At 39.3% G+C, this 72,089-nt stretch overlaps 3 protein-coding genes across 4 annotated transcripts; 1 reads left to right on the top strand and 2 right to left on the bottom strand.

Annotated features, from left to right (window-relative positions):
* Positions 1-4,908: 4,908 nt before the first annotated feature.
* On the top strand, positions 4,909-14,292 carry LOC131251690 (thermospermine synthase ACAULIS5). Its single transcript, XM_058252577.1, has 10 exons — positions 4,909-5,142; positions 7,130-7,196; positions 7,592-7,686; positions 8,724-8,826; positions 9,534-9,622; positions 11,604-11,760; positions 12,239-12,314; positions 13,479-13,537; positions 13,644-13,780; positions 13,960-14,292. Exons 1-10 carry the CDS (start codon positions 5,012-5,014, stop codon positions 14,036-14,038), a joined length of 993 nt encoding a protein of 330 aa, XP_058108560.1. The 5' UTR covers positions 4,909-5,011; the 3' UTR covers positions 14,039-14,292.
* Positions 14,293-17,858: 3,566 nt separating this feature from the next.
* LOC131251693 (uncharacterized) lies at positions 17,859-30,437 on the bottom strand. The gene is made up of 2 exons (XM_058252579.1): positions 30,303-30,437; positions 17,859-18,609 (listed from the first exon to the last, which is right to left on the bottom strand). Exon 2 carries the CDS (start codon positions 18,337-18,339, stop codon positions 17,968-17,970), a length of 372 nt encoding a protein of 123 aa, XP_058108562.1. The 5' UTR covers positions 18,340-18,609; positions 30,303-30,437; the 3' UTR covers positions 17,859-17,967.
* LOC131251692 (uncharacterized) lies at positions 30,053-56,847 on the bottom strand. Of its 2 annotated transcripts, XR_009174016.1 has the most exons (16): positions 56,581-56,847; positions 56,393-56,480; positions 55,684-55,762; positions 48,215-48,351; positions 41,613-41,683; positions 41,424-41,520; positions 41,195-41,325; positions 40,736-40,906; positions 40,325-40,642; positions 39,469-39,513; positions 39,297-39,337; positions 38,557-38,647; positions 38,253-38,451; positions 37,608-37,739; positions 30,749-31,541; positions 30,053-30,518 (listed from the first exon to the last, which is right to left on the bottom strand). XR_009174016.1 is itself a non-coding variant. In XM_058252578.1 (15 exons), exons 1-15 carry the CDS (start codon positions 56,747-56,749, stop codon positions 30,800-30,802), a joined length of 2,511 nt encoding a protein of 836 aa, XP_058108561.1. In that variant the 5' UTR covers positions 56,750-56,847; the 3' UTR covers positions 30,053-30,799. The 2 variants fall into 2 exon arrangements, 1 of the variants encoding a protein (XP_058108561.1); XM_058252578.1 differs by having other exon boundaries at positions 30,053-31,541.
* Between the last annotated feature and the right edge of the window lie 15,242 nt (positions 56,848-72,089).

The following is a 72,089-nucleotide window of genomic DNA, read 5'->3' on the forward strand; positions in this document are numbered from 1 at the left end:
ATGAAATATGGACGTACATCATTGCTTGTGGAAGATAGATCTAGTACCAGATGTTTAGGACCTTCCAAGTACTGTGATTTTCTCACATTTGCTGAAGTGGACTGGAATGGAGCTAATGGACGGTTCAGATAGGTAATTAGATGCTGACAAGTTTCAAATGCAACTATGTGCACAGGAAAGTTTCCATGCACTTAGTCTATTTAATCATTTCTCTTAACTAAAATGTCCATTCAAGGCACGCATGACCTGTTTTGATACGTTGAACTTGAAAAGAGAAAGAAAAAAAAAAAAAAAAGAATTTTCTTAGAAATAAGACTTTCTTAGACTCTGTTTGGTTGGAAAATTGATTTTTACTTTTCAATTTCAATGAATTCAAATGGGCCATGATCATTAATGTTTTAGAGTCTGACCTGATCAGATGATCCAACACCTTATTAGATTCATCAAAATAATGATAAAAATTATTATTTTTCTTAAGAATATGGGATTTTTACCACCTAAAATGGAATTTTAGGGTTTCATAAATGGATTTATATTACTATCATGTGGTATGTATTTAACATCCAATTTATTAATAGATGCAAATTAACATTATTATTAGATGAATCAAAATTAGATCCAACCAGAAAGTAGGCCAATCCAAAAAATAAAATAAAATACACCACTCAAAACATTCAAATTCAATTGCAGCCCATTTGATGATTTGATTGGCTTGATTATTTATTCGTGTGACCAACATGGTGAGATCGATAATTTGGATGGATTGGATGTTTCACACATACCATGTGGGCCCTACAAGTAGAGACTTTCACTACTTTAAAAATTAAATTAAATGATGACATTTTAGCAATTTCCTCTCCCTAAAAGTGTCTCCCTAAATTTCATCATTGTGGAGGCATTATTTAGTAACATGTTGATTACAAGCAAGTCAGACACTTGATTGGAATTATTAAAATTGAAAAGAGGAAAATTGATTTTTCTTAGAAGTAAAAATCTTGTTTGGTTGAAAAATTAATTTTCATTTTTCAATTTCTACGAATCTAAGTAACTCGTGACCATTAATGGGCCCAATTGGATTACATGGACAGATACTTAATAAGATTTATTGAAATTGAAAAAAATAAATAAATCATTTTAATGGTTGACAAATTAATTTCTGTTTTTCAATTTCCTTGAATCCAAACAAGGGATGACCATTAATGTTTTGGATCCCAACTCGAATACATGGTCACACACCCAATAGAAATCATTGAAATTGAAAAGAGAAAATTTGATTTTTCGTAGAAGTAAAAACCTTATTTAGTTGAAAAATTAATTTCCAATTTCCAATTTTTATGAATCCAAACATGCTGCGACCATTAATATTTTACAGCCCAACTGGATTACATGGTCGGATGCCCAATAAAAATCATTCAAATTGAAAAGAAGAAAATTGATTTTTCTTACAAGTAAAAACCTTGTTTGACTGACCCGGCAGCTTATAACCCTTCTTATATATATATATATGGAAAATGTGTCTATGCAGCCGACCTCATGGGAACTTCCCTTGAGGTTGAGCTGTGTGGTTCAACCATGATGCATGTCGAACGTCTACCTCATTAGTCAGATGCACCATTCCATGGCGGGCATTCGGCTTAAAAATCAATTCAATCCATGACTTTCGTGGGAAACACCACATACAACAGTTGAGAGGGGTTATCCTCCCATTAAAACATTTATAATCATTTGTTGGGTCCATCGAGATGTGGTTCACAAATCCAGCTCATCCATTATGTGTCCCACTTGGATGAAGGGTCAAAGTAAGTTTCAGATGCATCCAAATTTCAGGTAAGCCCCACTAAGTGCTTTTATATGTTTTAGCATGTCTTCACATGATTTTAGATGGTATGACCCACTTGAGATGCAAATTTCAGGTGGGCCCCACTAAGTGCTTGTATATATTTTAGCATGTCTTCACATGATTTTAGATGGTATGACTCACTTGAGTTCTGTATACGATTAAATTTTGAGGTATTCTATAATTTAAAGGGGACTCATCAAACGCACGATGTTGATGTTCGACACGCACACATGCAAACGTGGAGATCAACAATGAGAGCCGTGGATAAAGTGGCATCTTGGATTACGAATCAAGACCATCCACTCATCAAGTGGATCGAAATAGGGAATGGGTTTAAATAAAATTATTAGAGTCCACGTTCAATTTACATGTGTTACCAGCAAGACGAGTGGAAGAGCCTTAAATTCCTTTTATCTAGCCTTAGTTGCCACGCCTGACAAACCTTATAAAGCCAAGTGGAAGAATGTTAATTATATGAGATTAAAAGCCATCATTTTTTAAGATATTGGTAGTGGAATTTTAATAATATTTAAAATGTGGCGGTATCCATCATTGGTGAGGAGATCTACTCTGCAACTACACCTAGATGAGAATTTTGTGCAACTAGCTAAGTGTGGGGTCCACCATGGTGTGTTTATAGCATCCAATCCATCCAAAAGTGTTATCTTAGGTGAAAATGGTTAGTATAAAAATCAGGCTGATCAAATCATTAGGTGGGCCACACTATAGAAAATTAATAGGCAACAACCCAAAAAGATTCAAATTCATGTAGTGGCCCACCTGATGATTTGATCAGATACAATGTCAGGGTAGTGTGATCCTATTGAATGAGTGGGATGTGATGCAGCATATACACATCATGGTGAGGCCCACATGCAGCTAATTGCACGAAATTATACATTCCAACAATTGCAGACAACCAGATTCAATGGCCAGATGGCCGCTAGAGAATGGATTGAACCAAGTTGAAAATGGGTCGGGCGGCTGGCATTGCAGGGCCATGGATCCGGCCAGGCTGGCAAAGGTCAATGATGATTGGCCTGGTCAGGTCCTATACCATGGTTCAATCATCAAATGGCTCACCATCGTATGGTAAGAATGGACGGTTTAAAGATATTATTATTAGATGAGCTGGTAAGTGTATGGTAAGAATGGACGTTTTAAAGATATTATTTTTAGATGAGCTGGTAAGTGATCTAGTAATCGATGATCCAAACCGTGTATATGGTGGGACTTCTCTCGTATGATAGACCCAAAAAAAAGAAAATTTTAATTGGACTATTTCAAACCGTTGATCATTTAAATCTTTTCCCTTCCAGCTGGGCCCTTAATTTGGGGCAGCATGCTTATGATCCATTGGCCAGCCGACAATCTAGACCATTAAAAACAGATTTTATTTTGAATATATATATATATATATATATATATATATATATATATATATCCAAAAAAATAAAGAAAAATGAAAAGAAATAGGTGAGGAAGAGTGTGCGCACGGAGACTCACTGCGCACAGTGCGCACATATCTCCCACTACCGTACATTTATAGTGTGAAGTGTGGATTCGTTACGGCTGTCTTCCAACTGCTCAAGAGAATGTGCGCACCAACTCCTGGTACGCCCTGGGCGTATTGTAGCTTTTTAGTACTAATGTCCTGTAATTTCTGTCTTAGAGGGGGATACAAAGGTCATTGATGTTGAAGATGAGGGAGATTTTGGTAATTTGATTCGTAAATGAAGACCTCAGCACGCAAAGCATTGCCGCATGATGATGAGAGGCCAGTAGGTGGACTCTCCACAAATTTCGTTAGTGGAATCCCCACGCTCGACAGGTTCGGGTCACGTGCGGGCCCCACACTCCCCCCACACGTGCGGACCCCTCTGGCGCCCACACGTGCCAGGCGGCGTGGGCTTCGGCATCATGACCGAGGTGGGCCCCACAACTCGCCACCTCAAATCTCCCATTCGAGCCGATGTGCCAGGTGGGCCTAACGCACTGGTACACGTGGCCATTCGTAAGGAGTGGCAGCGGTGGGACCCACCAAAGATCACGCCTCCCACTTACGTTACTATATTTCGCCACTTCATGCAGAAGCCCACTCCCTACCTACGCGTGCTTCTCCGCGTGTACGTTTTCTCCTTCGTCCTTTTCGTACAAGTCTATTATGTTAGTTTACCACCGTTTTCGCAAAATGGTGCTGTCTGCCCACGGCCCACCGTACACGTTTGCATACGCTTAGCCCAATCTGTACCATCCAAGCATTAGGGTCCACCGTTGATGAACCATGTCATGAAAATCACAAGATGGAACAATCCCAACCGCCTGCTTTGTGGCTGAAAAATGGCAGATAGAAATAAAATGATCAACGATCTGAATTCAACGGGTAAGATTGGAAGGTTAAGATGGTCCCGTTGAGCCCTGCATTTAGTACAACAACTCAATGGAGCCCACCCATTCGCGTGGTCCTCGCTACCTTACATGCAAGCCACATGAATCTCCTGCAACAGTTGCAACAAAAAGCTCATCTATGATGTATATGCATAACATCCACTCCGTCCATCATTTGTGCAACTCATTTTAGAAAATCAGGCCAATCAAAAACTCAAGTGGGCCACACCATAGGAAACACATGTCATTCATGCCTTCTTGGGCCCACTGCGATGTTTATACACCATCCAACCCATTCATAAGGTGAGCCCCACCAAGATAAAGGGGAAAACCAAATCTCAGCATGAAGCTTTGACAGAGTAAGTTTCAATGTAGGTATTCTTATCCTTATATTAAATTGTATTGTGGCTCACTTGAGTTATAAATTTGCATTTTTTCTGATCTCAGCTATTAATATTAGCTGGCGCAAAAGATGGACGGAGTGGATGTCATACACACATCTCAATAACCCTACAGAGCTTTTTGTTGCAATGGCTTTTCTTGTAGTTCATTAGTCACCATCATTTTAGAATATAGTGGTCGACTACCACCTTAGTGGAACCAGTCTCCTCGTGCTTTCCTCGCATGCTCTCTCTTCTCTCTCTCGGTTTTTGTTTTTTTTCCCTGCTATAAAATCACCCTCCTAACAAGCTTCATTCACATCTCTTTCATCTGCTTCTATCTTTTATTTGTCTTCATCAAACTTCTTCTTTTGCTCCATTGTGGTGTCTCACACTTAAAAGTATGGGTGAAGCTGTAGAAATCTTCTCAACTAATGGAGTTTTAGGCCGCGGCAGCCAACCTGATTTCAACAAGTGTTATTGGTATGAAGAAGAGATCGATAATGATCTCAAGTGGTCATTCGCTTTGAATAGGTACTGTCCATGATGTGTGCCACCTGATTTACTGGAAGTTGCATTTTTTTATTGTTGCTTAAGATTGCATTTTTATTTAATATGATTCCATAACACGTTTGATATGATAACATTTTCAAATAATTCTTCTTATACCTTACTTTAATTAGTTTTTTTTACCGAATTAATTATCATAAGTAATCATACCCGTTGTGTCTTGGGCAACCCATGCCATAATAGCCCGAGAATGGTGAGCTAACTCTAAAAACCTAACTTCAATTCGGATTGAAGGCTGCAACTCATCTGCATGAAGTTAGAATTGCATGAAAAGAAGAATGGCCATGATTGAAAGGGTCCACTTAATATTTATTTCTCACATGGGTTACTATATATATGACATCTCATTTCATTGTTTAGAAAATGTATTTTGTTGATATTATGTTTGTTATGGTAAAATTTTTGAATATTTGTGCTCTTCAAAGCCTGTTTTTAATTGGATTTTCTATAAATTTTGTGATAATATCAATAAATGTAGGATCACATAAAAAAGCCCACTATATGTGTGTGTGTGTGTGTGTGGGAAAAGGTACTAGGTGCTCCACCTCACGATTAGCACTCGTGAGGTCGAGTTGTGTGGGCTCCACCGTGATGCGTGTCAACCATCAACACCGTGCATTTGATGGGTACCCTCTAAATTATGGGATATCCCAAAAATCAGCTGTATACGGAACTCAGGTGGGTCATACCATCTAAAATCATATGAAACACCGTTAAAACATATAAAATCACTTGGTGGGGCCCACCTGAGTTTTGAATGCTGTTGAAACTTGGTCTGAACCCTCATGCAAGTGTGACACACATAATGGATGGGCCGGATTTGCAAACCACATCTCAGTGGGCCCAAAAAATTGATTATGAATGTTTTAATGGTGCACGGCCCCTCCCCACTTCTGTATGTGATGTGGCCCACAAAAGTCACAGATTGACTTAATTTTTGAGACCTAGGCCCATGATGGAATGGTGCATCTAACTGATGGGTTAGATGTTCGAAACGCATCACGGTGGGGCCCACACACCTTGGCCTCATGGGACGGACTCGTGAGGTCAAGGGCATAGTACCTTCTCCCTGTGTGTGTGTGTGTGTGGGGGAAATGGTACTATGAGGTCAACGTCATGGGAACTTCCCATGAGGTCAAGCTATGTAGGCCCCAGCATGATGTGTGTTGAAAATCTACCCCATCAGTTAGATGCACCATTCCATGGTGGGCCATAGGCTTAAAAATCAAGTCAATCCATGACTTGGGTTGGCCACACCACATACAACAATTGAGAGGGGTTATCCTTCCATCAAAACATTCATAATCATTTGTTGGGTCCACTAAGATGTGGTTCACAAATCCTATATAGTGTTTTACTAGAAGTTACATTTATGTGGCTTATTAATGTATTTTTTTAGTTGTAACGTATTCGGCGTGGTAACATTTGGAATATTTATGCTCTTTAGGGCCTATTCTCAATTAGGTTTTCTATGGAATTAGTAATAATAGTGATAAGATGGACGGTCACCATGAAATGGTCCACAATGGTGTTTTATCATGTCAGTTGATTCTCAATTTTCTTTTGTGGTTTGGAAAAACATTTTTTTTCTCTAACCTAATAATTACATGTTTGGTATGATGAAAATTTCAAATATTCTAGCTCTTTAGAACCTGTTTTCAATTGGCTTTGCTATAAAACCAGTGATGATATTGATAAGATGCATGATCATGATCGAAATGTCCACTAAATGATTTTTTCATATGATTACATTTTTCACGCCCTAAAAACACAATTTTCTTTGATGGCATGTTTGGTATGGTAAAATTTTCAAATATTTGTGTTCTTTATAACATTATTTCAATTGGGTTTTCTAGAAAATTAGTGAATACAGTGAGAAGATCATGAGCGGTTGGGATCGATTAGGCCCACTTAACGAATTTTTCTATTTTCCTTTCCATTCTGTTGTTAGTGTTTTGTACAGGGGAACCAGTGAGTATCAAGACATAGCTCTTTTGGACACAAAGCATTTTGGGAAGGTTTGTAATCTTTCCTTTCTTTCTTATCTTCATAACATGCGTGTACATGATCTGTACCATTCACCCGGTGGGCCCTCACATGGATTTGTTGTACCAGAAACAATAAGGTTGGATAACCCTAGTCACTGATTACATTATTTTCAGTTTTTAAAAAATTGAAAAAAAAAAAAAAAAAAAAGAAGAAGAAGAAGAAAAATTCAATAGGCTGTCTCCGTTCAATGTGAAAACGTCCTCGAAGCTGGAGCTAGGAGGGTCAGATCAATGTGATTTTTGGGTAGTGGCCCATCCATGGTAGAGTTCATTAGATGAACGGCCTAGATCTAACATGCGTGCCCCATATATATAATATGTATCTTGGTCATTTTTACTAATTTATTCTACGGCGTGGATTGTAGGTGTTGGTAATTGATGGGAAGATGCAGAGTGCTGAAACGGATGAGTTTATTTATCATGAATGCTTGGTTCATCCGCCTCTTTTATGCCATCCCAAGCAAGTCCTTTGAATTTATTTAATTTCTTTTTCTTTTGGGAGAAATTGGACAGTTTAATCGACCAATGTGGACCGTTCATTAGTTAAGGAATATCTAACCATCCAAAGATTAGCTTATAAGATGTGGGTTAACATCATTTGTATACAGATCCAACCACCTACTTGAGCCATGTATTTGTTGGGCCCCACATGGCTAGTCATTGTTCTAAAGAATCCTTCTCATTAGGCAATCCCAACCATCCAATCCATGGGTTGGATGTATTGGACCATCCTATTGTTGTCGTTTTTGCATGGTAGCCCATGAGATGTATGCTGGACCTAATGGAGGGTCTGGATTGATTGATCACATTTCCTGAGTAGCCCATACAAGTAGGAGGACGGTATGAGAGCTCTGTGCCATGTCTCTGTATTTTTAAAGAGAAATGCTTCATGCTGTCGGAGCACTATAACTTATAGTACTCCTACTTGCATTGGGACACCAAGACAGTCCAATACATTTGATCTAGACCGTTCATTAGGTCCAAATACACATTTTATGGCTATCTTGAAAATACCACACTAATATGAGAAACATTACCCATTTGATTAATGGGCTTAAATATGGACGGTCGAGATCATTCACAGAAAAATATACCTAAGTAACAATTCGATCCATCTATTGCTTAGGGGCCATTATAGATTGGTTATGATTCTAAATAATCACTATTTTCATTCAATCATAGCCATTCCATCCATGGCTTTGAAAAGGATGGCCACAGAAAATAAGGCCAAACCAAGAACGGATTAGATCATCCGATCGGTGTAATTTTGCAATGCAGCCCATGAAATATAACATAAACTTAATGAACAGTTCAGATTGATTGATTGGACGGTCCAGGTGAACCGCTGCAACTAGGAGCACTATAACTTATTGTGCTCCGAGAGCAATCGACCATTTCTCTTCGAATTTTATTTTATCATAATAAAATAATATCATTTTGTGTAATAAAATAATAAAAATAACACCATTTTGTTTTATTATTTTATTTTATTTTCAGTCCAAAAAGCGTATTTATAATGGGAGGTGGAGAAGGGTCGGCTGCAAGAGAAATACTCAGACATAAAAGCATAGAGAAAGTGGTCATGTGTGATATCGATCAGGTACTTTTTTATTTTTATTTTGTCTTTAAATGCACAAAGACACATTCCTGCATAAGATCCGGACCGATCATTTGGTGGGTCAGATCGTGATCCATCGTCTGACCCATAAATCATGCAAATCCGCTCATTGTGTGGGCCACATTTTTATGCGAAAAATGGACGGTTAGGAAAATACCACCCATGGCCGATCTTCAATCGTACATCTATGGACCAATTGATGAGTGGACCGGCGCGGTTTTTGAGGTGGGGCATGCTGGCGTAGTGCCCCACCGGGTACATTGAACCGTCCATCTTCCTGGGACTTCCAAAATGGGGTATGATCCAACGATCATGATGAATGGTTATGATTATAGGCATCTATTAGTCGAGTTGAAAGTGACCATTGATACTTCTCTTTTTTGACGGTCCACATTCTGTTAGTGACTAATGGATGTGATCTTCCGATTGTTGATGGATGGTCCAGATCATCCAATCATTTTCCCATGTCTGTGACCATCTTTTCACGGCTCGGATATCATAGAAACATCCCACGTTGGAGGAAAAGAGGGATCACTCATCAAATAAAGAAAGCTCATCTGTTCTTCAAATTACTAAAATGCCCTTGTAAATGACAGTACGACCTAGCAAATGAGCAAGGGTACTTTTGCCAAGCCAAAGTTTTCTATCACAATACAAATAACGGACGGATCCTTGCCACGTGTCTGCAGGAGGTCGTAAATTTCTGCCGGAGGTATCTAACGGTCAATCGCGAGGCGTTCAGTAGCGAAAAGCTTCACCTCGTAATCAACGACGCTAAGTAAGTGGCCTGATATCTCGAGATTTTCATAACATCGTTGTTTTTTGCTACACACGCAGGCCACACATGCCAACCTGGCATATGAACTGTACATCCGAGCCGAGTATCATGTGGGACCCACCTTAGAGATGATCTTCCTTAAAAATATATCAGGTGGGTCACACCTGCAAGAGAATAACAGACGTTCCTTTTAAGCCGTCCATTTTGTTGTTGCATGTGTGGCCTGCTTACGAACAGCCTAAGTTCCTGATATCTGATCTACACCGTTAGGACCACATGAAACACGGTTTGGATGTTGTATACGTACATGGGTTGTGTTATATGAGTCGTGGTTGATATAAGCCGTGGTTGTCATGTTATATAAGTTGTAGTTATCATCTGCGTCATAGTTATCATGTTATATGAGTCGTGGTTGTCATGTTACGTGGGTCGTAAGGTTGTTATGTGCGACATGTGCAGTTCGTGGTTGTAACGTAATAAGGGTCGATGTTGTCATTTTATAAGGATCGCGGGTCTTGTCGTGATTTATGTGTCGAATTCAATCTGTCCATTGAATTTAGAATTTTATTTAACGTCATGGGCCAAAAAAATGAGTTACATCCAAAAAATTTATACCCCAAAAGGTTTTCAATGGTAGGTTTTCAATTTCATTGCTTTTTATGGTGTGGTCCACATGAGCCTTTGATATGCCTCATTTTTTGGCTCATTTCTTAAAATGATCTTTCAAAATGATTGGACAACATGAATAAAATATATATATCACAATGGGCCTAACAAGACCATTATATTGGGATGCATAAGTCGAGTAACGTGACTTACTAAAATAGTCTTCCCGAGGTCTCGGGAATCTGGACTTCTCGAATTTGACTATATCTAGACTCCTCCAACTAACTTCTAATTCGCATCAGAAGCGGAAGTGGATTGGCTGGTGTACAACGCACCAGCTATTGCTGAGACGCGGATTAGATACTGACAGGTTGAGTAGCGAGATTAGCTACTGATCTGATAGGTTGTATGTGGTCTATCCAAGCCGTCCATCCATTTTTTCATTTTATTTTAACAGTTGAGTCCAAATTTTAATTATACTTAAAGGGCAAGTGGTCCTTACCATTGGAACAGTTGGAATAATGATTTCCACAATTGAAACCTTTTTAGGGCCGACAGTGATGTTTATTTCCCATCAATCCTTTTAATATGATCACAAGGACATGAATGAAAGGAAAAAATCCATTTAGCATAAATATAAGCCATGTTTAATAAAAAATACTCCTAAAACCGTAAAACAAATATTAAGTTTTAACTTAAAACTTAAGGTATATATCCGTTGTGAACAATGTCATCTGATGCACCTATTTTGTATAACTAAGGCCCAGTTCTTAAGTGATATAGAATGTTGATAAGATGGTCCCCACCATCCAAAAAAATTCCTAGTTGGATGATTTTATCCATCCCATCTATGGCTGTCATCAACAAATTGCTGTGTTTCTATATTTTTAGGCCTATGAGCCAATATCTTGGATCTTCTAATCTGGGTGGTTGTCTTAAAATCATCCCTCCATCGTGTGGTCCATCATATTAACGGTGGTGATCCCCCAACTACATGTCCACATCCACGAATCAGCACATTTAGACACTATTCATATTCAGATGCATCAGGACCTTTTATTTCCTCTAAACGGGTAACCTGTCCCATGTGCTTGTTTAAAGTAGGACTGCTGGTTTTTTTTATTTATAAATATTTCTTAACCGTCCAATAAATGTCCACCATTCAGATGGCCAGATAATCAAGAAATAGTAATGTTTGGTTCATGATACATCTAAACTAGGATCGACAATGTGGACAGTTTAATTTGATTTACTTGCATGCTAGTTATGCAATTTTAAAGTGATTTTCAAGTGCATGTGTATCATCCACGCACTCTAACAGAGTATCAATGTTCTTCTTATTAATAATTCATATTATAATGGAATGTGGATGAAGGGCTGAGCTTGAAGGAAGGGATGAGAAGTTCGATGTGATCGTAGGAGATCTAGCGGACCCAGTGGAAGGTGGGCCATGCTATCAACTCTACACCAAATCCTTCTATGAACAGGTGCTCAAGCCCAAGCTCAATCACAAGGGCATTTTTGTCACTCAGGTGAGTATACCAACTACCAGTTATGGCACGTCCCAAAAATCAGATGCATCCAAAATTCAAGTGGGCCACACAATCTAAAACTATATAAAATGATGCTTACATCATCTAAAAACACTTATTGAGACCCACCTGACTTTTGGAATGGCCTAAAATTTTGTGTTACCCATCATCCAAGTGGGACACACACAACAGATGGGTTAGATGTTTGAATCACATCTTTGAGGGTTCTATAAACAATCAGGAAGGTTTCAATGGGTGGGCATTGACTCTCAACTGTTGTCTATGGTGTGGCACACCTAAGTTTTATATTGGCCTGATTTTTAGGCTCATGTCCCACCATGGAAGGGCACATCTAATTGATGGTGTGGATTTCTGATACACATTACAGTGAGCCCACAGAGCCCACCATGTGTGTGTTTATTTCTATCCTTATATATTGCATTTGAGTGACTGAAGACATTTTGGGCTTGTGAAATAGGCTGGACCAGCAGGAGTTCTGACCCACAAGGAAGTCTTCTCATCCATTTACAACACCTTAAAACATGTCTTCAAATGTGAGTATTTTCATCCATCCATCCATCACAAGGTCTCATGTCCAAACGGGTGGACTACAATTTACAGTTCATCAAGCAAATAACTTCCAACCTATTATGTGTGTGAGAAATCCAACCCTTCTAATAGGTTGTCCCCACCATGAGATCACCACGTCAGAAAATCAACCACATCCACTCATCATATGGGCCACACCAGAAAACATTTTCTACATATTGATAAATAACAAAATATAAGTGTAGTCCACTTGATGAGTAGATGTGGCTGATTTTTGCACAAGGGGATCCTCATGATGCGGACGACCTATTGATAAGGGTTAGATGTCAGGCGCTTATGGTCCAACCCGTTGGACTTGAGACCTTCTCTTCATCCATATCTTTATCTATCCACTCATGATCTATCGTTGTGGGGCCCACCTATTGGATGGATCCTGATGGTTCACGAGATTATACGCAGTGGTGCATCGTACATGATGCAAAGCTACGCAGTGTTGTATCACAGTCGATACAGGTGCTCCATCCTACTCGGCTACTCTCCCCACGTGCCGAAGTGACAAGCGTGCATGAGATCCAGCCCATTCTTCTGGTCGGCCCCACTTGATAAACCGTCTGGATCTCATGATGTCTATAGATATGACATCAGACCGTCCGGGTTGAGAATGCAATACGCACCATGCAATAGGTATCCAGTAACGAGGCATGGTCCAGTGCTCTACGAGAACTTTCAAGGTTACAGTGCTCCTGGTTGTGTTGGGATAATTGGGAAATATAATCTACTGATCTGGACCGTCCATGATGTCCGATCGGATGATCAGACCAACGATTATGCTGGGCTTCTTTTTTAAAGCCATCCATTTTCCACATTATGGACAGGATGGTTAAGATCGCCTGATGAAAGCACTTCTTTTTTACCATAAGAAATTCAACCGATAGATGATTTTTTTAATATATAAACTATCTCAACCGTCCATTTCATAGGCCATTCAGTAGAATCATCTCATCAGTATGCTTTTTGAATGGTGGCCAATGAAATGTATTTTAAGCATTTGAATGGTTCAGATCGATCAAGTGGTCCGTTACGATTGAATCGGAGGATTTTTTCAACCATACGATTGAAAGGTCACAAAGGATTACATGCTTAACGTCTTTGCATTCATACTCGTGCAGATGTGTTGGCATACACCGCGCACGTGCCATCCTTCGCTGACACATGGGGGTGGGTCATGGTAAGATGCTAACGTGCACATGGATGCGCATTCTTAAAACTATGATTAATAGTTTAATCTAATCTGCTTTTGTATTTACTTTTTTTTTTTTTTTTTTTTGTCCTAGGCCTCTGATCAACCGTTCAATCTTGATGCCAAACAAATCAACGGTCGGATCGATGAAAGAGTTAGTGGGGAGTTGCTCTATTTACACGGCGAATCGCTGATTTCGTCCACAATCATGAATAAGAGCGTCTATCAATCGTACGTTTCTCCCTTTGTAATGTTACAATACAATCTTTAATCACAACCTCGTTTTGTATCGTTGGATGATGGCCCAGTCATCTCAATGGTCCGTATTAACAGGCATTTGCATGAATTGGGTGGAATAGATGGTTGAGATGAAATGGCTAACCATGATTGGTGGATGTACGTTGATGTAGGTTAATGAAAGAAACGCATGTATACACTGAGGAGGATGCGAGATTCATTTATGGCCACGGAAGGGCCTACCATGCTTGATGGACCGGTATGGACAGTTATTGTATAGAGAGTGAAGGGTTCACAACAAAACAAAGTTATTGTGGGGCCCACAAAACAGATGGCTCAGATCAAGCAACGGAGGGAAAGCTCTTGTTGGGGGGTGTTGTAGTTGGGATTCTTTACTTCTTTTATACAGTAAATGTAGTGCCTTGTTGTGATAGGCCAAAACAGGAATCTTTGAAAGGGTAAATAAAAACAAAGTTTTACTTCATATGAAATTATCTTTTCATTCATCTTTAATTCTAATTCTAAGGCTTTTTTTTTTGGCGAGGTTTTTCAATGCGTGGCCCATTTTTGTGATTAATGGTCTAGATATCTTTTATTGATAATGATATATATAGATTGACTAAAAAGAGCATTAAATAATAAAATTTGAGATCCTTGTATATATGGATTTTATGTCACACTTTGCCTTATTTATGATATTTTTTAATTCTAATTTTAAGGGTTTTTTTTTTTTTTTTTGGCGAGATGTTTTCAATGGTGTGGCCATTTTTGTGATTAACGATTTAGATCTCTTTTATCGACAATGATTGATATATAGATTGACTAAAAAGAGCATTAAATAATAAAATTTGAGATTCTTATATATGTGGATTTTCTGTCACAATTGGCCTTATTTATGACATTTTTAAAATTTTAATTTTAAAAGTTTTTTTTTTTTTTTTTTTGTGAGAGTTTTTTTCAATGGTGTGGCTATTTTTGTGATTAACGATCTAGATCTCTTTTATCGATAATGATCAATATATAGATTAAATGAAAAGAGCATTAAATGATAAAATTTAAGATCCTTATATATATATATATGGATTTTCTGTCACGCTTTGCCTTATTCATGACATTTTTTAATTCTAATTCTAAAGGTTTTTTTGGTGAGATTTTTTCAATGGCGTGGCCTATTTTTGTGATTAACGATTTAGATCTCTTTTACCGATAATGATCGATATATAGATTGACTAGAAAGAGCATTGAATAATAAAATTTGAGATCCTTATATATGTGGATTTTCTATCACACTTTGCCTTATTTATGACATTTTTAAAATTCTAATTTTAAGGGATTTTATTTTATTTTTTGTGAGATTTTTTTCAATGGTGTGGTCATTTTTGTGATTAACGATCTAGATCTCAATAATCGATAATGATCAATATATAGATTGACTAAAAAGAGCATTAAATAATAAAATTTGAGATCCTTATATATATGGATTTTCTGCCACTCTTTGCCTTATTTATGACATTTTTTTTAATTCTAATCCTCAAAGTTTTTTAGGTGAGATTTTTTCAGTGGTGTGGCCTATTTTTGTGATTAATGATTTAGATCTCTTTTATTGATAATGATCAATATATAAATTGACTGAAAAGAGCATTAAATAATAAAACTTGAGACCCTTGTATATATGAATTTTATGTCACACTTTGCCTTATTTATGACATTTTTTAAATTCTAATTCGAAGGGTTTTTTTTTTTTTGGCGAGATTTTTTCAATGGTGTGGCTATTTTTGTGATTAACAATCTAGATATCTTTTATTGATAATGATCAATATATAGATTGACTGAAAAGAGCATTAAATAATAAAATTTGAGATCCTTGTATATATGAATTTTCTATCACGCTTTGCCTTATTTGTGACATTTTTTGAGATCCTAATTTAGATTTCAAATTTCATAATATATCTTAAACTTAGACTTGAAATTGCAAAGGTTTTGGGGAATTCCAACGTGTGGTTAAAAGGAGCTGCTTTGTGAACATCATAAACAATATTGTTGAAAATGTGCAAGAAGTTGGTATTTATTGTCTATGCACGCAGGCATATGGTGCAAACATTAATCCTTTTTCTCACTCTTCGAGCTTCGAGAATGACAGATGAGATAGTGAACAATACAAAGCACACCTAGTAGTTAAAAGTTTCATACAAAATAAAGGTGTTGATTATAAGGAGAAATTTTCACCTAATGTAAAGTTCCTCTCGATACACTAGACATCGTCTAATGTTATAAGTTCTAAGAATTGATTGGATGAATCTATAGGCTTTATTTATGAATGACAATCTATATAGAGAAAAACACATATTACAACCACTAGTAACATAGAAATGTAGAACTGAAACTAAGTGTAGATGAATAATCCGTGGGCTACAGTAATCTTTCAAGTGGTAAGTAGTACATGAGATTTCACTTCACAATCACAATATTTAAATTTATTATGAGTGATGAAGAACATTGTATGTAAAAAACAGTCACGTAAAACCTCTTAATATTATTTTTTATAAGAACTTCTTGGTAATTTGCAGTAATATAGACTTCTTGATGTCAACTTTATTCTAAGTATGATTATCGTCAAGAACCACTTAAGTAATTTTTTTTGAAAATGACTAGGAGTGATTCAAGACAATAGGAAAAAAAAACTCCAAAATATGTTAAAATCCTATTGAGGAAATAACAAGTTAGACAAGAAGTCGTATTCCCGAGCTAATGATGAGAAATCGACAATATTATTTGCATCTTATGTGATTGTAACTAGCATTGTTCTAAGTACCAACAATATTATTGATAATATCGTTGATATTATCAATATCACTAACTTAACAATATTGATAACACCGATAGTATCAGAAATTTTAGGTATAGGTGATATATTTCCAGTATAGATGAAAATATCAGTAATGTATTAAAATTGCCACTGTAATGCAATATTTTCAGCTGTATAATTTTAGATATCTCTTGCATCGCAAAGGTATTAGGGATATTATCAATAATATCACAAATATATTGGCAATGTATTTGATATTGTAAAAATATATTTATTAAAAAATTCCATTTTAAAATTTTATTTTTGAGTGATGGTAGTATGATGAAATGCATGCATGAATGTATGTATGCATATGCATTTATGATTTAATAGTTGGTTTAATGGATGGATGGTTGGATGGATATATGTATGCATGTATGTGTGTGTATATATGTATGGATGGATTGTGTGTGTGTGTGTGTGTGTGTGTGTGTGTGTGTGTGTGTGTTATTGTCTATATGCATGCATGGTTGGATGGATCCACCATTTTCCTCATGTTTTTTCAATGTTTTTCCTAAGTAATACATGCTTTTAGGCCCTAATTAAAGGAAAACATGTTATTTATACATCTTTTTTACTATATTTGATTCTTAATATATGTAATAATAAGTATTTTAGCATTTGTTGAAGTATTATTGAAAAATTCTACGATTTTCCCCATATTTACTTGAAGTAGCGTTACATGCTTCAAGACCTCATTAAAGGAAAACTTATTATGCATGCGTCGTTTTCACAGTTATTAAGAAATTTGATTCTTAATGCAAATACACGTATCTTAGCATTTAAAGTTTCATTGAAAAATTCCACCATATTCCTTATGTTTCACCAATATTTCCCTCACCTAGCAATACATTTTCAAGCATTAGCAATAATATCAACAATATCAATGCCACAATTAATTTATTATGATAATTATCAATTTTTAATTCACAAACTACAAAAAGATAACAATATCCCTACAAAATTGGACCTTGCATGTGTACCCCTTGTATTCAACAAAGCTTTTTAGCTTTTAAAATGTTTTAATTATAAATATATATCCAATACCTTTATAGTTTCCTAATGAATATGAGTGTACTTTTCAGGCCTGACATACTCATGGATATGGAGTATAAATAGCCCTATGCCTAACAAAAACCCAGCCCATTGCTAGCCCAACCTGTAATATTTCTTCTACTAAAAAGGCATTGGGAAGTTCATAAATGGGTGTGATAGAACCAACCGCGCTAAAACCCACAATCAAATCTTTCCCGCCAAATAACGGTTAATAACATAAATTCAAAAAATAAACTTAAAAATCAAAATACCAAACACAGCCAAACGTGCCCAAATCTCTTCAGCTCCGTTTGACCGGATCGAAGTTGGCGACGCCGATGACAGCGCCGATGATCGCAGTCAGCACAACGCCTCCGGCGGCGATGCTAAGCAAGAAGTTCTTGAGGGAGGGCGAGAACCCTGGTTGGGCCGCCTCAGCGATGTCGGGAAACACCATCACGGCCGTCAGTGTCGCAGCCGTCAATCCCGCGACTGCTTTTTCCTTGAGCGAGGCATTGGCTACGGACATCCTACCGTTGGATCTTGAAGGCAGGGCCCACTTTGCTGGCAATGGACGGATAGGATTGAAAAAGGAATCGGAGCTGATTTGCCTGTGGTGGGGCATGGAAGTTAACGGTGACGATGCGGCGCAGACAGTCCACGTGGACACCATTTTGGTATGGGATGTTAGGAATGTGGTGATCGAAATGTGCTGTGGTCTCGCTCTTCTCAATCACAGTAGATAATGAGATGGTCAGATTGTTAGATGGAGAAGGAATGAATGGTGGGAAATGGTCCTGAGTTTATGAGATATCCGACGTGGCAGCTTTTGGACCTGGTTGTCGAGGATAGGGTTATCTTATTGGAAGTAGATTGCCTCTGACCGTGTGCCCGGAGCTGTGTGGGGCCATAGAGATTTCCGTGATAAATCCACTCCGTCCATCTGTATTGAAAGAGCAAAATTGGATAGAATTTTAAAAATCAGGCAGATCCAAAACTCATGAGGGCCATACCACACGAAACGGTGGGGATTGAACTTCTGGCGGTGACAGAAGTTTTGCATCAGGATGATATTTGTTACAACAGTCTATCTAAGTAGGAATAATTCTATGAACGGTTTAGATGGAATATAAACATCATGGTCAGCTCCAGGAAGGTTTCAACGGTGGTGGATGTTGCTGTTCCCATTGTTTTGTTGGTGTGGTCCACCTGAGTTTTGAATATGTCTGATTTTAAGAATCTCATCTTATTGTGGTCTTTCAAAACAGATTGGACGGAGTGGACCCCACACAGCCCTCACGGAGAATCCGGAAAAAAAAAAGTTTATTTATAAAGATTTTTGTGGGAAATTTTCGAAAAGACCATTTCTCATTTCTATCTCTTGTTTTTTTTTTTTTTTCTGAAAAATCAACAAATTTATTTCCTCACCTCCCTTTAAGATAGGCACTATCTAACAATTATGATAAAATGAATTTCTCAAGAGCAATGTGCCACCACCCATGAGACAATCTCTCATTGCCTAACATGTGAGGATGTTATACCATCCATCCATCTTCTATGGTGCTACACATGCTATATGAAAATCTTATTTAAAATATCCTTTCCCACACTCTAAAAAATAGTGAATATTTCTGAATTAAAAAAATAAAAAATAATTCACTACCACTATTTATATCGAATTCGGATTTTTGAATCTTTCACGAATTTGGATAAAGTTTCTTTGGATCCATCAAATAATGGATTGGATTCCGATCTGAATTATGTACACATTGCCTCCAAATGTGAACCGTCAAACGGCCATACCAGTCTGGCCCACCAACGGCCGTTCGCTAGCCCTTGACTCAACGGAACATCTATATATATATATATATATATATATATATATATTGTAGCAGGTGAATTTACAGCCATTGGATGAAGTTTACTTGCCCAAGAGACGCTCATCTTTTCGCTGGCAAAGGCAAAAGGTTGCATGTGATGTGGCCAAGCTCTGTGGGGCCCAATGATGTATGCACTTTATCAACGCCGTCCATCCATTTTGCAGCATAAGCTCAGAAGCGATGCAGATCCAAAGCTCAAGTGGGTGACACCACAAAAACCAATGGGGATTGAATGTCGGCCTCAGAAGGTTTGGATCAAGCTAATATTTGTGTTTTCCTTTACATCTAGGTCACCTTATGAACAGGTTGAATGGCAAAGAAAACATCATGGTGGGGGCCTTTGGAAGTTTCCAAATGTCGGCAATCAATCCCCACAGTTTTCTATAAGGTGGTCCACTTGAGCTTTGGATCTGCATTGGTTTCGGCTCATGCCATAAAATGAGCTTGCAAAATAGATGGACAACGTGGATAAAAGAAATACATCATGCCAGGCCCACAGAACTTAGGCCAGGATATCCCCTTTGGTGGTGCCACAGGCAATCCGCTTCCATTTTCACTGGCAAATTCAAGCATATGGTAGTCGATGGATATTGTTGTTATTATTTTTTATTTTTATGGTTGGCTGGGATATTTCTTCTTATCACTTGTGGACATCTCTAAGGGTCTGTTTGGATTTGCCGAAAGGAAAGAAAATACTCGCATGTGAAGCTCACTCGGGCTGTACACGAGTCAAGCTTACTTGAAAAGCTGGCTCGACTCAGCTCGGATTGACTCGGCTTGAAAGGCCGACTCAAGACGAGTCAAGCTTGTTTACTAAAGCTTTGAGTTCAAGAAGAGTTCGACCATGCTGTATTTTAACTCGACTCAGCTCGAGTGATATATATATATATATATATATATATATATATATATATATATATATATATATATATATATATATATATATATATATATAAGTTTTAAAAAAAAGAAGTTAAAACTTAAAAGTTTTTACTAAAAAAATCCTACCCGTCCTTATTTCCTCTTTTTCTTTCCCTTACCCCACCCTACTGAGGTAAACTTGACTTGACTCAACTTGAACCACTAGCTCGATACCAACTCGACTCAAAAACTTTGGCAAACAAGCCAAGCTTCAATGTTGAGCTCAAGGGCGAGCTCGAACTCGAACTCGAGTATAGCATGGACGAGTCAAGCCGAGCTTGGCCCACCTCAACTTGACTCGACTCGATGTAGAGCCCTAAAGCTCACTTTCCAATATTTGTCAAAGCCTGTCTTCTTGGAAACTTATGAGAAATACCATTTCTTGCTTCTTGTTTTTTAATCTTTGAAGGAAAAAAAATTTTCACCCATTAAAAAAGAAAGTCATTTTCCATGGACCAAAAAATAGGTTTTTCAAGGTGTTAATCCCAAATATGCCACAATCCATCTTTAATACACGTGCCAACATGCGACTATCTAAATTATTATTTTTTTTTTTTCTAAAACTTTTTTTTTTTTTTGGCAAAAACAACAAATTCAAAATTAGATTTAAAATTTTTAGAAAAATCTTGTTAAAAGAAATAATAAGAAACACATTAAATTTTTTCCCTCAAGAAATAAGGATTCCCACAAAACACTAATTCCTTTTATATGCTTTCTATGAATCCAGAGGGGCTCTTAGGGACGGCAACAGATAATTGAGCCAAATTCTAACCTGACCCATTTTGCTAATCAGGCCTCAGCCAAACCCATAAATTACTTACTGTTCAATATTTTGTACCTTAACTGTGGGACACATCTCAATGTAGTGGATGTCCACCCATTTGGCCATCTCATTTTATGGCATGATCCCAAAACGAAGCATATACAGATCTCGGGGACACAACACCACAGGAAACAGTGGTGAATGACTATTAAAAACATTTTTGGATCAAGCTAATGTTTGTTTCCCATTCATTCAGGTCTGTGCAACTTATCAACAGGTTAGATTGCAAATAAACATTAGAGTGGGCCTTAGGAAGTTTTTAATAGCAATCGTTCAAGATTTTTCTCTTCATTTTTTGAGCTCATGTCATAAAATGAGTTGGACAGCATAGATATATAACACAGATAAAGGTGGGGCACATAGTTAGGGTGCCACCCACATCGCTGGTTCCCTCAGCATGCCAGCAAAGTAAACTCAATACTGTCATGTACTATCTTTGTAAAATGGATAGAACCCATCTCGTCGGTACATATGCCTTACTGGGGCGGGCATGAAGATATGAGCCATCGATTTACGTAGTCCTGCCCCAAAATTCAAGCATGTTCATTAGCTTGGGCCCACTTGTTAGGACTATTTTTCCCTTTTCTTTTAAGCTCATTTGGATGAGACAGACCTAGCACAGGCAATGTTCTAAATTCTCCAGTGCTCAACTTACCCCTCCGTGGTTTAAAATGAGGTAAAGCTTGGGCAGAGAGAGAGAGAAAGCTGGGGATGGGGATGATCGAAGGTGGGCCCAACACAATGTACAACAAAAACTAAGGTGAATCACACATAATGGACAGTCCATATCAAAGGTGACCCAGCATTATGGACAACCTACATAGAAGGAAGGGCCCACATGATGGGCGGTGAACATTAAAGGGGGCCACATACGATGGATGACTAACACCAGTCCACATTGAAGTTGGGCCCGCATGATGGATAATCCACTTCAAAGTTATGCCCACACACCCGAATGAAGGCGGACCATACCAATGGAAACAGTCAGGAGAAAGACATTCACCCTTACATTTTATAGGGCCCACCAGGACGATAATATAAAATCCACTTAAACCATTAGATGCCACACCAAAAATTAGGCATATGGCTCAAAAATAGGCACATCCATTATTCAGGTGGACCACACCAAGATAAAGAGTTTGGAGGGTAAGCATTGCCCCATGTACACCATTTCCAATCGTAATCCATCTGAATCACGAATGGAAGCTCAATTTTGGGACCTGGGTTAAAAGGGTATAACACACCTCATGATTTGAGGGGATTTCACATAACCTCACAGTGGGGCACACGTGCGGCCGCTTTCGTCACACCACCAAACCCCAGCCACCACCATTAAGAAACCCAATGGAAGGTACTCTAAAGATAATTACTTAGATTAATGAGCTAACTTATCAAAAACCTTTCTGAAAAAGGTACCAAAATGTAAATTGTAATATTAATTAAGTAGTTTTTCTTCTAAAATTCCCCAAGCATATATTTAGAAGCCAGTTGGTTCGTGAGTGACCATCTAGCAATGTAAAACTTACAATTATTATGTGCATGCAACATCCAACCAATCCAATATTTCGGCAACAGCATGAGAATCACCTTGTGCAAAAATCATCTCCATCCACTCAATGTGGACCACAATGTTATTTTATTGTCCACTTAGCAGCTATACATTCTTTTTTTTTTCCTTCTGCCTAGCAGATGGGTGGATGGGATTGCTTTTTGCACGAGCTCATCCTCATGGGGGTCAAAGCTATTGATGGATTGAATATCGCACACATGTGATGCGGATGGTAATGCAAAGAGTCCAATTGGTTGGACTTGATATCCATAAATGGGCTGAGACATGGCACAAGACTTTTAAACACCAAAGCCCAAAGTGGGCCAGTGTAGAGAAATAGTAATATCCCGTGCATAGCAATGTGAAGGTCATAGCTCATTCAGCATTGTGTAATTCTGGACCGTAGATCTTGTGGCCACCATTGTGAGTGGGGAACTCCCAAAAATCCTGTGCATTAAGGATCTCAACCCTTGTAGAAATAGACTAATCTTCTAATCTGGATGACATTTCCACCATGCACTTTTGTGGTCCGAAGATGATGCATGGACCATATCTATTGATTAGGCCAGCTCCAGTTCATGTGCATTCTGGGCCATGGCACATCGACTTTGACTGTCCTTATAAGGAGCCATGTCGGACCCGCTTAGGACATGGTGGTTCTAGATTTCCTGGATGGAAGCAGATTGCGACCTACCCATGATGTATAGGTTTTATCCACGCCATTCATCCATTTTTCCATATCTTTATAGGGTATGAGCCCAAAATTGAGAGATCCAAGGCTCAAGTTGACCACAGCAGGTATTTTATGCCCACCATTAAAAACATCTTAGGGGCCACACAAGTTTTTGGATCAAGCTGACATTTGTGATTTCCCTTCATCCAGGTCTGTAACCTTGTGCACACGTCGGATAGCAAATAAACATCAGGAAGGTTTTATCAGTGGGCCACTTTATCAATGCTGCTTCATGTAGTGCGGTCCACTCTAGCCTTGGATCTGCCTCATTATTGGGCTCATACCCGAAAATGATTTGGGAAAATTGGATGAACTGCACGGATGAAACCCATACATCACGGTGGGCCCCACAGAACCCCCACCCGAATACACAGAAGTATAACCGCTTTAAATCGCAAACGGGTTGCCAGGGGCATTGCAGGTGTATCAGGTGGAGAGCGCAGGGGAGAAAAACGGAGAGACCGAGGGATGGTGTCGCGACCGGAGAGGGAGGGTCCAGGAGAAAAACAATGGGAGGGACGCGGATTGCGGATTTCGTGCGAAAGCCTTTCGCAACAAGTTCTTGCACTGGAAACTTAGATGGGGCGCACCGTGATGTTTGTGGGAAATCTACCCCGTCCATCCATTTTTTTAGATCATTTTAGGACACGTACCCAAAAATGACCCGGATCCAATACTCAAGTGGACCTAAAACTTGAGTATTGAACGTCCAATGTTGAAATATCCGTGGGGCAGTAGAAGTTTTGATTCAGGCTAATATTTGTGTTTTCAGTCTATCTCAGTAGGAATGACTTACAAACGGTATGGATGGCATGTAAACATCACTTTTGACCCCAGGGTGGTTACAACGGTAGGAATTTCCCAACCCACCTTTTCCTTTAGTGTGGCCCACTTGAATATTAGATCCGGGTCATTTTTGGTTCCAAGTCCTAAAATGATCTCAAAAAATGAATGGACAGAGTAGATTTCTCACAAACATCACGGTGGGCAAGTGGCCCGACAGAAACTTTGTAGCACACGCTTCCGTGTAGCACGCCACGCAAAGAAGTGAGTGGGGGCCACTCACGTAAAGGAATTGATGGGACAAAAATACACACTGTTGAAGGGGTTTACAAACCTTATGGAAAAAAAAAAAAAAACACAAACAAAACAAAAGGAAATTTCCCCCTCGATAACTAAAAACTATTACCATCGTATCTAGTAGAGATTTGGATAAAAACCCGTCTAACATGGCACCAAAGTTTTTAGTGCTTGGATGTCAAAACCCTGTAACCAGTCATAGAATGATTGGTTGGTTGAAGTTGGGGTGATGAAGAGAAATGGACAGCGATTGAAAGAGGGAGTGATAGGTTGAAGTTGCGGTGACGAAGAGAAATGGACAGCTATTGATAGAGGAAGTGATAGGTTTCAATTATGGGCAACGGACTGATTTGAATTCAATTGGGGTCAGACTGGTGTTTTTTCATCTAATTCATAATTCTTCTGCAATCCTCCAACCACGCATTCTTATCCTTCCATGTTGGGACACATCCTATCAATGGTCAGGATCAACTGTCCATGGACCCATTTATAGCAACTCAAGGCACATACCAGATGTCCCTTCACCATTTGCCAAGATGGTGACACGACATTAAGGCTAAAGAAATGTTCTACAGGCTATTTTTGTGCTTGTTTCGGAAATTCCCAAGGAAAAAAAAAAAGGAAAAAAGAAAAACCTTTCCAGGAAAATAGTTGGAAATGAACCACTGTTTTGTTGGTGGGCAGCCCACCTCACTTCAACGAAAAAATGTTTTGACTTGGCATGCAATAAAAATAGGAGTTATATAATACTCACGCTGCTTATGACACTTGATACACAGGAACTTTGAAATTGTACAGTCCACTGCCTCCAGGTCACAATCCCATTATTAGATTGGGTAAACAATCCTAAGGTCTGATTCACGGACACATTTGTGGAAATATTATCGTTGCATATTTTTCATTTTTAACTGTCCAATAAATGTTCACCAATGCTGTAGTCAGATAGTCTAATAAGCTTAACTTTTGGTTCATTATACATCTACACTGGGTACCATAATTTGGACTGTTTAATTTGACTACTTGTATACCACGTGTGATTTCTAAGTGCCCGAGTATCATCCGTCACACTCTGCCAGAGTATCAAAGTTTTTTCTCAAATAGCTATGATGATTGGGCCATCTTTGCCATCACATACGTGCAAACCATAGTTTAAAAATGCAAAATCTCAACTCAAATGGATATTCATCTGGGTTGGGCCAGGTTGACTCGAAGACTCGACCCGGCTTGACTGGATATTTAATATTAAAACAAAAATATTTAGAAGGTCAAAAGAATGTTAAAATAGATAACTCCAATATTAGTATAAAATATAAGCAAACAAGCACCCCAGCATTGGTAGCTTGCCAGCTATGGCGTCAGCCCACCTAGCAGAGGTGGGGATTTCAAATCCCTGTACCTGATTCGATTTTATTAAAACCTGCCTTGACAAGGTGATTGACTCGGCTCAATTCATGGAAAGTCGTGTCGAGTCAAGCGAGTTCGTGACTCCTGCTCGAAATCTTTCCAAGTCAAGTTGACTCAGCTCAGTTTTGGTCGTGTCAGTGAGTTTTCGAACTATGTTGCAAACTTCGTTAGAAGTGATCACAGGTGGGTCTCACAGTTAAGATCATCAAACAACGGGACAACATGGGACACACATGGAAAAGAGCGAGGTTCGGAAAGACTAATGATAGGCATTACATGATTAAGTTTGACCAATGATGGGCCACACATGGTCAAGATCATCCGGTGATGGCTCACACATGGACATGGTCACAGTCACGATCGAATAGCAACGGCCCCACATGGTCAAAGATCATTTCTTGATGAGCTCCACATGGTAATACATTTTACAATCGACAATGGGCCTCATATGGTTATGATCATCTAATGATGGGCCCCATGTGGAAAAACATACGGTTAAGATTGACCCTCAAGGTTGAGATCAAATGAGGTACACAGTTGAAGTGCTGACATTTGTGCAGGTTGCACCTTAAACTATGAAAGAACTAGTTGTGTGTGCAAGCGCACGCATGTGGTGTAACTCAGTCAATGTAAGCTGTTAGAAGCATTAAGAAGGGTGGAGATGGAGTAGAAAATGATACCAGATAGATTCAAATGGGATGTATTGGTACTCTAATTTTATTTTTTTTAGTTTTACAGTTTTCCAACCCAAATCATAATTACTTATTAATAGTTATTATTATAATTATAAATTTTAACTTCTCATAGCCTAATAAATTAGTTTAAAAAATAGCAATCACTTGAATTGCTAAAATAAAATGCAGTTAGCATGACACACTGCGATAGAACAGTTTGGTTGTTAGGCTAGATAACCCATGTGATCTAGGCAGTTCTATTCCAAGAACGGGTAATATAAGAGTCCCGGCCGGTCTAGCTTGGTGGTTACAATCCTAACTAGTCTGAGACAGGTTTCAAAACATTGGTAATGAATAACAGCAGTAACCTTATGGAACTGCACTTTAAATATCGCAGTGTTAGCACCATTTCATGGTTTTAATAAAAAAAAGTGTTTGTCATTTTATCATGGGCCTGACCCTTTTTCTTCACGTGTCCCATTTCTCCATTTCCTAAAAGCCATTAACATGGCATTACAAAAACGGCTCGTAAGCCATTATTAGCTCGATTTCAAACCTTACTTGAACTGAAGTAACTATCCATCGAGGTTTGCTGATTCCACAATGGCGGGCTAGCGCCCTGCCCACCCATGCAGAGGCACACGTGCCAAAATGGAATAGAAGTGATGCATGTAAGGTTGTCTCACTGCTCCCGTGGGCCACAATATGCAAAGGAAACTGATTCGTGGAATATTTTTTTCCTGGCTGTCCATTTGTTGGATCAGATATGGCTCACCTGAGATGTGAAATCATTTGATTTTCATGCTAGAAAATGTTGACAAGGTAGCCGCCTGAACGAGAGCTCGGATCTCTCATACATATTCCATATTGGCATGTGTGCCTGCATATGGGTGGGTGGAGCTCCTTCATGCATGTGGAATTAGCAACTCTGCTATCAGACAGTTTTTATTATTATTATTATTATTATTATTATTATTATTAAAACAAAGCTTTGAATCATTGTTCAAAACACAAAACCCAACTTGACTCCATGTAGAAACCAGTCAAGTATGTAACCAATATTCTAAAAAAAAAATATGAAAAGGGCCACACTTCAGTAGACCCTTGGAACACTGAAATTCTAGCATGCTTGGATGGTAAAATCATCAATCCGGACAGCACATCAGGTCCTGCCCACTTTTAATTGGCTGGGCCAAATTGGAAAGTTTGAACAAATTATAAAAACCTTCCCATCCGATCAATACCACCCAAAAATGGATGCTACAGATAGGCCCAATCCTCAACACAGATAGCCCATTTCATAGAGTCGTCCACTTTGGACCGCATGCGTTCATGGAATCATTTTGATCAGGTGACCATAACAATCCCATCTGTGGCTAGGAAAACCAATAGTTACAAAAAGAGAGGTAAATGTTTGGAAGGATAGCATCCTCCAATCAATATAAGTTTTTCTTGGTGGCCCCATGAAAAGTGGGGTTGACCTAATTGGACTGTCCAAATTTTGATTATTTGAGTCCACTAACCTAAAAGCATATGGACACACCAGTAAGAATGGGCAGTGAACACAAGCTTTTCCAATATGAAAATGTTATAACTACCGTTCATTATTTTAGTTTAATATAAAAGGACAATAAGAGGGGAAGAAAAAGCCCTTAAGCCTAGTTTTTACCAAGAGACCATTTTTCTCTTAGTTTCTAACTTTTTTTTTTTCTTTTTTCTTTTTTCCTGTCTACTAAACTACCAAGACTCGGCCTGAGATGTGGTTATTCATAAGCAGACTGAGTTACAATGCCACTCAACTCGGAAATTCGAGCGACCTGAGTTGACTCGGCTAGTTTTGAGCTGATTCTATGAGTTTCAGCATTATGCTTTGAGCTCCAGAACAAACTGCAGTCTAGAAGGGGGAATTGAGAATATGAAAAGCTACAGTTCTGACAATTCAAATGAACTCATTGCCAGTTATGGGTTTTAGCTTCAACTTGGTGAGTTTCAGCTTTATGTTTTCACCAGCAGAACAAACTGCAGTCTGGTACTGCCAATTCAAATGAACATACTGCCTGTGGTGAAATGGAACCAAAACACTCTGATAGAACGCACAAAACACAAAACATGCAAATGCTTTAGCAAGGGATACAATCAAGAATTATCTATCGTACAGTGGACGGGAGTGACAAAGGAACTCAAGAGCAGCGGCATCAGAAAAATTGAGAGATTTGAGAGCTGTCGTTGAGAATGGAAGCTAGTGGAATTTGGGAAGGCAAAAGAGGAACCTCTAGATGGCAGATTATCAGGCAACCCAGGTGCTCCGAGATTGGGTTGGTGGGATTGTGGCCCTAGTGGGAGGGGCCTGCAATGACAACCCAATGAAGCAGGAGAGGAAGGGGCTTCAGGATTATGAGGAAGGAATGCATTGGTGGAAGGAGATTCTCTTAATGCCATTCATGCATTCAGTAGGCAAGACACAACTTGCTCCTTGCTTAGCATCGCATTTAACCATGAGGATAACCTCAATTTTTATGAGATAAGATACGACTGCTTCTGTGGTGTTTTTCTTTTCATATATTTTTTTAAATTCTATCAGGGGAAAAGAAAATAAAAAGAATGGATGAAAGAATTGAAATGTCGCTTGATTTTGTGTTAGTTCGAACATGGCTTGACTAGTACAAGAGGAAGATTTCCCTGTTATCATTAGTAACCTGAATTAGGAATAGCTATCAATTTCATTTCCTCTTAGCCAAAATAGTAAATGATTTGTTTCAGAAACCGGAACAAAACTTTATTTTGCTTGTACCAAACTTTTGGTGCATGTCTGAGAGTGTTGTCCGAGGCTTCTTTTCTTTTCGTTTTTCCTTCCAGCTTTTAGCCATTTTACGTTGCATCTCTCAATGCCTTGTGGGGCATTGCACTTATCAAAAAAGCCTCCCAGTCGAATGGGAGGGTTAAAGAATGTGAAACCCTATATTTTGAGAAAGAGAGCGCATCCTTTCTGAGATGGAACACCAAAATGGCCAAAAATCGAAGCATACCATTACAGTAGGAAAAAAAAAATTTGCCAACCAAAAATGGAATTGACAACTGAAGTCCTAACACAATACCAAATATATCTGTAGGATATATGTTAGTTGTGTAACCGAATATCAAAAAATAAAAAGTATCAACAAACTTAAAAATTAATTATTTATATGCAAAAATCCCAAAATAAATTAATAATAATAGAAATATAAGGAACCAAAAAATGTGATGTTGTATAATAAGCCGTGCCTCTAAATGACAAATATGTGTGTCCTTGTTGAGACAGCAGGAATTACGTTAGGCACTATACTTTCTTCAAGGTCTCACTTCTTTTTTTCGTTTTCTTTTTATTCTTATTTTATTTATTCATTTATTTGAAGACTTCACGTCTTACTTATTCACACATCAAATGTCCATATGATCATCCTTGTTAAGAAAAACAAAGAACTGAGTTTTGTTTTGCAGCTTTTTTCTTTTCCCCGTTTTCTGGGAAATAAATGAGATGATGTAGCAGGACAGCATTTTGGTCTATGTAAAACAATATAACGGAGAGAACATACCTTTACCAGCTTCAATCTTTGGAAAGAGATGAACGGCCACGTGTTAAAACCATCAAAATTCCAATATTTTACCAGGTCCCCCAGGTAAAACATGGGTTTGCTATATCCTCCGTACCTCAAAATCAAGACAGAAAAAATATTAGAAACGGAGAAATAAGACAAAAGGTTAATCAGAGATGTTTACTGTCCAAATGGGCCACCAGATCTCTACAAAATCTGTATCAACAAAAACAACCAAATTCACATTAGATCTTAATCTCCACGGTGCGTTTAAAACGATGACCATATCCTAATAAACCCTTTCTAAGCCAATAGAAATAAAAGAAGACAAACCGAGTTAATAAACTGACTTAATAAACAGACTTGCTACAAATATCTCAATTTTAATAAAGGAAAATGGAAGGGTATTGGATAAATTGCGTAAGCCTATGTATATACACATTTACCTCTGAAGATATCTGTTGTAGGCGCTCTTATGCATCCTTTGAAATATAGTTCTAGTGGGTTCTCTTGTGTTTATGATAATGATAGTCTTCTTGGTTTTCCTGATCCAAGCCATCTCCCATCTCCCATCTGTCACTCAACAAATCATCGTCCATGGACTTCACCTTGTGCCTAGAGTGTCTGGAGCTGTGACGCGACTCTTCCTCCTTCCGATGCCGTTTCCGATCACCAGATGAACTCGGTGCCACCAAACCAGTTGCCGAGTGACTGCTACGTTTCCGGCTATGCTTTTTCATGTCTGTTTCTTCCCTTTTCCGATCATCGGACACCTCTTTCCAGCTCCGATGATGGCTCTTCCGGCTAGATTCACTGCCACATTGCTCGATTCGTTCACCATGCTTCTTCGAGCTACTTCTCCGATGGTGTTTGTGCCGATCTCTACTGTGGCGGTTGGAGCTATCGGATGTATCTTGTATTTCCACATTCGATTTCTCAGAGTAATAGGCCTTGCTGCTGTCTCTTCCAGTAGCTGAGAAATGAGAACCCTTCTCATGTTTCCGACTAACAGAGTGGATGTCTTCATCATCTGATACAAAACCTGACCTCTGACGAGGGAGGCTATCTGAGTGTTTATCATGTTGGTGCTTCTTTCGTAATCTCCAGTTTCCACTATCTTCAGAGTCACTTCCTGCCATCTCCCTATCTGACAGAGGTTTACAGTCACGTGATCTTCTTTGGGGCTCATCATACCGGTAGCATTCCGACGAATCATCGTCACCATCATGTATTAGTTCCCTAAAGGAAACCCAAAACTAATGTAAATCTTCAGACTTTTATTTTGATAAAATTTTAGCACTACATTTGTGTGCGTTCGTGTGATGGCAGTTCCCAAGGTTGTTATCTCAACCACAATATATGGTGGATAGAGAATAAAAATAAAAAATGCTAGCCAGCTTAATGCTGGTTGCAACTTCCACACCTCCCTAAATACATTAAGTTAGCTTTATAAGCCTTGCTAACCACGATTTGGCAACAGGCCCAAACACTGCCTTAATGGAAATATGAATCTGCACAAGCAGATGCGATCATAGAGGAATGAGTTTCCATTATTAGATAGTTTCAAGACCACGATGGATCTACGCTACGAAAAGAACATTTATTTACAACGAATAGTATACAAAGTCAACAGATATCAACCAATGCAATAGGATTTATGGCTACAGAAACCGTTGAGAGTTGTACTAGATCTGGGCCAAGACAAATTATTACAGTCAAATACAATACAACCAATGTTAGGTTGCCTTTTGTTGCATCATTTTCCTGTAGTACACATTGGTTCAGGAAAGTCCCTGTTCTAAATCCTCTTCTAACCAAGCACATGGAATGAGGAATTAAATTTCAGGAAAATTGGATTTAAATGGTTTGTGAAGTTTCAAGAATTAATATAAGTAGATCACATAATAATAAAATGATCTCTGAATAGCCCTCAAGCAGTGCATAGATATATCTCGAAATTGACATATTTGAGCCAAATTTTTACTGAAGAAACTTTTTTGGTCCACAACAAACTGGCGAAAACTTGCTCTATCTCCTATACAAGTGCTGCATTGCAGATTAAGGGGGAAGATGAAATTTTATTTTTTGGGGTTAGATGAGTAATAGTAATAGGACTGGCAGTACAGGATTGCAGAAGGATTTGTGTGATAGTTGATAGATCAGAAAATTAAAGAAAAGACAAGGATAAGAAAGAAGAATAATGGGTTGAGTTACACAGCCTCAACAACTGTCCTTGGAGTCTCGCCTCCATGTAATCAGCTCATCTCCCTATGCATCTGTCGTAATTTCCAGTGCCACTTTATTGTTGGAAAATCACCTCCTTTATTATACATGCATTACACTGTTCTCAAGCCAACTCCATTAGTGACTTAAATATCTTAGAGTCCCTAAGCAGTGGGTCTTAAATGCAAATTGTGAGCTTGGGCTTAAGAAGATGTCACTAACCAAGTAAGAGAGCTCCGGCATAGAGGGAATCTAGAGACTGAAGTTGGAGCATGAGGACACATTGAGGAAGGTCCCCAGCCCCACCATGGTCCCATCCAAAAAGGCAAAAATGGGTGACAAGGAACTAATGCAGAAATTCAAGGAATTCTCAAGTCATTTGAACAAAGACAACTTCATTGATTGATTAAGGTGGAGAAGGTTCTCGAATTCAAAGAAATCACCAAATCGTGCATGCATGCAAAGAAGCATCACCACGTGAAGGTTTTCTGCTTGGTTGATGATGAGGCACCTCCTGCAATGGGGTATATTTATGAAGCAATGAACTTTGCCTAAGAAGAATTGTTGAAAATTTTGGAAATGCAAAGAATATGAACAAACCAATTTAGAAACTCATCAATGAGATATAGTATTGCCAACTCAACCAACCTTTGCATGCTGCGGCATACTAATTACATCCTCGATTTTAGTCTAATGAATCATTTAAGGCAGAAAATTGGAAATCAAGACTGATCTTGCCTACTACCTAGATATGATTGCAAAGACTACTGAAGAAAGGATCCTTATTAATGAACAATTGGACAGATTCAGAAAATCCTGGGGCATTTTGCAAGAAACATGGCTACCTTGACAGGGACTATGAATTAACTAGGTAAATTTGATTTTCTAATTTTTAAATTAAAATTGGATTTTGATCATAAACTGTAGCTTTTAGTTCCAACCTTATTACACATGTTTTTAGTTTCAACCATCTGGTGGGAGTACTAAATGGTGATAGCTCACACAAATTGCAATGAGCGTCAACTAGGATTGAGTCTAACGTGCAGTGGTTCGAGTTGTGAGCACAACAAGAGCACTTCTAAGCAAGTATGAAATTTATAATGCTCTTTATATATCATGTAGCGCTAATTTCTTTCCGAGTAATTATTTAATGTACTCATACTAATTTCTACAGTTTTATTTGACTTTTGTAAATTCACATAAAAGAAGTTGATGCTCGAGCAATGAGACTCGTGCACTCGTTTTTTGTTAAATATAATTTGAAATTCAAGAGTAAGAGAGAATTTGAAAATGGAGAAGCAAAATTTTAATCTGATATGTTTATTGGATATCAACTCAGATGATGAGGGGATTACCAAGCTCTTCCAATTAACCAATCTTGGTTAGAAATTGGCGATGACGTGTTTGAACAAGGCATAGAAGTACAGCAACAAGTGGCTACTGAAGGACCGAGAAAACAGTAAGTGCTAAGTTTTTTCTTCTTTTTTTTTTAACGATAACAAAATAACACTTCATTACAAAGAGCAAAGAACAATAGTCAGACCAACTTCAATCATAGCCAAAGCTAAACTATAACATGAGAAAAGAGAACCTAACATGGGATTACACATATAATGGTCGGAGTGAATCTCACATACATATCAAGGTGGGCCCTAAAAGGATCAGTCTGGTAAGAACATATATATATATATATATATATATATATATATATATATATAGAGAGAGAGAGAGAGAGAGAGAGAGAGAGAGAGAGAGAGTGTCTCAAGTCCAACCGATTGGACCACAAGTTAAGGTCCACCTAGAGGATAGGATAACTTCTGGCCTACTAAAGTGAATGTGACACCCAACCCTTCACCATTAGGATCACTAATGCAAAAATCAGCCACATGTACTCATCAGGTGGGCAACACGGTAGAGAATAATGTCTATCCATTGATAAATAGAGAAATATGAGTGTGGTCCACTCAATGAGTGGGTCGGGCTGGTTTTTGCATATAGAAATCCTGGAAGCAGCTACGCACTTGCCACAATTTCAAATAGAATCTAGAGCGACCAGGTATCCTCCATGGAATTCGCCATCTTGAGAGAGAGATTAAGTATCCCACACACCCTCATCAGATCAACGATATTAACTCTTTTGTTTTGTTCTCTTGGATCATCAACACATCCAACCTATCTACAGGCACACAACTCCTTGATAGCAAGTTGCTCTCTAATCGATTGAGCCCAAGCCCCTGATGTTCTAAGAAAGAATAATCATTGGATAACCATAGATTGCCCCGCCGAGCTCCCCTCTCCTTTTTGCCCATCTTGTAATCATAATTTATTGACAATTTGAGGCTAAGCAATTCCCTTGTCTCCTTTGTCTTACCAAAGTCCAAGCAAAATTACAACTACTGTCAATTCGACACAAGATTTCTATGAAATCTTCCAATTCCCCTTCGATTGTGACCCACAACATTTTAGCAAAAATTTTCATATGCTTCATAACCCATGGAGAGCAATGTAAAACCCTCTCTCTGCATGCGGATCCACAACAGAGATTAAAGCTGTCTCATCCTCTTCGGCTTCTAACTAGTCCGAGCATGACTCGAGATGTGGAATAATCACCACAGCTACATCACCTTGAAGATCCAACCTAACATTGTCTAATATAGGCAAACAAGGAGAAAACTGACCATTATGGCCACCGTTACTATTACGGAATACCTTGGTAAGGGCTAAAGACGAGAAATCACCTGCCAAGTCAAGATTCATCAACAGAGGAGAGGAGTCCCACCTGTTTTAAGTGACAGTCATTAGTGCTGCAAGTCTCTTTGGAAGAGGAGCCCCGCACAAGCAGATTATTCTCCCCATAACGTGTAACCGGACAGAATTGTATTTCTACAACCCTTGGGAGCTGAACAACTGCCCTAGAAGAACTGGGCAATTCTAAGGGTGACACATATCCCAATACTGCAACGGATGGGACACTTCTCTGAAGAGAGGAGCTAATCACCTTAGATAGATTTAAACACACAGAGTCTGTCCTCCAACTCAACCACCTAATCTAACACGCATCCAATTGACCTACACTCCTAATAATGTGCCCACAAAAGGCATTCCACACAATGAACTTGTGTGGGCCCTGGTCTCTCCACTTAGAATGCCCCTCTCTATCAAGGTGTTCCTTAACGGTAATGGTGGTTGTAACGGCCACCCCTATTACCTTTACGATATGGGGCATAACGGCTGTTACGGCCCCATAACGGCCGTTACAGTCTCTCTTTTTTATTTTTTTTATTTATTGAAAAACCCCTGAAAAATCTGTATCTACCCGGTAGTATTTGATTAAAAAGTATGAAAAACATGTGTTTGTCCTATAATAGACCATTACGGGGCTATTATGGCCTTTATAGGGGACGTAACGTGCCATTAACGGCAATTACGGGTCATTTTTTCCATAACGATTGTTACGGCCGTTATGACCCCGTAATGTGTAAGGGTTACCACTGTTACCTTTACCTAACAGCCTTTACAGCACGCCATTCTCTCTATCCTTTCCTTACCCTCATCCATAGAAAAACCTGGAGTTGGTGGGACACCACCATCTAGCATGGGAAGACCTTCAAGAATCTCAAGGATCTTAACCACAAAAGGAGGAGAAAACTAGTAACCCTTAGGACCTGGAAGCAGCTACGCAAATGGGGGTTTCTTGCTTGCTTTGTCGGTCAACTAGCCAAAAACCAATCCGATCAGTTTTTGGCACTAGGCTTCTGTAACGCCAATTTCGACTAGGTGGGGTATTAGACGAAAGTGTGTGGAAGTACATCCCACTACACAAAACGAACTAAGGTTTGGCTTAAAAGGGTGTCTAAGCATCCAAGGCCCCTTTTTTAGGGTTCATCCAACTTAGCCCTTCAACTAGTCACAACAAAATGATGCAATGCCTCATTAATGAGATCAATTCAATTATGCCAAACATTGATCAAGAGAGCCCTCCGATCTCCAAACTCCAACACCCTACCCAACTCTGCCTCTACACCCAGGAGAACCTTAATTCTCACAAACATAAGGAATGGTTTATCAAAGGCTAGATCATCGATCTACAACACCGTAACAAACCACGACCCACTCTCTTATGCCACCACGGTGTGCCATAGCAGCCATTGCAGGGCCGTAAAGGTAATGGTGGCAACCGTTACACGTTACGGGGTCGTAATAGCCATAACGGACATAACGAAAAGAATGACCCGTAACAACCAGTACAGCTCCCGTAACGGCCCATTACACCCCACGTAAAGGTTGTAACGACCCCGTAATCCATTACAGGGCTGATACAGGCTTTTTAGATTTATTTATTTATTTTAAATTTAAAAGAGAGAGAGAGAGAGAGAGAGAGAGAGAGAGAGAGAGAGAGAGAGACCGCAACAGCCATTATGGGGGCCGTTACAGTCCGTATCATAATGATAACAATGGTGACCGTTACAACCACCGTTACCGTTACGGAATACCTTGTCTGCCACCCATTTCTCCCAAGGATGGGATGCCAAACAGAGGAATCTAGACACCCCTATTCAGGCAAACCTCCATCACACAAAAGCTATCAATTTTTAAAAAGAGACGTGGCCCAAGAACAAAGTCATCATCAAACTCGATTTCCATCTTAAAGTCGAAGGAAAAGAGGATGGCCATTGGTGAAATTCTGCTGACAGAAATCGCTGAATGGAGAAGACTGAAGCATGTGCAATATACTAGCAATCAAGACACCATCATGCAGGACCAATCCCACCAAGCAAGAACCGATTTCTTTCAGACGATGATCAACCTAGAGATTTTTTTTTATTTTTTTTTAATCAAGCCTCAGGATGGCTCGTGTAGCAAGGCAAGAGTAGTCCGCACCTGTTTGAAAGAGAAAACTCTACTCTTATCCCTCCTTACTTAGCTCAAAACCTAGGGGGAGCTTGCTTGCGTTACGATTTTACAATCCAATTCGATTCTCAAATCACTATGAGTAATCACTAATTTGGGTTGCATCAACTCTTCAAAAAATGCCAACTTATCTAGAGATGTACTAAATATTCAAAGGCACAAATAAATTACCTCTGCAGATGCTCATTTGAAAACTTGCGTCTCCTTTCTTTGTCTTGAAGTTCCATAAACTCTGCACGACTAAGAGGGCGTTCTGCTCCAGCCATCATTGGAGGCACTGTTCCTCCCATCCTCATGAATCCACTGAAAAATGCTTTTGATGAGAACTTCCAATTCTAAGAGGGAAAACATTGTGTCCATCACAGAAATAGTTGTTTACCCAAATACAAAAACCTCACGTATTGGAGCCTTGTACAAAATCAGGACTGTTCAGTGGGTGCCATGGTATTACAGTTGTTGGCCTACATTTCAAAAGATCACACAGGTCGGAAGATCCAAGATCTGCATATGGGAGTTTCAGCCGTTATGGGAACCGTTTATGATTTTCTTCTTTGCCTTTAGTACCCATTTATTGGCAGCTGATCAGTTAGAATCAACCGACCAGTGTGATCTTTAATCTATGTACCCTCTGTGGTAGGACATACCAGATGAATGTTTCAGATCTTGCCACCTAACAGGCACAGAAATCAGGTCCATTCTAAACATGTAATGCCAGTTTTGATTATTGAGACACAAACTGTAAATTGTATGTTGGCCATTTTCATCACTAGGGAGTATAACCAGAAACAAGGCGGAATGTGGACTGAAAAATCTCACCAGGGTACCGGCATGCCAGCATACATTGATGGCATATAAGGAGGAACTGCAAAAGGTGTGACTGGCACCATGGTGGGATCAAAGGGCATCATTCCAGGTGCACCATATAGGTTTGCAAAAGGCCTAACATGAGGTAATGAAGGTCCTTGCCAGTACTGTGGCCCATATGCTGAAATGCCTCCTTGAAAAACACCATCTCCTGAAAAACACCAATGCAGGAAGGAGCTCAAAGGACTGAAAACTTCCAAGTATATCTAACTAAAATTATGTAGGTAGAGCTCAAACATCTGCACAATCTATTTACCTGTTTGAAGCATGGAGTATGGACTAGAAGCTGCCGGGCAGTCCCTTACCAAATGGTCTGGAGAACCACACATGTAACAGTTGCGGTCCCCCTGTTTACCAAAACAGATAGATAAGGATCTCACATGCACAGAGAATTGTTAAAGAAATCATAGAAACCAACAGCATGCCATTTTAACATTAGCCACTGAGAAACATTATAGGCTAAAATTCAAGTGTGTATTTGCCACTAGGTAATAAATTCAAGCAACTCATCCACAATCCACGCCAACCTAGATACTAAAATTGTGCAACCCATCATGGTGAGCATAGCCCAAAAATCACTCAATTGGATGATCTTAATCATCTGATTTCATGCATTGGAGTGGGTCATGGCCATTTTCTTTCTAATAGTCCTATTGATTCGGCACCAAATAGGAGGATTCTCCAATCAGTGTGATTTTCGAGCCACGCTCCAACTGTACACACCCCAGCAACTCTGTGAATTGTGCAGGATGTTTACTGGGGGGGGGGGGGGGCTTGATACCACATAAATGACAGTTCTCACACTTAGGTCATCATAGAACTGCTTAACCAGGTTGATTAAAGAATGGGTGAGGAGCCTGGAAGAAAATAAGTGCGGACATATACTGAATGTTTGTTAAATCAGTTTAAAAGCAGTTTTAATATTTCAAAAAACAAGAGTACCATCTATATTTTCAATCAGTTATAGAGAGGACTTGCACTGAAAAAAAAAAATACCTTTCTGTATCTACTTGTTGGAATGAAACTTCCACTTCCATCTGGCAAATAAAAAATGTTCATCTTAAAATAAAAAGACATAATCTCATAAACTAGATTTCTACAAGAGGTTTCTTAATAGTCTGGTGATTTCATAAACCATACAATGCAAAACAACAGTCGAGGGATTTACCTGTATTTACCCACAGTCCCTTCTTCTTGCTGCTAGCTGAATTTGCTGGCATAACAAAAAATGCAAAAACAAAGGCATCAACCAAAAAATGGCATTTCTTTTTTATCGAGTATCATATAATACTTCCAAAATCAATACATACAGCAAAATATCATCATCATCTCATGCTGCATCAGTGAAAATAAACTTGTTGTGACCATCAGGCAACAAGGTATAACTAAGCCCTCTAATGTTTATAAAGAATTCTTTTTCTTCGATCACTTTAAGCGGTAGTTATTTATCTGATGGGTTATCCAAATTTCAAGATCTATAACAATTCATGGGGATCACTATGGCAGAAATTTTAGGAAATGAACAGAAATAATATGTCTCTTACTTGAGGCAGAAAAGCATAGGAAACATGGTATGCCGTAAAGGCCGTTACGTAAAGGTAACGGTGGCAACAGTTTACGTTACGAGGCCGTAACGGCCGCTATGGAAAAATAACCTGTAACCGCCGTTAACGGCCTGTTAAGCCCCCTGTAAAGGTCTTAACAGCCCCGTAATGGTCTGTTATGAGGCAAACATAGGTTTTTCGGTTTTTTTTTCAACGTTACAGAACAGATACAGGTTTTTTGGCCGTTACAACTCATATCATAAAGGTAACAGTGGTGGCTATTATTGCCACTGTTACCGTTACAGAATAACTTGATAGGAAACTAATCCAACCATTACTGACATGCATCAACTAATCATAATAGTTTTTATCATAAAGTACCTAACATTAATAATATAAGGCAGGAATAACAGACGGTAAAAGAGCACACCATGTCAGTCAAGGTAAACATTTTGTAGCAGAGAAAGTTAAATGGCTTACAGTCGCCTTGAAAATCAACAGGCAGTCTCAAGCCTGCTTGATCGGCAGCTGAATCTCTTTCATTTCCACTTTGTATTGGTTTTATCTTGTGCAAGGACGGAGTTGATTTCACAGATTTGCCCGTATTCAAATGAATGATACGCGAACCATTACCAGCAGCTACTCCAGTATTTCTGGCCCGCGATTCATATGCAGATTCTGGCGTAACTTGGTTGGATCCTTTCCCTGTCGCGGTGGGAGAGTGTGGCAGTAGTGGTTCTCGTTGGGGGATAGACATGGCACAAGATGCCTCTTTCGCTTGAATCCCGGATTCTCCATCTGAATTTCAGAAAGGTAAAAAGGAACTGATACATATCATTCCTAACTATATTTTTGGCATGAATTCCTCCAAAAACTACTAGTTTATCTCACCAGGTGCATATTTAGGAAGAATGTTGTCTGAACCACTGATCAGTATTTGAGACTCAAGAAAATGCTCAATTGCCTGCCTGAGTGATACATTTGGCAGCAAGTCATCTACTCTGCACTTGGTTGAAGAACACTTGGGGCACTTCGCCTTTTCAACCAATACCGAACGAATACCTGCAGCAAGAAATTGCAATCAAGGTATAAAAATGCCACACATAATGATGAACAACTTAATGAAGTCTGTTTATATTTGTAAAACATCAGAAAATTATCAAAATTACCATAAATTTTGCAGTTACCGAAAAAGGGGGGAAATTATCCCTTTTGTGCTCTCCAACACTCAAAAAGTTACTTTCACTCCCATTAGATATTATTAGTGTTGAAATTGTGGTCTTTATAACATAATATACCATGTATCTTAGAAGGAGAGAGACTGGATTGGATTTTAATGAATGGGCTTACACTTGTTGCAAAAGCTATGTTGGCAGCAAGGTATCATCACGGCATCCTTGAAAATCGTGTTGCAAAGAGAGCACCTCAGTTCAGCAGGCAAATCGGTGTTCGGCATTGTTGGAGTGCTGGTATCTACCTCTCTATAATGGTAACATAGAAACAACAAACATGGAGAACCAAGAAATCATTGGAAACCATTGATCCAAAAATCAAGAAAATGACCAGGAAAGATTCTTACTCATTCAACTTTTTATTTTCTTCTGTTTTCGATTGTAACTTCACTTGCAACTCGCCTTCAACACCATTATCCACATCACAATGCTTCTTGACAATTCCTGATGTAGACAAAAGCACGAAATCATAGTGGAGCATGAAAACTTTGGATCACTCAAAATGTATTCACAGTAAAAGCAGCAGCAATGGTTACCTCTCGAAATAGCCTCACTGACATCACTTGGTTCAATATTTTGACATCTCGAAATGGATGGCTCAGAGCATCTAAATCAAAATATATCAATTATACTCATGCTTGTTTACAAAAGAAAAAATATTTATAGATATAGATATAATAGAAACAAGCAAATGGTGAGTGCATCATCTCTTCCACAACTCTAGAATGTGGTGATATCTATCTCGCAGCATACTGTACACAGACTTCATTGTGGCTCCCATACTCATTATTAAGTGCACCAACAAAGACATGGTTCTTATGGGTGGTTTAGTAAAATATGTGCCAATTACAAAAACTACTTTTTTATTAGGTACACTCACTCTCTCTGTGGTATTCCACCTCATGCCTGTTTTTGGTCCCAAAGATGAAATTCTTAATGATAGTTGGTTGTATTCACCAATTTTCATGATAATAGCTTGTTCCAAAGCAGGACTAACTGCATTTCATATGTTTTGGATGTATTTACTTACTTTTGAGGGGCATTTACACGTTCGGTTTCAAAATTACAGTGGCACTAAAAATAGTTCCTTATGTTCATATCTATATGGGGGAAAGAAGGGACCGAAACCGGTTAACAAAAATTTACTTTTACAATAATGAATAATAATGAAAAGGTTTCCTTTCTTTCGAAGAAGATGTATCAAATTGATGGGAATGTAGAAATCTGATGTGATCCTTTAGCACTTATTTTGACAATAAAGACACTTCCATCATGTATCTCTGTGAATCGAACAATACTATGTGGTGGTTTGGTAAATAATGTCAGCTAAAGGTTTGCCTAACCCATTTCAATTCATTTCAAATGAAATTGACCCAACCCGCTATCCTTAGACGGAAGCCTAGGAGTAGAAAGCTCGAAAGCTAGTCTCAACCTCTGTATCTTTCTTTTCTCATCTCAGTAAGCTTTACCCCTTATAAATGAGAGAGGTCATGATAACAGTTGATGAGTGAGGCAATGCACTTATTCCTCTCAATCAACGAGGCCGAAGCACCAAGGATGATATTGAACCTAGAGCATATAGACATACACCACCACTTTTGAATCTAGAGAGCATAGATCCAAATATGTATAAACCCATACGTGACTTTTTTTTTACCATATACAAAGTCCCACCAAATATAAAAGAGTCGAGGGTAAAAACCTACAAGCCCACATAGAATTCTCCAAAATTGTCTCAAACTTGTGATGCAAACATCAAGGCCGTCCACTATCAGTGGAAGCGACCCAATCCAAGAGAGGCCTGCCAACGTAACCAATTAGAAGACAGGGGCCAACCAACAGATAAAAACTGCCTACGGCCAACCTTCCCCTACCAAATAATTGGACTTGGAAGGTTGAAAAGTCTCCCGACATATGATCACATGCCGTCAAATGGCCCCAAGCTTAGAGCAAACCAAGAATGCACGAGTCTAGAAGAAGGCCCACTGCGTGGGATGGTCGTATTGCTGGAACATGGAAATAGTTTTTCCACATCCATGAAACATGTTTCTACCACATGTGCCGCCCGAAATTTCCTCTCCAGACCACACTGACCTATGGACAACTCCTTTGATGATTTTCCGTCCTTTTTATGAGTTATTTCTTAGCATTTTAGTTGTTTTAATGTCATTCTCATTGGTCCTTAGTGTAAGATGAATTAATTAACTAAATAGGTAATGCCAAATGCGCTTTCTTTCATGCAGATTCACACCAAGAAAAGGAATCGCCTAGAGCAACAGAAGCTCAACAACTTGGTCTTTGTCCAATACAATCAAAAATTGCGAGAACGATTCCAAACTAGGAAAGAAAAGCCTGGTTTCTTTGACCCTATCTGTTTAGATGAGTTGGATGCAGATAATGAGTAGCTCGTAGAGACAAAGGAACTTCCTAATGAACCGACCGTTGATAAGTTGAATTGTGCAATTATAAGTGAGTCAACAATTAGATCATCTGACACTCTTACATTTGCATGCGTGCTTGGGATTGCTACAAGTTGGATGGAAGAATCAATGGTTAGATCTATGGAATTCAACAAGGACCGTTTGCAACGATGGCAAGTCAATCAAGAACACCACATCATAATGCAACATATTTAAAGGAACAAACATGTCAAAGTTAAACGGACTAAATGACCAACTCTTATCAAGGTCGTACGTCGATACAACCTCAAACAAAGTTTCCCCCAACCCGAGGTGAATGATGCAAACATCCAGGTCCTGCACAACCAATGGAACTGACCCGATCCAAGAGATACTTGCCAACATAGCCAAATTTCATATAAGAGCCAACCAACGGATAAGGTTAGCCTACAACCCACCTTCCTCGCAAGATCATTGGACTTGAAAAGTTGGAAAGTCCCTGACATATGATCACAAGCTGTCAGACGGGCCCAAGCTTCGAGCACGCCAAGATTACACGAGTCTAAAGGTCCACCGTGGGAGGTGATCCTATTGCTAGAACACAGAAATAATTTTTCCTCATCCACGAAACGTGTTTCTACCAAGGTGGCCGTCCAAATTTCCTCTCCGAAGCACACCTGACTTACAAACAACCCCTTTGACGATTTTCCTTTTACAAGTTATTTCTTAGTATTTTAGTTGTTTTAAATCTCTTTCCTCATTAGTCCTTAGGATTAGACAAAGATTACGATTGGTAGAGAGTATAGGTCTCCTCCTTATTTCCAGAAGATGAAAAATGGTTACGTGGGAGAAGAACTTTGATGATTGTTAATAAATAGGCTCCTATAGAAAACCCTAGGTATTATTTATTTTTTTTAATAAAAATTTTGAGATTTCCTTTTCTCAACTCCTATGTGAGTGTGAGAGGACTTTGATCTTCCTGTGACTCCTTCCAATTGGACCATCTCCAAGCTCCTAGTGCGTCTCCGCTAGGTGCCCTTTGCTAGCCAACCATCATTCTTTGCTCTGTGTTGTCGGTTCGCACCAATTAGGCCAGCATCAACTTGTCATAAAAGACTAATCAAATAAGTAATTGAAGTAAAGAGTCAAAATACTACTAAACTCTCTATATATCAACCGTATGGGAGCATATACCAGAGTTACATGGTGGTACGAGAATGGGTATGAGGTATGCTACTTCCTCCATTATGTGGCACACTAGGGGCAAGATCATGTGCATCACTCCAATACATAAACTGTGTATGCAATATAGTTTTATATAGGAACTTAGCATTGTAATTTAAATATGAAATGATGAATTTTATTTATTACTATAGGCTATTGTAAGTTTATAACAACAAAAGAGTATAAATCACTACATTGTAAATAAAAATTTGCATTAACTTAATCAATGGTAAGAATATAAATAGGGTTGTACATCGAGCCGAGTTGAGTCAAGCTGGACCAAGCTCGGCTTGACTCGTCCGTGCTATACTCGAGTTCGAGCTTGAGCTCACCCTCGAGCTCAACATTGAAGCTTGGCTTGTTTGCCAAAGCTTTCGAGTCAATCTTGAGTCGAGCTAGTGGTTCGAGTCGAGTCGAGCTTACCTCGAGTCGAGTCAAGCTTGTTCATATGCCAACCTAGCGCCCAACCCGAACCAAACCCACATCCAACTCAACCCGGTGCCCAACCCAACCCCCACCCCGACCCAAACCCCAACCCGACTCAATCCAGCGCGGTCGGGTAGAGTTTTTTAGTAAAAACTTTTAAGTTTTAACTTTTTTTAAAAAAGTTAAACATATTATATATATTTAATATTAATATAAAATATATATATATTATATAATATAATATTAAAATATATTACTCTAGCCGAGTCCAGGTTAAGCTCGAGCTTCGAGTCGAGTCGAGTTGAAATGCACCACGATCGAACTCGGCTTGAACTCAATTCGAGCTTTAGAAAACAAGCTTGACTCACCCTGAGTCAGCCTTTCAAGCCGAGTCAATCTGAGCTGACTCGAGCCGAGTCAAGCGAGCTTTTCGAGCTAGCTTGACTTGTGTCAGGTCGCTAAAAATATAAAGATCACAAATGACTTGTTATCCGGATCGCTCACTCCAAAATGGAAAACATGGGGGTTTCCTGTTTTAGGTAACATTGGTATATACGTTATACACAATCACACCGACTACATGTTGTATGGTTGGTACACGAATTCCAAATTCAATATGGTTTTGTATATTAAAGCCCTTAAAGGAATTAACAACCCAATTAGGTCATTTACATGGGCCATTTGATGGATGTGGGTCCCATTACCTGATCGGACTGCTAGATTGGTCAAGATTTGTCATAAAACCCTTGATCTAATCAGGTCCATCTGCACCCATGATGCGTTACAGATTTTACAAGTCCTATGGTCGGATGGTCTAGTTCTTCAATTAAGATATTTGGATAGTCCAGGTCCTAAACCAACACCCTTGGATGGGACCAATCTTCAATCAATCATAAATTATTTGCCATTGGATGATTGATAATTTCCCATCCCACTCTATCAAGGACCATATCCTTAGTGATCCAAGGACATGTGATGGCCTAACCCTAGATGCATAATCAGAATGAAAAGATTCAAATAAATTAATTAATTAACTAACTGTTTTCAATCAAGGGGATTAAGCAAATCTTAACACAGAAATGAAATCATTCCGTCAAGATCATGCCCCTTAGCATAAAATCACGTAAACATTAAAAAAGGAGGACCAAGGATATGAGGATATCCCAGATCTATCATAAGTTAGTCCACAATCAAGATTGGATCTGATTCTCTTGACTAGCCATTCCTCTTTTTTGTTCAAACTGAAAGGGAATATTTAGAGGGGAACGAAATAAATGAAGAAGATACGGGTTCGAGATGAAGAAGGTACGGATCTAGGGCATAAAAAAAAAAAAAAAAACGGTTGATTCTTACCTTTTCCTGCACCTTGAAGATCTAGAAAGAAGGAAACATGAAACTGGGCTGTAATCCTCAACACCCAAGGTCAATCCTGAAACCCTAATCTCTTGGTAAATTAGGGAAAAAAAACACACGAATTCTTATTCATCCTATATCAAAATAGAGTTTCTCATAGTGTATATACAAGCCATGGAAAAAGTAAAACTACACTAAAGCCCCTGAAAACAAGGAAAAGAACAAAAAAACATCTAAAACTAAAAAATGCACTAAAGCCACTAAAAACAAGGAAAAGAACAAAAAAGACACCTAAAACTAAAACATCCGCGTGACAGGATGTGAAATCCGCCCCATGGGCTTGCGGTCAGGGTGCGGTCATGCCGCTCCTACACTCATAGCATGTCAAAAAATGGGTCTGATAAACCCGGCGTCCATCCACATCAACTTCTCCGCTCTGGTACTCTGTCGGTGATGCCTCCTCCTCTGATACACTCTAAAGGGTATACCACTGATTTCCGCATCACTTAGTTAAACCATAAATCAAGACTTTTCTTACTACCTCCACCCATGTCCTTTTGGGCCTACCCCATGCCCTTTTAAAGCCTTCAACTGGAACCAACCTCATACCTAACTAGTGTAGCTCTTCATCTCCATCTCAAATGGCCAAACCATACAAGTCTCTTCATCTTATTACCTAGTGGTGCAACTCGTAAGTTCCCTTGAATGCATTCATTTCTAGTTCTATCTTTTCTCATTTTGCCACTCATCCACCTATACATCCTCATTTCAACTTCACTCATCTTATGAACATCTTTCTCCAAGACCTATTCCATAAAGCATTGTTGGTCTTATAGCTACCCTATAAAGCACATCCCCACTTCACCCAACTCTAATTCTATAAGCAACATCCTTCTTAATCTCCCCACTAGCAAGAATTATCGACTAATATTGAAAATGGTCATTCTTTGGCAGGTCCTTGTCGGCAATCTTAATTGATTCCTCGTGTCCACTCCCATTGTACTAAAACTGCATATCAGATACTCTTTATCTTAGTCGCATATTGAAAACATCGCTATGAGAAAAAAGAAAAGAAAACAAAAGAGCTTAGGACTCCTCATAGTGTTCAGCTAGGAAATCAATTGATCATGGGTAGTTCTTCCCAAATGTCTTGATTGATTAAGAAAAAGAATTTTGTGATTGTCAAGATCCACAAGAGAACTAACAGTAACAAGATTCTCCCACTTGAATGAAACCCACTAATTTCTCCCTTCCTCTGTGCACGTGTCTACTATGATACCATTCTATGTTGTATCTATGGCATGCCTGCATTAATGCAGAACATTTATTTTGGTGCATGTTCGTCCATCGGAATCTGTATTCTGAAATGCATGTGTCTACGCATACAAAACGTTTTGTTGTAATTTTGTCCATGGGGATTATTGTATTTTCCCTCCCTCCTACCAGCCCTCATTAAATTCTCTCATGTCTCAACTTTTATCCAGAGATTTGAATCAAGGCTACAATGCTAAGGTACAAAATACTCATGGATTAACAAGTTAAACAATAGTATAAAGAGAAAACTACATTTGCCCCCAATGACTTTCAACACTAATACAGCTGTCAAGCATGGTGCCATCTGTTATTTTCAGATGGCTGAAGGCACGACCAAGAAGCTACATAGAATGAAATGAATTGTAACACAAACAAATTAAAAGAAAGTATATTAGATTAGGAATTCCTGAAAAAAGCCATACCTTTGAACTGCATGATTTGCCTTTTCACTGCTAGTGCAGTTCCTCTTGTCAACATCAGGATCCAAGTCTGACAAGGATGCCTCAGGTGCAGGATACAAATCAATGCCAAAGTCATCGAAGTTGTCCATATCAACATTCTGAATACAGTCTAGATAATGTTAATAAATGCATTTGTGCTCCTAAATGAAATTAAAAAGAAGAAGAAAATGAAGAAGAAGAAGAAGAAAAGTAACGACAAACTCACAATTCATAAATAACTAAAATAACTATGCAAGTGAATGGGCAAATTGTCATAGCAAGTGATGTAGATATCATGGTATACCGTTGGCTCCATAAGGCTATGGGTTTTATATGCAACCATGGGGTGAGTCGCAACAAAAAAAAAATCCACATGAATGGTTGAAGAATGAAAAGGGGGAGCAAGAACTATGGTGGGAAAGCTACTCCCTTCTCACTCATCATCACCATCTACGCCTTTTCCCAACTAATTGGGGTTGGCTACATGAATCTTGCTCCGGCCAGTCTCACTAATAGAAGAAAAGGAAGCTATATATATATATATATATATCTCACCAGCTTCATATCTGGCCCCAAACGTGCAAGGTAACGCAATGTAGCTCTTCTTCAAAAGGCAGCACCTTGGCAGACAGATTTCTCTGACCCTGAATCTGCGTTCTTGCTTGATGATGAGTATAACCCAGAGTCTGGTTTGGCTATCCAACATACTCATCACAACTCTGATGATGACTCTGATGAGCAGTTTGAAATTCAAGGAATTAATGGCATTTTCTCCATTCCTGATGATTCTCTAGCATCCCTCCAACCAGTCCATATTGTTCAAGTCTAGCTCCAGACAGAACTGTATGCACATCCCATCCCACTTATCACCTTACTTGATACCGGTGCCTCTGCATCCATTCTCAATTCTGATATCCTTCCATCCTCTCTTAGGAAACCATGCATCCAAGCATTTCAAGCAGCAGATGGGAAAGTTTTCCATACTAGCTCGATCAGCCTGCCTATCACTCTCAAACTTATCCCTCATCTCTGCATCCAACATCGCTTCCTCGGTTCTTGTTTATCCAGCAAAGACCTCATCAATGGGTTCGACATCCTCCACAAGCTCAACCATCTTTGGTGGACAGAAAATGACCTCATTCACAAGCAATATTCCATCCCATGGTCCACAATCCCAAACCTATATACATTCAGTCTCACACTTGACCAACTCAAAGAATGCTTCGAGATTGACTGTTGTGCCACCTCCCACTCCGCTTTCCTTTCCAAACAACACTCTCCTTAGTGGCAAAATCAGAGTTCTTTGTTTGCCTCCCTTTTAAGCGAAATGACGACATAAATCCAACCAAAGCATCCCACCAAGGCATGTCCCCCAAGCACTTGGGCTTGGCAACAAAAGAATTGAATGATCTTTTAGCCCAGGGCCTCATTGAACCCACCTCCTCACAATGGCCTTGTGAAGCCTTCTATGTAAACAAGCGTGCTGAATAGACCAAAGGAATATTACAATTGGTTATAAACTACCAAACATTACGATTGGTTATAAACTACCAATCACTTAATTTTTTCCTGACAGATGACAAATTTCCTCTGCCACACACACCGAACATCACTATTTCAACAGTTGATTAATGCATGTGTTTTCTCTAAGTTTGATCTCAAAGCAGGATTTTCGCAACTGGGCATTCATCTGGAAGACCAACACAAGATGGAATTCACAATTCCAAATGCCCATTATCAATGGAAGGTTCTCCCTTTTGGATTGAAGACAACTCCTTCCGTCTTCCAGAAAGCAATGGTCACCATCTTTTAGCCAATCCTTCAACATGCATTGATCTACATAGATGACATTCTGCTATTCTCGGCCTCAATAGATGAACATCTTCAGCTCCTCCAACAATTTTACGAGATAGTCTCTAAACATGGCATCATGCTCTCAGAAAAGAAGATGGTTCTTGCCCAAACTACAATTGATTTCCTTGTCGATGGAAAATACAAGCGGCAACTGCACATTGCCAATCAACTGAAGACTTTCCCTGATAAGCTGATCAACATAAAGCAACTTAAGCAATTCCTCGACATTGTAAATCATGTCTCTAAGTCCGTTCCTCAGATTGCTCAATTGTGAGGACCTCTCTCTCAGGAACTTTGGAAAAACACTCTACCTTGGAGGGACAAGCACACCCGTGTCGTGCAAACTCTAAAGAATTGCCTATCACAATTATCTCCCCTCCCGATTCCCACCGCTCATGGCACATGTATCCTTCAGATGTTAGCAATCTTCATTGGGGGGTAGTCCTTTTCATTGAGCTCCACGGGCAGCGCCAAATCTATGGATACAGGAGTGGTTCATTTTCCCAAAGCGAACAGCATTATCACTCTACCCTCAAAGAAATCCTAGCAATAAAAAAGGGGGTTAGCACATTCCAGTACCACCTCATCAGGCATCATTTCCAGATAGAAATGGACATGTCTTCCTTTCCGCAAATGCTCCAATTCAAGCAGAAGCATATTTCTCCAAGCCAGCTACTCCGATGGGTAGAGTGGTTTTCCCAGTGAACGTTCACAGTCAAGCACATCAAAGGAAAAACAAATACTATGGCGGACTTCCTATCCCACCACCCGCTTCCTGATCAGGATCTTGTCCAAATTCTTGTCCCACTCTGCGTCTATCCCATCAATCGGCGATCGCATTCTAGATCTTCCACCTGAAGTTGCAGACTTTATTGCTCATCTCCTCTTTACCCATAGGAATACCCATCACTTCCAACACTTTCTGGAATTCATCTCTGCATAAATAATCTCTTTTTTTATAGGATCCCTCACCCCGACTATCCTTTTCTCACACCTACATCCTTTAGAAATCTCTATCATCTCCCCAAGGAAGCCTTATGTGTTCTTTACAACCTTTTTGAGGCCTATACCATGGTTGTCATCTTTGATGCCCCTCGCCTATCTACATACCTTCTTCAAGTACAACTGGGACGCCCCCTTCACAGCAACCAACTGAACACTTCAAAATGGTTGCAGTGCTTTCGACCTTTACATGAATGGAAAAATCTTCTCACAACTCATTATGGCAAATATGTGCTAATCTCTTTCCACATTTTCAGAGATTTCAAACTATGCACAATCCGTTGCTCAATCAAAAATTTAGGATTGGCAATCATTCAATCTTGCCTGACATCATCATAACATCCGTGGGAAGTTTTCTATTCTTAGCAACATGCTGCGTCTCAACAATGTTACTTTTGCCTCTGTTCCTGGCGGAATTTTCCAACACCCATTTGTCAACCCCCAACAACCTCTAAATGACCGATTCACTAAGCGACTAGTCACCTTCCTAGAACACCATGGAAGTGAGGCTGAGGTGGATGAAGACCCAGACTCTCCATGGGTTGGCATTGGAAGCCCCCGTGACTTTGATGGCTCTTTCTTTAGAGTCCAATGAATGAGATGATTGATCAGAATCACCCGACAGCAACAGCATGGAGTCCCTAAAGAAAGGTTAGAATGGTCGCCACTGTAACAAATAGTGTCATTGTAACAGTATTGTGGCAGTTTATTTTTTATGAGTCACTGTAGTATCGACAAGCTACGTAGTGGAACTAAAATCTTGTAAAATCCATATCCTTATCGACATGCTGCTATAGCAGAACTAAAACCATGTAAAATCCAGATCTTAAAACCTTGTAAAATCTAGATCCTTCATCCTATAAAAGGAGGTGCCCTCTCACTCATTTGGCAGAGTAAGTCCAGATGAGAGGCCTTCAGCTTGTTGTATGTTTTCCTAATCGCATTCTAAGTATGTTGTAATATAATCCTCCGACACTTATGATCCTTGCCTCTATTATTATTACTATTTGTGGCCTTATTATCTTTTATGTTTTTGTGCCTTTGTTATATTGGCATTAGAGCCATGTCTAGGTAAATCGTTTCATTATTCTTTTGGATATTGTTTACTCTGCTTGTTTAAAGGGTTATTTGAATATTAATACACTATAATCCCTGATTAGCATGCTCTGCAGCTGCCGCTATGACGGATCTCCTGCAACAAAAAACTGGGAAAGATATACAAAATAGAACACCTAATTGTTGCCTGACAAGGAGCGACAATTGGTGTGTCGATGGAATGGCAGAGTATTGTTGCTCACTAAGACCATTAGGCTAGCAAAAGGGGAGTTCATCCTTTTGATGCGAGAAGCACTATAACAACCCAGATGCCGCTCTGCTATACTTTTGGTGTAGTGTATGACGTGTCTCAGAGGTCTGTGTTATAGAATTTTCTTATCGATCCTCATGTTATAACCCTACAACAAGGAGAACTTCCACAAAGAGAATAGTACCTTGCTCTAATGGCTTCTTTATCTCTAATTCTCGGACCCTCATGCACTTCTTCCGCTTCCAAATTAGACTATCTTTATGAGCTAGAATACCTTCCTGATCCCAAAGTCACAACAACCCAATATCATGTTGTTAATCCATACGCTATATATGGCAATATCCAGGACAACACCGCCAAAAAGATTTTCAAGCGAATTGTAAGTCCACCAAAAAATTCTGGCTCCATAAAAGAATATGCTTGCACCTCAAAATTCACCCTTACTTTTCAATCCCGAAAGGGGAAACAAATAAATCAATGAGAAAAAAAAAATGATTGCGGGAAAGACCCAACGATCCTCTAGCCAAATGCTAGGGATCACGAATGCAAGACTGTGAGCAAGCTCAACAGTCCTCTAATCTTGAAATTGGGACAGAATATCCTGAATCTCAAGCGGTTGAACAGCAACATTACCAACTGGATCGATCTTACATCCTACCAGAGCATACGTGATTCCCTGTTCACGACTCCCCACCACGAATTGGGCCATACTCAATACTGTGAAAGCCGACTTTGCTTCTTTAAATTCTTCATCCTTCATAGGGTTCAGAGTAATAGGTTTTCCTTCACACATAAAGTTGTATGTGTTCTTGTGACCCTTATGAGCTACATCCCTATCGTATATCCACGCGCGCCCCAGCCATGTATGTGTGACCTTCATTGGAATGATGTCACACCAAAGTGATTCTTCATAACGACAGAGAGATAAGTTTACTACACACCTCTTAGTCACAGAGATGAACATGTCATTCACCCGCGCAATCTTATATGGCTTGGGAAACGTTTGAGGTTTCAACTTCAACTTGTCCTCCATGCTTTGTGAGGCCACGTTCATGTTGTTGCTCCGTCAATAATGAACTTGGCAGCCTTTCCACCACACGATACTCGTGTATGGAAAATATTAGTTCGCAACCAGTCTTCTTGGGCCTCCTCTTTTGGTGTTGTTAGAATCCTTTTGACAACCAATGAAAACTTCTTTTCGTTTAGGCCATTGAGGCCTTAATTTCCTACTCGTCATCTTCTAGATCATTTGCATGTTCATCTTCCAGTTGGTCTACAATTAAGTCTTCTGTCTCACAAAATTGGAGATTGCGAGAGGTACACTCTATCGTGTAATGTCCATGACCACCACACTTGAAGCAACTGGTGGTCAACCTCCCTTACATTACTATAACAGACTTTCCCTTTGAATCACCATTTTGGGGAAGAGGATTGGAAGCGGATTGGGTGCAATTCTGATCAATTTTGTAATCCCGAGGTAAGTTAGTATGCGACACAAATGGTTGTGGATGCAAAATGGAGCCACTAGTAGTGGGGCGAATGGATGCATAGCCCCCACCTTGAGGGTTACCACGCCTTATCACCAACTTCTGCTTCTGCACTTTTCGGGCCACTTGATACCCCTCGTCTAGGCTATTAAGCCGAACAGTAACCAGTTCTCTTTAAATCTCGAACCGTAGCCTATTGCAATAACACGCCACTTGTTGTCTTCCAGTTACTATTAGATGACACTAAATGACTAAGTCATAATAACCCTTTGTGTACTCCATGGTCAAATTGTCTTGCCAAAGCGTGAGAAGCTCTTGAAAAGAAGTCATCTCATAATCCAAGGGAAATAACCTTCACTTCATTCTTGTCTTCATTTCCTCCCAATTACTTACGGGAGGAAGGTCACACAGTTTTAGATCTTCTTCAATGGTGTGCCATTAGTCTTGAGCTGCACCTTTAAGTTTCAAGGCAACAAAATGCAACTTGATAACTTCCATTTTGTCCAAACTAAAATATCGCTCCATTAACTTTAGCCAATCATTGAACACTTTAAGATCCAAAATGGAAGACCCAACGATCCTCTGGCCAAATGCTAGAGATCACGAATGCAAGACTGTGAGCAAGCACAACAGTCCTCTAGTCTTGAATTAGATATCATTTTCCCTCCCTTCAACAGCTACCGTAGAGAGAATAAGAAATTTTCATGTAGAGAATATTGAACTTATCTTATTTCATAGGCCATAGGCCCTATTTATAATCAACCATTATAATCTGTAATAAAGGCTATGGAATCTAAAAATCTGAGAAAATAGAAAAACACTTAAATAACAAAGTATTGTAATTAAGAAAGTGCCTAAATAGGAAGGTATTTACATCAGGAAAAAAAAAAATCTAAAATTATTCCCGGCCTAAAATAAAGATATGAAAGAAAGAAGAAATTTTCTAATCTAGAGATTTGAAAGAAAAGGAATGTAGTTATGGGCTAAAAAGAGATGGAGGTCATTTTCTTATACACAAGTGTGGAGCGTGCACATGTGGGATGTGGGGCAATTACATCATCTCGTTGCTTCCATAATTGCCCTGCTAGACTCACAGTTTAAGGAATATCAGCAAACAACTATTGGGACGACTGAGACCACCCTAAATGCAGGAACTATTCTCATCAATCCACCGTATGTCTCTAGAAAGCAACTCATGTGTCTATAGCCTCAAACTAAACCAAAACCAATTCACACTATGACACAATTTAACTTTTAACTCTAGCAAAAGTACTGTCATCTGCTGGAAAGTGATCAGACCCGGTTCAAAAATTGGGGCTGCTCAATGCCCTGGGTCACTCAAGATCAGCCATAAGCACTGGCCTCCCTATAAGCATGGAAAAACCAAACCTCTCACAAATGATGACTAACGAGTTAAGGATTAACCAACTAACCCTATCAAAGATTAATTTGACCAAGTAAGTTGGGCTTGAACCCAAAATGTAGGCAAACCTTAGGGCAGCATAAGCTCCAACAAACATGCCTTGGATCCAAACTCATTGCTCTCTAATGTGACTCCTCCAAAGCAAGCATGGCATGGTACATATAAATTCCATCGAGCTGCATGTTAGCCTTTATACCTCTTTTACACTCCTATATTCATGTCCAGCAAGCAGCACGCACAGTACATTCATAGAAAGTACCCACACATCCCTACCAAAGGACTATTATAATCTCAATGCTGGACATGAAAATACCCATATGTAATATGATACCAACATAAATGAACAGCTTAAATGCATGATTGGGTGAAGATAACGTACCGTGGTTGGTGAAGACCCAATTGCGTCAACAAAATCAGAGCCTTTAATCGTCATATGCTCAAACGAGTTTATATGCAGCCTGCACCGAATTTACATATAAGAGTACTGCAGTACAAGATTACCATATAAAATCTCTCTCCTAATTGTGATAGATTTAGCTCCAATTGTGAAAAATACCCACTTCAGAGTGGTTTGATGATTCTACAGCCATGTACAGTCAAGTGCTAGTACAGGCAAACCCAAAGGGATCATGAAGGAACCAAATCAAATACATCTACCATCTACGATCTACTAATGCAAAATCCCAAGAACATAAGAGTAAAATTGGGATGGGATCCACATGGGATGAATGTTTTGCATATCATCAAAATCCAACAAGGCAATGAATGTCTTGCATATTAACATCGCCATCTCAATCTCAAACTGTGTGTTTATCTCAATCTGCACCACGGATTGCCAACACGCCCGAGTCATACCCACCTCGTCCGAGTCGACTCGGACTCGTACGGACCGATACCAATACCGGTCGCTACCATGAGTCATCCTCCCTATTCACCCCCGACTTGGGCGAGACTCGACTCGAACTCGATCGAGTCGGGACGAGTCGCCGAGTCAAGGAACCATTATCAACATTGAAGAACTTGCAATAACCAGATCGAAATATCAATTTTAGGGGTGGATGGAAAGAAATCAAGTGCAGAGATCTCACATATCTGACGGTGCAGATCTTCCGGCGGGCACTCTTCTGATAATTACGTTTGTGCCATCGGCAACCATGAAATCTTCGTCATCGAACGCTGAAATTTCAGATCCAAATGGTGAGAAATTCAAAGAGGTTACGAGAAATATAACGGATTGAAGAAAAGAAGAAAATTTTGGAAGAATTTACGAAAATACCATTGCCGGTTTCGGCATCTGAGATGACGAGATCGAAGTCATCGCAGATCTTCAGGTTCTTATGCTGGACGATCTTAATCCTCAAATCGCGGACGGAGATGGAACGATGGCCGTCGATTTCGACGGAGTCGTAATCGACGGAGCTACGGAATTTGAAACGGACGGGCATGATTCAATCAGGCCGACGGCTGAGATGAAAGGACGTTCAATCGATCAATTGAGAAAGAGAGAGGGAGAGAGGGAGCCCCGCGAATTTTAGCCAAAACCCTTTCTCTGGCTTTGGTATTTAAAGGCGAGTATTAAAAGAGGTTTACTCGAGCAACATATAACTCTGCACGCGCGGAAACACGTGCCGAACTAGCACGTGTGTGGGACATCCGAGCCGTGTATCCGGTGGGACCACCGTGTAGATCATGCATACAAAGAAAGTAAAGAATCTTCAGTCCACAGAAAATTCCAAGTTTTTTAAGTAATTTCTAAAGGCCGTGAGTTGTTTTCTTTCATCTGATAGTATCAACGGCTTGAGCTCGTCCACATCATCAGCATGTTTTGTATCACCTGATACACGGCCAAGATGCCCTGCACGGATGAAACATTGCTGGGTATCTCCGTGAGTAGAATTGCAGGAGGAGGATGCGTGTGGGACAAGCGAACACGTGTTAGGGAGATTCCGATTCGGGAAGGCAGGCCGTTTTGGGCCTGGTTGGTGCAATTAAATGGTATTGAATGGTAATTAGATGGGATTAACACCATTAGTACAATAATTGCATGTTTGGAAATACATGGTATTTTGGCTCTTCAATTTTCATGTTTAGGATAAAAGGAAAACAATATATTTAATAAAATTCTATCCAATAGGTCATGAAATTGTAATCAACGAATGAAATACACAATGGATAATCATATAATCCTAACCCTTACATCCTTTTCAGAAATAGGATAAAATTTGTAAGAAAATACATTTTCATCCCACCTAATCTCATTTAATACCATGCGTCAAAAGTTCCCATTAGGGCATGTTAGGCCCATGGGATTGAATCGTATTGAATTATATTAAATGGGATTAACAATGTTATCGCATAATGATTACATGTTTGGAAACACTATAGTCTTTTAACTCCCATGTTTGGAATAATTTTTTACTACGTGTAAACACCCGTTTAAGCAAACCATGTTTGGTAAACCATGAAATTGTAATCAAGTATCCAATTCATGATAAATTTTGTTCACATATACACATATATAACGAAAATGTCATGTGTAAATGGTGTATGTGGATGGACGGTGTGGATAAAAACATGCGTCAATGTGGAGCCCACATAAATGCAATTCCATCCCACTTTATCCTAACTTTTCCCCAAATGCAATTTTATCCCACCTAATCACATCTAATACCTTATGTCAAACGCCCAATTAAGGTGGAGATTCATGGCACATGAGTGCCAGTTCGTTGATCATGAAGTGGATCCCCCTGAGCATGAGGTGGAATGGGTATCGGGCTGGTCCACCGACATGGTCGGCCACAGGCGTACCGTCTGTTTTTGCACACATGCATCTAGTCCCACGTTATGTGAGGGACTATAGCCTTATGTCCCAGCTCGCCTGATGAACGGCTGAGATATCTTCAAATAATTGACTAAGAGGCCTCCCCACTTGATTAGAAGCTGGTAATCTTATCTTTGATTAGGTAAAAAATTCACGTCAGGCGGTTCGAGGTGAGAGGCGGTGAAGATTCACGTGCGGGAGAGGATCAGGTGCGGCCCGGGCCTTACCCAACACGGTTCGTGACCGTGGGGCCCATCTTTATATAATTTTTTTAAAATATCCACGCCGTCCATCCGTTTTGAAATACCATGTTAGCGTATGAGCCCATAAATGAAGCAAATCCAAATATAAGGTGGACCATACAATAGGAAATGTAGTGAGTGAATTTCCACCATTAAAAACTTCCTAGGACCCACTGTAATGACCTCTGTAAAGTTTATTTTCCATCTGACCTTTTGATGAGGCCATACAGACCATGATGAAGGGAAAATAAATATTAACTTGATTAAAAACCTTTTTAGCTGAAAATAAGGTTTTAATGGTCAATCACCACTGTTTCCTGTGGCATGGTTTACATGAGAGTTGGACGTGTTTTATTTTTCCTAATGCCATAAACTTATGTGAAAAAACGGATAGACGGTGTGGATATCAAATATATACATCTAGATGGGCCCCACTATCAGAGGAGCTGCACTGTATTGGGTGCGGCCGGGACCGCACCTGACCGGCTCCCTTCACGTGCGTTGAGGCGTGAGGTTACGTATATCTGTACACGGGGAAGATGACGTATTGGAAGGCCAGGTGTTCTGCAATTGGGACGACGCGACTTGCCGGCCACAAGAAGTTCTTGCGGTCGGAAGTTATGTGGGGCCCACAGAGATGCCTGTGACAAATCCACTCTGTCCATCCGTTTCTCAACATCACAATATGGCAGGATTCCAAAAATCGGTAAGATTGAAATCTCCGATGGGCCACACCAAATGAAAATTGAGAACAGAAATCTCCACCGTTGAAACCCTCTTGAGCCAACCATGATGCTTATATGCCATCCAAACCGTTCAGGTAGTCGCTCAATCCCTGATTTTTGTGATATGTATATTTGTATTCATGTCCTACTATGGTTTTGAGAAATTAATGGATAAAATGGACTGTTGTTTTTTAATTTCTTAAATCTATTAAAAAACAGAATCCGTAAATGCCACTAATAAACCATTCAATGCTATTATATAATTGCTCGACCATATTAAGAAATTTTTAATTTTTCTCGATTGATTGCTAAATATATTCGGTGCTATTTGGATGACATTGATGAGTGTTCAATAAACTCGAAGATTAAGTTTAATGCAATTGAAGATTATTCGGTGTAATTAAAGAACTTAATTTTCCATGTTTTGTTTTTAGACAATTTTAATGTTATTTTGATAATGTGAAACTAGGTATGATGCCATCGAAAGTTAAGTTTGATGACATTAAAGGCCCATTGTATAGCTTGTGATTAATTCGAAGTTGTTCGGATTGAATAATCTTTCTTCTTTTGTCATTTATTTATTTATAATGATAGTTTGGCGTTTTATGCGTAGTTTATTTCGGTACGAGTTTTTTAACATTAAAATATAGGTGTCTGTTTTTTTTTTTTTTTCTTTTAAATTTGTGATTGGATTACTTCACCTTATTTATCTCTATATGCTTTAGCAGCCCTCTAACATGAGTTTGTGATGCCATCTTTGTGGGGCCCACTTAGCTTCCGACCACATGAACTTGGAGTGGGGAGCACAGGCAAATCGCGTCATGTCATCCGCACGCAAAAGAATACTATCCGAATTCGAACAGTCAGAACGTGACCCCACCATCTAGGGAGTGAAACTCAAAATTGTACACTGAACGGACGATCCTAGCCATCCAAACAGTGGAGAATTAGATGGACGAGCCATTGACTGTGTTCAGTTTCATCGTTTTGATGGCCCACCAAAGACGAAAGAATCACACTAGGAATATGATAATAATGTGCTTGAAATCAGGATTATTTGTGATTTTGCTTTTGACCATCCATTTTGATAGCCATCGGTTGGATGGCTGTGATTTCTTCTTCAATGAGATTTTAGGGTACAATTCATTCGCAATAATTCTCAGGATTTGGACGGTTCAAATAACACCCTAATGCTCAACACGTGTGGGGCTCACTTGATCAACAAAATCAATTTTTGGGCCGGATAGATTGGGCCCAATCAATGCTGAGATTGGGCCTTGGGCATATGGGTGTGGCCCACCCCAAACTGGACTATAACCACCCCTACTAGGCCTTAGGGCTAAACCCGAGCTTGAAGTCTGGACCCATTATGTGGGTCATCACGCACGGGCAGCAACAACGGCCTGGATCAATCATCACGTGGGTCACCATTTTGCAACGCGGATTTCCTGCTAAAGCATTTCGCAGGGCGTTCCTACGCAAGGGTACTGGGTGGGGCCCGTCGCCATGTTTGTTGGACATCTACCCCGTTTATCCATTTGGCGAGTTCATTTTAGTACAAGTGATAAAATTTTAGGTGGATCCAAAACTCAAGTGGGCCACACGAGAGGGAAATTTGGGGAAAGAAATACCTACCATTGAAACCTTCCTAGGATCCACCTTGATGTTTATATGCCATCCAAACCCTTTATAAGGTCTTTACCACTGGGATGAAGTGAAAATACTAAAAATTTAGCCTGAAGAAAAGCTTCATGGCCACAAGAATGTTTCAACGGTTCTAACTGAATATCCACTGATTCCTCTTGTGTGGCCCACTTGAGTTTTGGATACACCTCATTTTTACTCAAATATCCTAAAATGAGCTCGCCAAACGGATTAACGGGGTAGATGTCCCACAAACATGGTGATGGGCCCCACTCAAAATCCTTGCACAGGAATCCAAACCTAAATTTGGATATGACATCTAATAGGTGGGCTGGATGTTACATAATCATCGCTGTGGACCCTTCGAAATAAAAGGTTGACATCTCTTTTCGAATTGTTTCATTTAGTATAGCCTATTTAAATCATAGGTAACTTGAACTTTTGCCTTGAGCTAATATAGGATAATACATCTAATGGCCACGGTGGATGTCAGTATTTTTTATTGTGAAGAAAGCTTCTTTTTTTTTTTGTTTTTTTTTTTTTTAACGAGTGAGATCCAATTTGGCCAAAAATGTGTAATAGTATGATAAAAAATAAAAAATAAAAAAAGGGCCAAAACATCATGTTAACCTATGATTCAAGTGGGCCACCTGAGCTAGCTTTCTTGCTTGATTAATAGGGGTGTACATCGAGTCAAACCAAGTCGAGCTAGCCTCAGCTCGGCCACTAGTCGACCTTAGCTTGAACTTGGCTCGGCTCAGCCCTCGAGCCTGACTGGCCAGCTCGCCTCGATTTGGTCAGCAGCTCGAGATAGTTCTGGCTGAGTTTGAGCCAAGATCAAGTCGATTTTGCTATTGAGGCATTTCCACAAACACCTAGACTACACCTTTAAAATATATCTGTATGTGAAACAGAAACAATGGTTTTATAAGTATTTTATCAAACCCCTTCTAAGCAACATAAAAAATCAAGAAAAAAAAAAAAAGGTATTTATTTTATGTACACACCTTCCTTGCCACCAACCACACTTAATGGAGTCATTTTATCAAACACTTGGTGAGCAACATCAATGGCAAAGTAACTGAGTCATTGAACCGGTTCAATCCAAGTTCGATTCGAGCTGGATTTGATCCGAGTCGAGTCGAGCTAGGGCCTGCTCCAACTCGACTCGAACTCATTTTCGAGCTCAAGAAATCAACTCGACTTTGTTCGAACTCAACTTCAAACCGGGTTGAATCGAGCCTTTTCGAGTCGAGTCGAGCCGAGCGAACTAACTAACCGAGCTAACTCAGTTCATGTACACAGCTACTGGTTAATAAATTTAACGGAAGGTAATATGATAATCACTAGATTAATGAGGTAGCTTGGTAAGAACCTTTTTTTAAAAGACAGCGGAATATAAATTCTATATTATTAGGTAGTTTTATGTTAGATTCCCTTCGTTATAAAACCGACTTCCAAACTCAAGGCGACAGCCGATAGGGTGTGAGAAATGAGAACTAGTCCCAATCCTTCTCGGGCCAAGCCCAATGCTTTATTTCCCACCATCACGTAATTTTATACAACATCTGAGCTGTTCAAAAGGTAGGCCGCACCATAAAGATCTCACAAGCCGAAAATCGGACAAATTCCATTATTATGTGGGCCACACCGGGTAAGACCATCGTCTACTTATTGAAGAGTCTATTCACGGCACGTTCATCAGATGGGGCCTACTCAGGACATGCCCTCCTTTTTTAAAGCTCATTTAAGGATAAGAACCCAAAAATTAAGCACATCGAAATCTCTGGTGGACCACACGACTGGAAAACATGGTTAATGACCGTTTAATTATTTTTTTAGCTACAAAAGTTTTGGATCAAGCTTTGACCTTATCAACGGTTGGATGGAAAAAAAAAATTAAGGATCTGATTGCGGTGGGCCTTGGGAAGCTTTTAATGAGCGGGCGTTCAATCACCACTGTTGCCTCCGGTGTGGTCCACCTGACATTTTGATCTGATTAGTTCTTCAAAGACCTCGTAAAATGGGATGGAAAAATGGATGGACGGCGTGGATATACAACAAATTATTAAGGTGGGCCCCAATTCCACTCCCTGTGCACAGATGAAAAGTACACTCGCGTCTCACGTGCAGAGGAGTAACACATTAATGTAATCGAAGCCGTTCATCTCGCTATACCTACTACGTAAATGACATGTGCAACCGTTCGTCCGATATGATAATAAGGTGGGTCATGCGAATTAGAAACAGATAAACGTTAAAAAAATGACTGACGGTCCAGATTCTAATACACGTGTGTCCAATTGCATGATGACTTATGTACGTGTCCGTACTATCCCAGTTCTAATTGCGCAGTCGAGCGAATGCACTTGGGAACTGGAACGCATGCCAATCTCTCTCCTGGGTGGTTTCGCTACAATACGTCCCAACGTATAGAATAAATTGGTACTACAGCTGCTGAATATGGTACTATATCGGTGATCTGAACCGTTGATCTGATGAAATAAACAAAGAAATAGACATCTTTGACATTGGAAGATCTTAGACTTCTACCAATTGACCAGAAATCAACGGTTAAAGAATGATCCAAGGGTCGAAATATTCCAATAATAGAGTTTTCCTTTTGCTCCATTATATAAACGGCTTGAATCATTGAAACAGGATCCATACAAAGAATCAGGCAGTTCGCTGTGTAGTGATTACAACCAGTGGCCCATTTGAAGATCCGACCTTCTATTTTGTGGTAGTCGATCTTCATTCTGTGGCCTACCATTTGAACGGCGTGGATTTCTTAGAAAAATGGCATATTTGGCGGGAAAGATGTGGATGTACGACAAGTTAGTGTACTTGTGACTGTCGGTGATCAGTTCTCCCCAGTAACAGTTCGGAAGAACGCGCTGCCGAAAGCCTCTTCTCCCGATGCGCCCAGGCAAAATGAACGTTTCACATTCACAACTTCAATAATCAGACAGCTAGGATTGCACGGTCACTTGAAATTGGTCCATAGCTTCGTGAGCCGGGCATGGTGGAATGGGACACTGTGTCCGAGCTGTCGGCCTACGCTGGGGTATCGCGCCTCCCCGTAGTGACCGCGAGCGATCCTTTTCTCTTGGCACTCCTCATGTGCTTGAAGTCGGGGATGAGAAACCCAACGGGATCACGGACCACGGGGCCTCGGCCTCACGCATTGGGGGGTCTTGGTCTCGCAACCAGTTTAGGGCGTTGATACGTGGGGTATACCAGAATCTCCAATCTGCTGGATGAATGAACCTAACTAATAACTTGGCTAACACGAACGCATTTCATCGCATTAGTTAGGTTGCGACTCGGCAGTCGAGGTCGCACTAAGGGAGTGTTGGCATTGGTGATCGTTAGATGTTGTCGCACGAGGGAGCGTTGTGGTGAGGGCATGCATCATTTTTATGCTGCATACATGCGCATTAATAAGATTACATAGACTTACGTGAATGTCTGCTTTTCATTAAGATCCTATTAAAATTGATGCCTATGATAACTTAAGATTAATAGCACCCACTAAGTTGATCACTCACTCCCACTCTGGGACGGTGTTTTAAAACACCAACCGAACTCTTCAATAGCTGCAGGTAGCGATGAGTTCAAGGAGCCTGACGGCGCGAGTCTTGACGAGGAGGATGAGCTGTTTTACTTCTAGCTGATGGAGGGTTCACCGCCTGCTTGAGGGGCGGGATTGGATGGCTGGACAATGGGTTCAGCCTCATTCTTTTGGACATAATATTCTTTTGTTGTTTGGGTTGAGCAACGCCTTGTGCGACCCATTTATATTTTGGATGTGTGTGTGTCAGATCTCTTTCATTTCAGCAGTCTTGTGTGTTCATGTTTCATGTTCAGAAAATTTCAGGCTGCGCAACTTAAACAGATTAAACGCATATTAATGAAAATCTGTTAACAATGACTCTCGGGAACTCGGGAGTTGAGCGGATGTGCGACCCCCGATTTTCAGAGCGTTACACCATCCCACCTAATCCCTTCTAATCCCACTGCCCAAACATGCCCAAATTAAGCACATCGAAATCTCTGGTGGACCACACGACTGGAAAACATGGTTAATGACCATTAAAAACTTTTTTTTTAGCTACAAAAGTTTTGGATCCAGCTTTGACCTTATTTCAGCTCAAGTGAAAAAATATATATATATATATATATATATATATATATATATATATATATATATATATATATATATATGACGGATCTGATTACGGTGGGCCTTGGGAAGTTTTTTAAGGAGCAAGCTTTCAATCACCACTGTTGCCTGTGGTGTGGTCCACCTGACATTTAGATCTGATTAGTTCGTATATGGCCTCCTAAAATGGGATGAAAAAACGGATGGACGGCGTGGATATACAACAAATTATTAAGGTGGGCCCCAATTCCACTCCCTGTGTACAGATGAAAAGTGCACTCGCGTCTCACGTGCAGAGGAGTAACACATTAATGTAATCGAAGCCGTTCATCTCGCTATACCTACTACGTCAATGACATGTACAAACGTCCGTCCGATATGATTATAAGGTGGGTCATGCGAAATAGAAACAGATAAACGTTAAAAAAATGACTGACGGTCCAGATTCTATATAAACGTGTGTCCAACTGCAAGATGACTTATGTACGTGTCCGTACTATCCGAGTTCTATTTGCGCAGTCGAGCGAATGCATTGGGAACTGGAACGCATGTGAATCTCTCTCCTGAGTGGTTTCGCTACAATACGTCCCAACGTATAGAATAAATTGGTACTACAGCTGCTGAATATGGTACTATATCGGTGATCTGAACCGTTGATCTGCTGAAATAAACAGAGAAATAGAAATCTTTGACATTGGAAGATCTTAGACTTCTACCAATTGACCAGAAATAAACGGTTAAAGAATGATCCAAGGGTCGAAATATTCCAATAATAGAGTTTTCCTTTTGCTCCATTATATAAACGGTTTGAATCATTGAAACAGGATCCATATAAAGAATCAGGCCGTTCGCTGTATAGTGATTACAAACAGTAGCCCATTTGAGATCCGACCTTCTATTTTGTGGCAGTTGATCTTCATTCCGTGGCCTACCGGCGTGGATTTCCTAAAAAAATGGCATATTTGGCGGGAAAGATGTGGATGCACGACAAGCCAGTGTACTTGCGACTGTCGGTGATCAGTTCTCCCCAGTTACAGTTCGGAAGAACGCGCGGCCGAAAGCCTCTTCTCCCGATGCGCCCAGGCAAAATGAACGTTTCATATTCACAACTTCAATAATCAGACGGCTAGGATTGCACGACCACTGCAGCTTTTGCAGTGGGGGCATGGTACGCCCATGATGGGACTGACTCTCCAATGTCACGTACAAGCTGCGTGTGTGGTGCTCGATGGCTTTCAGCCATTGGCATGAGTTTTGCTAGAATACATCGCGATATAGTTAAATAGGAAACATCGCAACTTTAGCCATGGACTGGGGTACATTTCAACAACCTGAACCGTTAATATGATGTCAGGCCGTTCATCTGATGGTGAATAACTGGAAAAAGTCTTTATTGGAACCGATTCATCCCATCGATTTCCAAGAGTTAAACAGACCGTCCATATTCAAATGAAAAGTGTCAAATGATCAACGGGTTAAAATATTCCAATCCAAGAGGTTTATGTATTTAATATCTCCTGTAGAAGGTAAGGCTCATCATATAAACGGTTTGGATTATCGAATGATAATCCATATCCAAAATCTAACGTGCCGATGTACCATATTATATACATTGCTACACATTCTAGTAACTGACATAGTAAAATGTTAGCACGTGGTTGTCGTTTCTCTCTACCCTCATCATGAAGTCGGATATCCTACTCTCTTTGCATATGCCACGTGGCACTTTCTGAAGATCCTGATCGTCCATCAAGTGAGGCCCATTACCTGTTGCCGCTCATGAATAGGTTTTCGGTGTGATCAACGGTCTGTACTCGTGTATGTACATTGCCGATCAGACTTCCCTTATTATCGGTCCAGGGTGCATAAACGGTGAAACCCACTTGATGAACCGTTCAGATATCAACACGTATTACCCACACGTGAGGGGAGTGTATGATTGGGATGGTACTCTCGCAAGTAGCCATAGCACGTGGTTCGATCAGATTCGACCCCTCGAAGTATCTGTTGCGCGTGTACCGACAGCGCGTACGCATCTCGAGATTAGATATTAAGGTACGGACTCAACCCACATTCTTTAACCGCAGCATCCATATTTATTTGAAATATGGTCGGATGCATCCACTACATTTCACACGTGTGGAAAATCCAATCCGTGGAAAAGGTGGTCCACACCATGCTGATGCTCCATTGAGAAAATCAAGCTGATCCATTGATTTGGATGGGCCACAGATGTACAATAACTTGTATGGTTGGATTGCGATGACGTGTCCCTCTGTTTGAGTGGATCCTGGTGATTCTTGTGTCAATTGATCATGATGGTATGGCCCCTTTTTTTCACACATTGGATCTTTGGGACGTGGTTTGGCTACTGACCCCAGCACCAGCCAACTCGCTGGTGCCGAAGCCATGTGTGCCTACCATGATATATGTGTTCAGCTTGTTTCACGACATAGTCTAAAGAATGAGGCTGAACTACCTCTTTAGCAGTCCACACTGTGGGAATATAGGGAGATTTAAATGCCTATTATTTAGAACCTTTTGGGAGATAGCTCGATCAGCTCGCTGCGACTGTCTTGGAAAAGCTCGCCTTGGTTTGAAATTGAATTTGTAACGAGTTGGGTTGGATTTTGGAGTTCTAAAAATTTTTAAGTAAGAGTTCAAGCTTGCCTAAGCTTGACTCAACTTGGATTGGACCTCAACTTGAAAAGACTTGGATTGAATTAGCTCAATGACTTGTTATTTTGTTATGAATGCTGCTAGTTGAGTGTTTGATGAAATGACTCAGCAAAGTGTTGGCAAGGAAAGATTGGATGAATATGTTTACTACTTGTTTTAGATGCTTCTCTAGTTTTTTTATTTAGATGTTGTTTGCTTGAGTATTTGATTTTAATGTTACTTTTTAGGTGTTTAATTAAATATTCATAAAATATTATTATTGCTTTACCTTATGTGAGAAATTGAAAATATATTCTACTTGTTTGAAAAATGCTAAACAAGCTTGAACTCAGCTTAAATTGACTTGAGCTGCTGACCAAACTGGGCCAAGTTAGCAAAACAGGCTTAGGGCGTGTTTGGGCGGTGGGATTAGGTGGGATGGGATTCAAAAAACATAATTATTACCCATGGCAGGGATTGTCCCCTGTTGCCCTGGGATACGATTAATGACATGCTTTGTAGGTAACATGGTGGTACATTGAATGGATATGCCCACGATCATTTGAAATTACTAAGAATAACATACATGTGTTATATCTAAACCGTTCATTTGTTTTGTAACCTCATTTTATGGCATGGGCCTAAAAATGAGATAGATCCAAAACTTATGTGGCCCCAAAGAAGTTTTCAACAGTAAGTATTTAATCCCCATTGCTTTCTATGGTGGGGTCCAATTGAGCTTTAGATTTACCTGATTTTTTGGCCCATGCTCTAAAATAATCTCGAAAAATGAGTGGACGGTGTGGATATAGCCCATACATCATGTGGGACCTACACAACTTGCTAACATCGACTGAAATTGACACGAGACCCAATGCAATTCCATCTAATCTAATTCCCACCTAATTCCATTCTTCCCAGACATTGAGTGGAATTGGCACATGACCAGATGAGTCCCATCCCACCTAATCCCTTCTAATCCCACTGCCCAAACACACCCTTAAAGACCGAGCCAAGTCAGGCTCAAGCTAAGGTTAACTAGTGACTAAGCTACGCTGAGCTGAGCTGGACTCTATTCAACTGGTGTACAGCTCCAAAGACCATAAAAGTTTATGGTAAGTTAGTATTTGTGATCCTGGTCATCCATGTTTACGTGACCTTACCCTAAAAAGTTAGATGAAAAATATTATAGTGGGCCATAAGAAATTTTAATAGTGGACATTCAATTAACATTATTTTCCAGTAGTGTGGTCCACCTGTGATTGGGACAGTGACAATAAATCGTGAACCTATATCCTCCTTTTCAAATAAAATATAAAAAGATGGTGAATTTTTTTTTAAACAAATGTTCCTTTACTGGGATTTCATGCAACCAAACAGACTTTAAAGCCATCAAAGTTGAGAAAAAACTATGATACTCTGCAAAGATTACTACCTAATACACATACATTGACACATATGGTATACAAGTAATTCAAATTAAAATGTCAGAATTATGTCTTCCAGTTTAGATATTTCATAAACGAAAAACCATGCTTATTTAATTATTTGACTAATAGATTAATAGAGATTGATTGGACAGTTAAAACTATCCAACGATCTTATTTCAAAACAAACAGTTTTCCATGCATCGAAGGCTAGAATTCTTAAAAAAATTATAATTTTGAGACGATGGCTTAGAGACAGTAGTTCACAATTTAGTCCATTTAATTGGAGTTAATGTATGCCACGTGTACAATTGCTTAGTGCTAGAGTATCAAGCCTTATACACTACCAGAGTATCATATTACTCCTTCACAAGTTCACACAACTTATGCACCTTACCTAACAATCTTATCCTTAAAGAACGGCCAACAATACATGTGGGCAAAGCTCCCTGTAGAAATTGTCTTTTCCAAGAGTTAGCCATTGATGGGAGCGGATTAGGACTTTTCCAAGAGCCAACCATGGGGCCCACCATGATGATGTGCTGTATATCCATGCCGTACATCCGTTTTTTCAGCCAATTTTAGTAAGTGGTTCCAAAAATTAAGAAGATTCAAGTTTCAGCTGGACCACAACACAGGAAACAGTGGTGATTGAACATTCACCGTTAAAAACATCGCAGGGCCAGCCGTAAACAGATCCATAATGTTTATTTCTCATCCAACCCGTTGAGAAGGTCAATCACACCTGGTTAAAAGGAAATAAAAATATTAGCTTGATACAAAACTATTGTAGCCTACAAAAAGTTTTTAATGGTCATTCACCATTTTTTCCAGTGGTGTGGTCCACTGGATATCTTGATCAAATTAATTTTTATGATTACATTCTAAAATAAGCTGAAAACATGTATGGACGGCATGGATATACAATATATTTGTTAAGTTGGGCCCCACATGGTAAGCATATCACCCACTAAGGTGTTACCTCGCTGGATAGGCCACTTGAAAATTGCCTGCGTGGACCACCCAAATAAGTTTGCAGAACTTTCAGCTCAGTAAATGTGAGCCATCCTTTTGTACGTCACGCATTAAAGGGCCAGATCAACCAAATCCGAGGTTAGCTAACACCACATTCACACGCGTGGATGCACGTGTTGTAACCTGACACACGTGCAAGATCTGAGCTTTTCATCAGGTGAGCCACAGTATTTATATTTTATATCATAATAAAAATGAGCACATTTCTCCCCTCTAATGGGCCACGACTTACTAAAACGAAAATGAATGGCTAGAAAAGAAAGAATAACCGTCAATTTACTTCTACGTTGTGGCCCACCTAAAGGGTGGACTTGTCTGATTTTCTAGGGAGAAGATCCAAGCATTAATTCTAATGTTATGGAAAGCTCAGATTTGAAACACGTGTGGAATTGGCAAAATTCACCAAATAATGTGATTTACGGCCCAGTCATTACTGGACCTAATAAATGCACGGTTCAGATTTCGTCCACGTATGCCGCGTCTTTAGCACTAACACGGGATGAGGTAACTGTCATGTCTACCTGTAGCACTTATTTCTAACAGATTTTACTGAGATCATTTCGCGCGTGTAGCAAATTACAGTCATTTGTGTTACTGACTGGGGATGGGGCCCAAACTTTTATGATCAAGACCGTTCATTCAATGGACCCATCGTGGATAGATAATGTATTAAGATTTTTTTGGTGTCTTGACGCTTTAATATTCTGATTTAGACATCAGAATGTGACATATTCAATTATTGCATGTCTCTTTGTTGTTTGGGTGAAAGGATGTTCATCTACAACCGTTGCATGTGAGCTCATCATGTTCCTAAAGATATTTCTTCAGATAACTTATATCATATAAGTTCCAAACAATACAGATATATTAAAGTTATACCACATTATTTTTAAAAAGCTATCAATAATTATTAAGATCAACGGCTAAAATCAATCCAATTTGATACCATGAGTTGAGTAAATGAGTTTATCTAAGTCTTCAAATCTAAAAATGGTGGTAAAAATATATTCATTTACAACTATATAAAATAAACTAATTCTAACACTATCTGCAAGGCCCATCGTGATATAAAGTATGTTAGAGCTATGCCCTTAAAAATCAATATGAATCTTATCCATTGATAATATATGGATATTATCTAATAATATTAATGATTTTGATAATAGATCATGCTAACCATAAATTATAGATGGGTACATGATCATGAGATATATGGAAATATCCTAAACATACACAAGTGTACGTTAAAAGAGAGATTTATTTGGTTATATATCCTAGTAAACTTGAGAGTAAACACTATCATCATTATCTAATAATATTAATGATTTTTAAGTTGCCATCTTGTGTGAAGAAATTTATAACAAGTAGGATGGAAAATCTCCACCACCAGAAAATGATAACAAGTCAGTGTGCTTTTACCATATTTCATGTAAGAGTGCAGGTGTGTCATCGATATATGCTTCTATTAATGAGAATTTACACTTGTATATCAAAGACAAGTCTTTAAACTGAGAGACCTATTATATATTAACTATGATTGACTTAATGGATGTATTAGCTTTGACTAAATCCTTAGACATGACAATTTATGAAAACTAAGGTTTCCATTATATATGCTTTATGAGGTCAACATGTAGTTAACAAAAGTAAATGTAGTTTGGCACATGCATCAAGATATGTCTATATTCATATAGACTAATAAGGGATCTATTCAATTTTCAAAAAATTAATTACTTTATGACTTAGATTTTAGAGATTACTTGTTCATTAAGTGATTATTCATTGCACTTAACAATTAAATTTTTTTACAAATGTTTTTAACTAATCAGCTTTTGTTTGAAACATTAAAATGATCTTGATCACACTCAATGAAGACTTGATAGCTTGAATTTAATCTGGTTAATTAATTAATCTACTTCATCATTGAATTAACGTTGAATAACTATAACATTAATAATAATACATGAATTGAATCAATTTCAATATATGGATAATATAAGATTAGACTTTAAATATAGTAAGGCATATAAAAGGTTATAAGATGTGATACCATAGTTAGTACATTATT

Source organism: Magnolia sinica, chromosome 7, assembly GCF_029962835.1.
Source record: "Magnolia sinica isolate HGM2019 chromosome 7, MsV1, whole genome shotgun sequence".
Taxonomy (NCBI): Eukaryota; Viridiplantae; Streptophyta; class Magnoliopsida; order Magnoliales; family Magnoliaceae; genus Magnolia; species Magnolia sinica.

Coding starts and splice junctions, on each gene's coding strand:
- LOC131251690 (XM_058252577.1), top strand. CDS start 5,012: ATGGGTGAAGCTGTAGAAATCTTCTCAACTAATGGAGTTTTAGGCCGC. Junction 13,538..13,643: donor ACACATGGGGGTGGGTCATG/GTAAGATGCTAA, acceptor TTTTTGTCCTAG/GCCTCTGATCAACCGTTCAA. Junction 13,781..13,959: donor AATAAGAGCGTCTATCAATC/GTACGTTTCTCC, acceptor ACGTTGATGTAG/GTTAATGAAAGAAACGCATG.
- LOC131251693 (XM_058252579.1), bottom strand. CDS start 18,339: ATGGTGTCCACGTGGACTGTCTGCGCCGCATCGTCACCGTTAACTTCC.
- LOC131251692 (XM_058252578.1), bottom strand. CDS start 56,749: ATGCCCGTCCGTTTCAAATTCCGTAGCTCCGTCGATTACGACTCCGTC. Junction 41,684..48,214: donor GCAAATCATGCAGTTCAAAG/GTATGGCTTTTT, acceptor ATTTTGATTTAG/ATGCTCTGAGCCATCCATTT. Junction 39,514..40,324: donor TGTTGATTTTCAAGGCGACT/GTAAGCCATTTA, acceptor TTGTTATGCCAG/CAAATTCAGCTAGCAGCAAG.